General features: G+C 46.1%; 4 protein-coding genes across 8 annotated transcripts in view; 2 read left to right on the top strand and 2 right to left on the bottom strand.

Annotated features, from left to right (window-relative positions):
* Nucleotides 1-1,208: 1,208 nt before the first annotated feature.
* LOC110496963 (transmembrane 9 superfamily member 2-like) lies at nt 1,209-18,947 on the bottom strand. Of its 2 annotated transcripts, XM_036981965.1 has the most exons (17): nt 18,545-18,945; nt 17,723-17,790; nt 14,356-14,449; nt 13,731-13,858; nt 12,007-12,136; nt 11,706-11,830; nt 11,106-11,217; nt 10,803-10,882; nt 10,609-10,717; nt 8,184-8,316; nt 7,022-7,141; nt 6,604-6,661; nt 5,619-5,778; nt 5,341-5,492; nt 4,544-4,655; nt 2,876-3,047; nt 1,209-2,520 (listed from the first exon to the last, which is right to left on the bottom strand). In XM_036981965.1, exons 1-17 carry the CDS (start codon nt 18,692-18,694, stop codon nt 2,453-2,455), a joined length of 1,971 nt encoding a protein of 656 aa, XP_036837860.1. In that variant the 5' UTR covers nt 18,695-18,945; the 3' UTR covers nt 1,209-2,452. The 2 variants fall into 2 exon arrangements, with proteins under 2 accessions (XP_036837860.1, XP_036837861.1); XM_036981966.1 differs by lacking the exons at nt 1,209-2,520; nt 2,876-3,047 and adding an exon at nt 3,054-3,152 and having other exon boundaries at nt 18,545-18,947.
* Nucleotides 18,948-19,281: 334 nt separating this feature from the next.
* Nucleotides 19,282-49,120, bottom strand: LOC110495362 (ubiquitin-associated domain-containing protein 2). Of its 2 annotated transcripts, none has more exons than XM_036981969.1 (9): nt 48,412-49,120; nt 47,894-48,018; nt 47,256-47,375; nt 46,088-46,194; nt 30,840-30,963; nt 28,568-28,615; nt 28,187-28,435; nt 20,620-20,823; nt 19,282-20,526 (listed from the first exon to the last, which is right to left on the bottom strand). In XM_036981969.1, exons 1-9 carry the CDS (start codon nt 48,440-48,442, stop codon nt 20,413-20,415), a joined length of 1,122 nt encoding a protein of 373 aa, XP_036837864.1. In that variant the 5' UTR covers nt 48,443-49,120; the 3' UTR covers nt 19,282-20,412. The 2 variants fall into 2 exon arrangements, with proteins under 2 accessions (XP_036837864.1, XP_036837865.1); XM_036981970.1 differs by having other exon boundaries at nt 20,629-20,823; nt 48,412-49,115.
* LOC110528715 (G-protein coupled receptor 183-like) lies at nt 32,820-44,442 on the top strand. 2 transcript variants are annotated; one of them, XM_036981967.1, is made up of 4 exons: nt 32,820-34,327; nt 36,156-36,470; nt 42,831-43,420; nt 43,750-44,442. In XM_036981967.1, exons 2-4 carry the CDS (start codon nt 36,182-36,184, stop codon nt 44,179-44,181), a joined length of 1,311 nt encoding a protein of 436 aa, XP_036837862.1. In that variant the 5' UTR covers nt 32,820-34,327; nt 36,156-36,181; the 3' UTR covers nt 44,182-44,442. The 2 variants fall into 2 exon arrangements, with proteins under 2 accessions (XP_036837862.1, XP_036837863.1); XM_036981968.1 differs by lacking the exon at nt 32,820-34,327 and having other exon boundaries at nt 34,841-36,470.
* An 8,020-nt stretch (nt 49,121-57,140) lies between the features above and the next one.
* The window catches only part of LOC118936671 (dachshund homolog 1-like), a 93,201-nt gene continuing 89,393 nt past the window's right edge, over nt 57,141-60,948 (top strand). The window contains exon 1 of one of the 2 annotated variants that reach the window (XM_036981962.1): nt 57,141-58,350. In XM_036981962.1, coding sequence (XP_036837857.1) covers nt 57,800-58,350 — 551 coding nt within the window. In that variant the 5' untranslated portion in view covers nt 57,141-57,799. The remainder of the gene's footprint in view (nt 58,351-60,948) is intronic. The other variant, XM_036981963.1, reaches the window with a different exon arrangement.

The following is a 60,948-nucleotide window of genomic DNA, read 5'->3' as shown; positions in this document are numbered from 1 at the left end:
AACCAGCCTGACCACTGTGACCATTATAACCAGCCTGACCACTGTGATCATTATAACCAGCCTGATCATTATAACCAGCCTGACTGCTGTGATCATTATAACCAGCCTGACCACTGTGATCATTATAACCAGCCTGACCACTGTGATCATTATAACCAGCATGTCCACTGTGATCATTATAACCAGCCTGACCACTGTGATCATTATAACCAGCCTGACCACTGTGATCATTATAACCAGCCTGACCACTGTGATCATTATAACCAGCATGTCCACTGTCATCATTATAACCAGCATGTCCACTGTGACCATTATAACCAGCCTGACCACTGCGACCATTATAACCAGCCTGATCATTATAACCAGCCTGACCACTGTGATCATTATAACCAGCCTGACCGCTGTGACCATTATAACCAGCCTGGCCATTATAACCAGCCTGAACACTGTGACCATTATAACCAGCCTGACCACTGTGATCATTATAACCAGCCTGACCACTGTGACCATTATAACCAGTCTGACCACTGTGATCATTATAACCAGCCTGACCACTGTGACCATTATAACCAGCCTGACCACTGAACATTATAACCAGCCTGACCACTGTGATCATTATAACCAGCCTGACCACTGTGACCATTTTAGACCAAGCCTCCGTTGGCAATGAGCTCTGGCTCATGGATGGCTCATGGCTCTGTGGAGGAACTTCCCCGTCGATCCCGTCTCACAAATGTCAGCGAATTGAACAGAAGGTCTTGCCTTTATGTGACCTTTAGGTCATCCTGAGCTTAGTGGGCACCACAGCAGGGCCTCTCCTCAGCTTAGTGGGCACCACAGCAGGGCCTCTCCTCAGCTTAGTGGGCACCACAGCAGGGCCTCTCCTCAGCTTAGTGGGCACCACAGCAGGGCCTCTCCTCAGCTTAGTGGGCACCACAGCAGGGCCTCTCCTCAGCTTAGTGGGCACCACAGCAGGGCCTCTCCTCAGCTTAGTGGGCACCACAGCAGGGCCTCTCCTCAGCTTAGTGGGCACCACAGCAGGGCCTCTCCTCAGCTTAGTGGGCACCACAGCAGGGCCTCTCCTCAGCTTAGTGGGCACCACAGCAGGGCCTCTCCTCAGCCCCGGTTCAATGTATCGACCTCACTTGACTGTGTTGTTCAATACTTTACACTGACTACGCTGTTAAAGACACAGGAAAACAAAACACTCCAACAGGAACATTGTTTTATTTTAAATGGACCATTTCTTATTTTTCAGATCATAATTACATCATTTCAACCCAGTGAAGGAGAGAAGGAACCCAGTGAAGGAGAGAAGGAACCCAGATGCTCGGTCAGACTAATGAAACTAGTATCATTTATGAAGAGAGTATATTTACACTGAAAGGATATAAGAATCAGAGCCCCACATAACTGATGGACGATGTCCCAAATGGCACCCTATTCCCTATGTGGTGCACTACATTAGACCCGAGCCCTTGATCAAGGGTAGTGCACGACATAGAGAATAGGGTGCCATTTGGAACATAGAAGTCGATGATGCCTTTCACAAAATCCCAAACGGTTGGTTTTTGAAAATAAAATGAACTACTGATGAGGCACGTGTCTGAGGCAAAAATAAAATAAAGACAAAAAATAATGTAATTGGAATATAAAGTTAAATAACAGACCAGTTGGTTAATACTCAAGCATTTATAATACAAAATAAAACAAACCCCAGAGAAAATGTGTTCATCCCAAATTGCACCCTATTCCCTACATAGTGCAGACTACTTTTGTAGTGCAGACTAGAGTGGCATTTGGGACTCTCTTCCGACTACACTACCAGCCCAGAACATGGGTTAGAGGAGGAATTCCATCTCACATTATAAAGCTTATTACGACCCCAAATCATTCATCAGCATTAGAAAAAAAACAATAGTTATTTACAATCATATTGTCCAACACTATTAATAGTTTGAATGACAACGTAAAATCACCTTAGTGCGCCAACGTGGGGACAGAAACTAACTGTAACCGGGGGGGGGTGTTAATAGTCACGACCTTCTAGATTTCCTGTTTCCATTTGTCAGAGGTGAATAAAGGATGTTTCATTGATGTGCAGTAGGTTCTGGACCTCCAACAGGTATTTCCTGCTCTCCAGACTACATTATGTATAGATGTGTGTGTACACACACACACACACACACACACACACACACACACACACACACGGGAAGACTCTGTTGTCTTGCTGCTCTGACAAAAATGCGTCTTCCACACAGTAGACAAGGGTTGTGTTCCAAACGGCTCCCTATTTAGACCAGTGGGCCCTGGTCACCGTACGCAGTCAGGGTGTAACGTAACAATAGTGTCCCTCCAGCCCAGGGAGGGTGAGGGGGGCGGGGTGAGGGGGGAGGGGGCGTGGCAGAGTAAACAGGAAAATCCATTGGTTTAGTTTTTGGTTAACTACTCAGTCCACCTTCACTACGCTATAGATCTTGGTGACGAACCAGAAACAGGCGAAGAATCCAATCGTTCCTGATGGAGAGAGAGAGAGAGAGACAGGAAATGTAATTGACAGAAAGAGAGAAACTATGAAAATCACACTTTCCCAGGGCCATTTGTCAATCCCACATCCTGCTGTCTAGGAAACTCTCATTGCTACGACAACAGACACCATCTGACTGTGTGTGTGTGAAAACGAGTAGAGCTGCACCTCAACCTAAACCCCAGAAAGGCAGCATAACAGTCAAGGTGGGAGGATGCCCAGTCCTATTTGGTCCAGTCCATTGAACTAGACTAATGAGGATAACCTCTGCCCTCTGACCTAGTCCATCCTCCTCATGGCAAGCTACAGTATGATGCCCCCCCCCCCCCCCTCCCAGCTACCTACCTGTGAATAAGAAGAAGATGAGAGCCATGATCATGGTGTAACCAAAGTAGAGGATGGTGCTAGCCAATCCTGTGATCTGGAGCTTGGAGAAGAAGTAGTGGATGGCATAGACCAGGAAGTAGACGGCCGTGAAACCACTGGTCAGGAAGGAACGCCACTGCCAGTGGTAGTCCTGATGGAGAGAGACAGAGAGAACAGTTAGATATCTCTGTGTTTATAACATCGTTACTAAGACAAGACCACTGGTCAGGAAGGAACACCACTGCCAGTGGTAGTCCTGATGGAGAGAGAGAACGTAGCACTCCCTTAATTAAACTTCCTGTTATTCCTTTCATCCTGTCTCCTCTCCTTCTCAACCGTAGTGGAGAAGGAGGTTCCAGGTCCCTTGTTTGGGACCTTCTCTTTTAAAGAGAGAAGCTGTTAGGAATCAAGGAAAGAGGATTTGAGAAACAGTCCCTTCATCCTCGTCATTAAGGGCACTATTGCCATTGGTCACATGACCCAACCAGGAAATACCCAGATCGTCATAACTCAGCACAGAGGAGGAAGTAGCAGAGTAGGATGGTGTGTGTGTGTGTGTGGTGTCTTACCTCAGCACAGAGGAGGAAGTAGCAGAGTAGGATGGTGTGTGTGTGTGGTGTCTTACCTCAGCACAGAGGAGGAAGTAGCAGAGTAGGATGGTGTGTGTGTGTGGTGTCTTACCTCAGCACAGAGGAGGAAGTAGCAGAGTAGGATAGTGTGTGTGTGTGGTGTCTTACCTCAGCACAGAGGTGGAAGTAGCAGAGTAGGATAGTGTGTGTGTGTGGTGTCTTACCTCAGCACAGAGGTGGAAGTAGCAGAGTAGGATAGTGTGTGTGTGGTGTCTTACCTCAGCACAGAGGAGGAAGTAGCAGAGTAGGATGGTGTGTGTGTGTGGTGTCTTACCTCAGCACAGAGGAGGAAGTAGCAGAGTAGGATAGTGTGTGTGTGGTGTCTTACCTCAGCACAGAGGTGGAAGTAGCAGAGTAGGATAGTGTGTGTGTGTGGTGTCTTACCTCAGCACAGAGGTGGAAGTAGCAGAGTAGGATAGTGTGTGTGTGTGTGTGGTGTCTTACCTCAGCACAGAGGAGGAAGTAGCAGAGCAGGATAGTGTGTGTGTGTGTGGTGTCTTACCTCAGAATAGAGGTGGAAGTAGCAGAGTAGGATGGTGTGTGTGTGTGGTGTCTTACCTCAGCACAGAGGAGGAAGTAGCAGAGTAGGATGGTGTGTGTGTGTGTGTGGTGTCTTACCTCAGCACAGAGGTGGAAGTAGCAGAGTAGGATGGTGTGTGTGTGTGTGGTGTCTTACCTCAGCACAGAGGTGGAAGTAGCAGAGCAGGATAGTGTGTGTGTGTGTGGTGTCTTACCTCAGCACAGAGGAGGAAGTAGCAGAGCAGGATAGTGTGTGTGTGTGTGGTGTCTTACCTCAGCATAGAGGTGGAAGTAGCAGAGTAGGATGGTGTGTGTGTGGTGTCTTACCTCAGCACAGAGGTGGAAGTAGCAGAGTAGCATAGTGTGTGTGTGTGGTGTCTTACCTCAGCACAGAGGTGGAAGTAGCAGAGTAGGATGGTGTGTGTGTGTGGTGTCTTACCTCAGCACAGAGGTGGAAGTAGCAGAGTAGGATAGTGTGTGTGTGTGTGTGGTGTCTTACCTCAGCACAGAGGTGGAAGTAGCAGAGTAGGATGGTGGCCTCAGAGCAGGTGATTACCAGGATTATGAACACCAGAAACAGGAAACCAAACATGTAGTACATCTGGTGAGACCTGGTGTGAGACACAACCATACATCATAAAGATAACCCACTGCTCTAGCATCTGGTGAGACAACCATACATCCTAAAGATAACCCACTGCTCTAGCATCTGGTGAGACACAACCATACATCCTAAAGATAACCCACTGCTCTAGCATCTGGTGAGACACAACCATACATCATAAAGATAACCCACTGCTCTAGCATCTGGTGAGACACAACCATACATCCTAAAGATAACCCACTGCTCTAGCATCTGGTGAGACACAACCATACATCATAAAGATAACCCACTGCTCTAGCATCTGGTGAGACAACCATACATCATAAAGATAACCCACTGCTCTAGCATCTGGAGAGACAACCATACATCATAAAGATAACCCACTGCTCTAGCATCTGGTGAGACACAACCATACATCATAAAGATAACCCACTGCTCTAGCATCTGGTGAGACACAACCATACATCCTAAAGATAACCCTTTAAAACATGCGGTCCTCTGCTTCACTCCAACCACTAGTCAACCTACAGAGCCGTAGTCAGTTACTCACTCAACCCCGTTCACACTTCTCCAAACCTCACCCGTTCACCTTTAACCTCACTGACTGGTTCTGCCTTCGCGACAAGCTGCTCGTGTAGCAGTCCCAAAACAGAGCAGCAACGTCTGCAGGGTAGCTGATCTGAGACACTCACCAGATGCTGTTGAGGATGAAGAAGAGCTGGATGAAGATACAGCCGAACGGGAGGATCCCCCCCATGACGATCCCTGGGAGAGATCTGGTGTAGAACGACTGCTCCGGGATCTGACGAGGGATCTGATTGGTCCGCACAGGGTGCTCAATCCCCTGAAATGCACCAATCACACGACAGAGGGGAGGAGTATGAAAGGCATGATATGCACACAGACTTGTGTGTGTGTGACAGAGTGTATGTTTGAATGTATTCACATACTGACGTGTGTTTGTACTCACGGTCTTCTTGAAGCCGAAGTAGGCCCCTATGAAGGTGAGGGGGACAGAGATGCAGAACCACAGAGCCAAGATGGCCACCAGGGTGCCAAAGGGCATGGCTGCAGACGAGCCCTCACCCCACAGGATCAGATTCATCACAAAGAAATCAGCAAACACAACCCTGAACACAGAGACAGACGTCAACTATCAACCCTGAACACAGAGACAGACGTCAACTATCAACCCTGAACACAGAGACAGACGTCAACTATCAACCCTGAACACAGAGACAGAAGTCAACTATCAACCCTAAACACAGAGACAGACGTTAACTAACAACCCTGAACACAGAGACAGACGTTAACTATCAACCCTGAACACAGAGACAGACGTCAACTATCAACCCTGAACACAGAGACAGAAGTCAACTATCAACCCTGAACACAGAGACAGACGTCAACTATCAACCCTGAACACAGAGACAGAAGTCAACTATCAACCCTAAACACAGAGACAGACGTTAACTAACAACCCTGAACACAGAGACAGACGTTAACTAACAACCCTGAACACAGAGACAGACGTCAACTATCAACCCTGAACACAGAGACAGACGTCAACTATCAACCCTGAACACAGAGACAGACGTCAACTATCAACCCTGAACACAGAGACAGAAGTCAACTATCAACCCTGAACACAGAGACAGAAGTCAACTATCAACCCTGAACACAGAGACAGAAGTCAACTATCAACCCTGAACACAGAGACAGACCTCAACTATCAACCCTGAACACAGAGACAGACGTCAACTATCAACCCTAAACACAGAGACAGACGTCAACTAACAACCCTGAACACAGAGACAGAAGTCAACTATCAACCCTGAACACAGAGACAGACGTCAACTATCAACCCTGAACACAGAGACAGACGTCAACTATCAACCCTGACCGTAACCACAAACTAAGGTCTATCTCCTCAACCAATGTAAAGTCAGACTCACCCAGGACACAGGAAGCAGGTCAGCAGGACGTTAGTCTTCCATTTCTCCCCACCAAAGGCTGTGACATCACAGAGAGAGAGAGAGAGAGCAGACGTGAAGAGAAACAGTCAGCAACTCTTGGGAGACAAACAGACTTCCAAGGTGTTGAGGCATATAGCCTTTAGCAGGGAGGCAGGATTCAGGCCATAGAGCATGTGTTGCTAGGGAGGGTTGGGTTGGGGGGGGGGGGACCCCTACTGCTACAGGCCTCTACAGAACACTGAACCAGTAATTGACACAGAGACTATCACCCCCCCAGCTGACACTGATTGGGCCTAACGAGCTACCCTCCAGCACAGTTGGGTCGTGACTGGTCGACTTTTCAGGGTCAAGTTGGGGTCATGACCTTTTCCCCCCCTCAGCCCAAATGTTCCCTTACACTTGTAGAAACGGGCAGCCACGTAGCCGGCTGGTGTGCCCAGTAGGACCCAGAGCACCACGGCACACGTCATCAGGGCACCGCGGTTCGCCGGGGACAGGAAGCCCAGGCAGGCAAAGACTGGACAAGGGGAGCACAATGTATATGGATCAGAAAATAAAACACACTGTTGGTTTTGACTGAACTGTGTTTTATTATTGTTGGTCCTTTTCTGCTACTGAATACATTAAATAACCAAGATGACTGTCAGTGACTACATTAAATAACTGTCAGTGACTACATTAAATAACTAAGATGACTGTCAGTGACTACATTAAATAACTAAGATGACTGTCAGTGACTACATTAAATAACTAAGATGACTGTCAGTGAATACGTTAAATAACTGTCAGTGACTACATTAAATAACTAAGATGACTGTCAGTGACTACATTAAATAACTAAGATGACTGTCAGTGAATACGTTAAATAACTGTCAGTGACTACATTAAATAACTAAGATGACTGTCAGTGACTACATTAAATAACTAAGATGACTGTCAGTGAATACGTTAAATAACTGTCAGTGACTACATTAAATAACTAAGATGACTGTCAGTGACTACATTAAATAACTAAGATGACTGTCAGTGACTACATTAAATAACTAAGATGACTGTCAGTGACTGCATTAAATAACTAAGATGACTGTCAGTGACTACATTAAATAACTAAGATGACTGTCAGTGACTACATTAAATAACTAAGATGACTGTCAGTGACTGCATTAAATAACTAAGATGACTGTCAGTGACTACATTAAATAACTAAGATGACTGTCAGTGACTACATTAAATAACTAAGATGACTGTCAGTGACTAAATTAAATAACTAAGATGACTGTCAGTGACTAAATTAAATAACTAAGATGACTGTCAGTGACTACATTAAATAACTAAGATGACTGTCAGTTAATGCATTAAATAAGTGAAACACTAGTCCTAATCTCAGAGTAGAAGTAACTAAGTACTAACTACTTCCTCTATACTATATGCTACCTTGCTAATTTGTTTTTGGGTAATGACAAATAAATGGTCTGGACAAGTGTAGAAGGTTTGTTTTGCATTCCTACAAGTCAACAACAGGTAGACAGAAACACAGAGCTGTAGATTGTAGAACTCACAGAGAGTGACGAACATCATGATGAAGATCTGAGTTCCAGATCCCAGAAAGACAGAGAGGAGCATGCCTTTCCTGGGAGGCCGGAAGACGTCTCCATGGACCAGCTTCCAGCCAAACTCCTCCTGGGCATCTTCCTGACACGACCAGCAGAGAGGGAGGAGGGGAAGACCTTCACTTAGTTTCACTTTCAACTGGATTTATCCTATATAACAACTTCATCACCACATCTCTCACTATAAAAAGACCATCAGAAAACAGCAAGAATGTTCAGGCCAAATGAGGAGAGGAAAGGGAGGGTGTGAGGGGGGAACCCAGCAGGATATAACAGGGGGGAGAAGATGAGGGAGTGGGGTCTCTCCTGTCAATTAGCGGTGATAGACTTCAGAGGGTTGGAACACGAGCAGGCTGGTCGCTGCGGTGACGCTACCTGTCAGTCTGATCGCTAGGGGGAGGGGCTGAAGGGAGTCTGATCGCTAGGGGGAGGGGCTGAGGGGACAGAGCTGCTGAAATAATGACTGATCTCGGAGACAGATAGAGACTACAATACTGGTAGGGGAGGGGGTCGGGGGTGAGAGGTGCTGGTGGGGGGGTAAGATACATGTCACCCCTAGTGACCCCCACAAGCCTTCCTAGAGAACATCTGCTGTCAGTTTTCCTGGAGATGGAGATGAGAAATGGTAGATGGAGAGTACACAAGGTCACACACCCCGAGGTCATAACCAAAGCCTCCACCAGCTGGCTGGAGCCAATCAGAGCTTGGAGCCAGTTGTTGGGGTTCTGTGTGTCTGTACCGAACCAGTAGACCAGACCACTGCCCTCTCACTCCTCATCAGGGACATGTCTGTGTGTCTGTACCGAACCAGTAGACCAGACCACTGCCCTGTCACTCCTCATCAGGGACATGTCTGTGTGTTTGTGTCTGTACCGGACCAGTAGACCAGACCACTGCCCTCTCACCCCTCATCAGGGACATGTCTGTGTGTTTGTGTCTGTACCAGACCAGTAGACCAGACCACCGCCCTGTCACTCCTCATCATGGACATGTCTGTGTGTCTGTACCGAACCAGTAGACCAGACCACTGCCCTGTCACTCCTCATCAGGGACATGTCTGTGTGCACTAGATAACCCTTGCCAGTGTCACACAGACAGAGCCCTCATGTGACACATCCCACAAACCAACATGGTGGACTGGGACCGTGGGACCTGAAGGGAAACCAACATGGTGGACTGGGACCTGAAGGGAAACCAGCATGGTGGACTGAGACCTGAAGGGAAACCAACATGGCGGACTGGGACCTGAAGGGAAACCAACATGGTGGACTGGGACCGTGGGACCTGAAGGGAAACCAACATGGTGGACTGGGACCTGAAGGGAAAAAGCATGGTGGACTGAGACCTGAAGGGAAACCAACATGGTGGACTGGGACTGTGGGACCTGAAGGGAAACCAACATGGTGGACTGGGACTGTGGGACCTGAAGGGAAACCAACATGGTGGACTGGGACCTGAAGGGAAACCAACATGGTGGACTGGGACCTGAAGGGAAACCAACATGGCGGACTGGGACCTGAAGGGAAACCAACATGGTGGACTGGGACCTGAAGGGAAACCAACATGGCGGACTGGGACCTGAAGGGAAACCAACATGGCGGACTGGGACCGTGGGACCTGAAGGGAAACCAACATGGTGGACTGGGACCTGAAGGGAAACCAACATGGCAGACTGGGACCTGAAGGGAAACCAACATGGCGGACTGGGACCTGAAGGGAAACCAACATGGTGGACTGGGACCTGAAGGGAAACCAACATGGTGGACTGAGACCTGAAGGGAAACCAACATGGTGGACTGGGACCTGAAGGGAAACCAACATGGTGGACTGGGACCTGAAGGGAAACCAACATGGTGGACTGGGACCTGAAGGGAAACCAACATGGTGGACTGGGACCTGAAGGGAAACCAACATGGTGGACTGGGACCTGAAGGGAAACCAACATGGTGGACTGGGACCTGAAGGGAAACCAACATGGTGGACTGGGACCGTGGGACCTGAAGGGAAACCAACATGGTGGACTGGGACCGTGGGACCTGAAGGGAAACCAACATGGCGGACTGGGACCTGAAGGGAAACCAACATGGCGGACTGGGACCTGAAGGGAAACCAACATGGCGGACTGGGACCTGAAGGGAAACCAACATGGTGGACTGGGACCTGAAGGGAAACCAACATGGTGGACTGGGACCTGAAGGGAAACCAACATGGTGGACTGGGACCTGAAGGGAAACCAACATGGTGGACTGGGACCTGAAGGGAAACCAACATGGTGGACTGGGACCTGAAGGGAAACCAACATGGCGGACTGGGACTGTGGGACCTGAAGGGAAACCAATCAGCTGGATTACTGTGGAGGATTTACCAGACTCACCACAGAGTCCATCTGGTTGTATCTGGCAATGTCCTTATGTAGAGTCCTCAGCATGATCATAGCCACCATACCAGACAGGAAGAGAACGATCACCAGAGAGTTCATGATGCTGGGGGACAAGACAATACACACACAGTTACAGACAGAAGGGGTGTGTGTGTGTGTGTGTGTGTGTGTGTGTGTGTGCATCTCACCTGAACCACTGAATGTTGGTGTGGGGCATGGACTCCAGAATGTAGTCCCAACGTGACGCCCATCTGATGTGCGTGTCCTCCTAGATACAACACCAGCATTTATATTACACCCACTGACCAGAGCACATGACTAACCTCTCCTGAGACCTGACCACTCGCATTAGCTCCCCAAGCGTATGTCTAGGCTTTAGCTCAGTGGGCTAGCCGGCGTTACAGCACGTAGGCAACCAGAGACTGAACCTAGTCAGTCACACAGACAGAGGCATTTCCATTTACAAACGGTCGTGGGGTTTAGAAACATACCACAAACTGGACAGAGTAGGTATAGCCGATCTTCAGCTCTCCACTGAACTTGTTGTTCAGGTACATGGGCCCTCCTGCACAGTCGGGGGCCTCCACTTTGGTGTGTTTATAGCTTTGGAGGAGAGGAGGAAGAGAGGAGAGGAAGAGAGGAGACAGCAGGAAGAGAGGAGAGAGGAGGAAGAGAGGAGGAAGAGAGGAGAGAGGAGGAAGAGAGGAGAGGAAGAGAGGAGGAAGAGAGGAGAGGAAGAGAGGAGGAAGAGAGGAGAGGAAGAGGGGAGGAAGAGGAAGAGAGGAGAGAGGAGGAAGAGAGGAGAGAGGAGGAAGAGAGGAGAGAGGAGGAAGAGAGGAGGAAGAGAGGAGGTGGGAAGGAGGAGAGAATAAGTCACAATAAATAAATAATTGATGTGAATTAAAGAGAGACATCATTACTTTGAGTAGAAACACACATTTAAAAATGAACATTTCATGGAGACCAGAGAAATAAATAATTAATTGTTAAGAACTAGAAAACCCTAAGGGGTGAATTCTAACTTCACATCAATGAATGACTAAGTGACAGTGAGGATTGTCCCCTAAGTGAGCGACCGTTTGACCTCCTACCTCTTGGGCTCCATCTTGGCAGCGACCAGTCTAGCCCCAGCAGCCTCGTTCTCCACCACATGATAGTGAATGGTGATGTCAACATGGTTGAAGACGTAGAATGTGTCTTTGTCCTTAAAGTCAGACTGGAACGAGGAAACACTTAAGTGGTGCGCTTTATAAACGTGTTATAAGCAAATATAAGCCTTTATAATGTCTTATAATGTGTTATGTCTATCTAGCAAAAACGTTTAACTGACAACAAAAAAAATGGCCCGACTCAGAGGCCTAACCTCCACACACAGGATATGAATGGACTCACGTTGACAACACAAGCGTCTTTGGGTCGTCCCGCCTCAGTGACGTAGCAGCCAATGGGAAACCCTGGGTTACAGAACTTCTGTCCGTCCTCCACGTCATAACACCAGGTCACCGGCATGTTGTCCACTATCCTACAGGAGACAGACACAGGGATACAGCATGTTGTCCACTATACAGGAGACAGACAGGGATACAGCATGTTGTCCACTATCCTACAGGAGACAGACAGGGATACAGCATGTTGTCCACTATCCTACAGGAAACCCACAGGGATACAGCATGTTGTCCACTATACAGGAGAGGTACAGGAGAGGTAGACACAGGGATACAGCATGTTGTCCACTATACAGGAGAGGTACAGGAGAGGTAGACACAGGGATACAGCATGTTGTCCACTATACAGGAGAGGTAGACACAGGGATACAGCATGTTGTCCACTATACAGGAGAGGTAGAGGGGAGATACAGGAGAGGTAGACACAGGGTTAAGGACAGTGTGCGGTTGAGACTGTGGTCCAATCCCAAACCGACCCCTAAACACTTGTGGAGATCTGATTGGATTTGAGAGGTGTAAGCTATATGGTAATAACTCCACCCTGTCCTCTGATAGGCTAGGAGGAAGTTTCACCATATCTCGGATACCAGCGCTTGGCAACAAGAGTCGTTTTTGGGGCATCAAAGTTAGTATTTATTTTGTTGTATTTTAGATTTGGGTCAAAAAAGACCAGCTAAATGTATTATTATATAAATATTTAATCGTATCAATGTGACCATGGTATAAAAATGTTATTTTAAAATGCAATCTCTTTTTGGGGCTTAGTTATGGTCAATTTGCAGTGCACAAATGATTATCATGATGATGTTCTGACCCACCCTCCCATCCACTCCGACAACAATCAGTCCGAGGTTTAATCTAGTCGCCTACCCCTGGTCAATGCCAATCACATCCTCTCAGATCTTCACAACTGCCTAATGTTCAGGGATCTATTTGGGATTGGGTCAGTGGTGTCTATGGGGTCAAGAGGACAATACAAGCCAAGCTCGACACCTATTGGCCACATGAGTCAGTGCAGGTGTCTGAAGTCTGGGTTGAATCCCAGCTTGTGAACTCTAGACTTCCTGTATGGGAAATGTGTGTTTACATCTCAATTCAGAGGAAAATGAGGTATGTGTCTGTTGCACAAAACAGAGAATGTATCTCTAACTAGTATGACTATCTAACCAGTATGACTATCTAACCAGTATGAATATCTTACCAGTGGTGCTGGTAGTTAGCAGTATGAATATCTTACCAGTGGTGCTGGTAGTTAGCAGTATGAATATCTTACCAGTGGTGCTGGTAGTTAGCAGTATGAATATCTTACCAGTGGTGCTGGTAGTTAGCAGTATGAATATCTTACCAGTGGTGCTGGTAGTTAGCAGTATGAATATCTTACCAGTGGTGCTGGTAGTTAGCAGTATGAATATCTTACCAGTGGTGCTGGTAGTTAGCAGTATGAATATCTTACCAGTGGTGCTGGTAGTTAGCAGTATGAATATCTTACCAGTGGTGCTGGTAGTTAGCAGTATGAATATCTTACCAGTGGTGCTGGTAGTTAGCAGTATGAATATCTTACCAGTGGTGCTGGTAGTTGAGCAGTATGAATATCTTACCAGTGGTGCTGGTAGTTGAGCAGTATGACTATCTTACCAGTGGTGCTGGTAGTTAGCAGTATGAATATCTTACCAGTGGTGCTGGTAGTTGAGCAGCATGCCTTTCTTCAGAAAGTCCAGGTGGGCTTTGTCCTCTGGCTTGTTGGTGTTGTAGGATTTAGTACACACCGGCTTACAATCCACCTTCTTCTTGAACTCAAACTTCAACACACAGACATACAATGATTTACTCAACTTCCCGCTGAGAGTTAGACCAGTAGAATACACAGGGTGACATTTCTCATTTAGCTGTGAATCAGCAGTTTCTCTCTTGTTATGTCAGTCAGTGATGGTCAGCCAACTAGCCCATGTTAACTAACATATTTCAGATTGCTACATTTGTTATCCAGTAAGCTATCTAAACTTGTTATCCTGGGTTGGTAGATGTGGTATAGACACGTGAGCAACTGCGGCCCCCTCATGATGAGTTCAGGTTTTTTGTGGCCCCCACCCCCATCAGAGTTGCCCATCCCTGATTTAGCATGTAGGTACAGGTAGTACACACCAGAGTGAAGGGGGAGTCGGTCATTCGGAGTGAGGTATGAAGGTGCAGAACATTGTAATGAGATTAGAAATGTAATACCAACAGGATATTAAAGTGTGTGTGTGTGTGTGTGTGTGTGTGTGTGTGTGTGTGTGTGTGTGTGTACATCACCCACCTTGTAGGGAGAGGGCTCAATTCTCTCGCCAAACAAAACCTGACCCAAATTCTCAGACGGGCGCTTCTCGGAGTCGATAGCGCAGAAATCAAACCTGAAGAATACGAGGAGAGAAAAAGAGAGTTTTCAAACGTTCTGTTTCAGCAACACCAAGCCAGCCCATAACAAGATGAACATGCCCTGAGAGTTCCCCACAACACCAAGCCAGCCCATAACCAGATGAACATGCCCTGAGAGTTCCCCACAACACCAAGCCAGACCATAACAAGATGAACATGCCCTGAGAGTTCCCCACAATACCAAGCCAGCCCATAACCAGATGAACATGCCCTGAGAGTTCCCCACAACACCAAGCCAGCCCATAACCAGATGAACATGCCCTGAGAGTTCCCCACAACACCAAGCCAGCCCATAACAAGATGAACATGCCCTGAGAGTTCCCCACAACACCAAGCCAGCCCATAACAAGATGAACATGCCCTGAGAGTTCCCACAACACCAAGCCAGCCCATAACCAGATGAACATGCCCTGAGAGTTCCCCACAACACCAAGCCAGCCCATAACCAGATGAACATGCCCTGAGAGTTCCCCACAACACCAAGCCAGCCCATAACAAGATGAACATGCCCTGAGAGTTCCCCACAACACCAAGCCAGCCCATAACCAGATGAACATGTCCTGAGAGTTCCCCACAACACCAAGCCAGCCCATAACCAGATGAACATGCCCTGAGAGAGTTCCCCACAACACCAAGCCAGCCCATAACCAGATGAACATGCCCTGAGAGAGTTCCCCACAACACCAAGCCAGCCCATAACCAGATGAACATGCCCTGAGTTCCCCACAACACCAAGCCAGCCCATAACAAGATGAACATGCCCTGAGAGTCCCCACAACACCAAGCCAGCCCATAACCAGATGAACATGCCCTGAGAGTTCCCCACAACACCAAGCCAGCCCATAACCAGATGAACATGCCCTGAGAGTTCCCCACAACACCAAGCCAGCCCATAACAAGATGAACATGCCCTGAGAGTTCCCCACAACACCAAGCCAGCCCATAACCAGATGAACATGCCCTGAGAGTTCCCCACAACACCAAGCCAGCCCATAACAAGATGAACATGCCCTGAGAGTTCCCCACAACACCAAGCCAGCCCATAACAAGATGAACATGTCCTGAGAGTTCCCCACAACACCAAGCCAGCCCATAACAAGATGAACATGCCCTGAGAGTTCCCCACAACACCAAGCCAGCCCATAACAAGATGAACATGTCCTGAGAGTTCCCCACAACACCAAGCCAGCCCATAACAAGATGAACATGCCCTGAGAGTTCCCACAACACCAAGCCAGCCCATAACCAGATGAACATGCCCTGAGAGTTCCCACAACACCAAGCCAGCCCATAACCAGATGAACATGCCCTGAGAGAGTTCCCACAACACCAAGCCAGCCCATAACAAGATGAACATGCCCTGAGAGAGTTCCCACAACACCAAGCCAGCCCATAACAAGATGAACATGCCCTGAGAGTTCCCCACAACACCAAGCCAGCCCATAACAAGATGAACATGCCCTGAGAGTTCCCACAACACCAAGCCAGCCCATAACCAGATGAACATGCCCTGAGAGTTCCCACAACACCAAGCCAGCCCATAACCAGATGAACATGCCCTGAGAGTTCCCACAACAACAACGCAGAAACGTTAATATGATTTCTACTTCAGTTCACAAACTGGAGCATTTTGTCTTCCTTTTTAAACCATCTGCTGCTGGTACTTTTTCTCTGATACCCAGATTTCAACAACAACAACCTCTCCTCTCTCGTCACACAGCAAGCTAACATAAAGAAGGCCACAATTCTCACGCACACTTAACACTGCAACGTCACTTCAATTACAGTCCCCTGACCCTCTTCACGACCCCTTGGTGGAAAAGGGGCATTAGTGTCCTCTAACAGCGTGACAGAACTCCAGCTCCTGTGGCTGAGCATGTTGAGGCCTCTAGTATCACATTTAACTCAGGAAAATAATAAATAAAGTAATTCTGATGCCACATAATAACCCTAAGTAGCTATTGTTATCAAAGTATCCCATCTTTGATTTAATGCCATTGGAGTTTTCAGATCCAGAGTAAGGACTGAAACTGGCCTGTTTCGTTGACTTAAACCAATATCTTCTATTGACTATTTCTCTAAACCATGATAGGCAGCCATTTTGTTGAAGCAGAACTACTGTAATAGAACAGTGCTGGACTTGGTCTGATATAGGTGCCGGTACTGTTTGTATTTAGGTTCAGGAGCTCCATCATACTTTTAGAGCTAATATTCTATTAGAGGTGCCGGAACTCAGCCCCAGTGAGTTCCTGTCCAAGTCAAGCACTGCAATAGAGTATTATTAACATTGTCTATGGACTTCAGAATTCCAGTCACAGTTGGATATCGCTGGTGCTGCTATAGTGACAGAGAGGAGAAAGAGTCAGAGAGGGAGAAAGAGTCAGAGAGGATGGTGAGTGACAGAGAGGAGAAAGAGACAGGTGAGAAAGAGTAGGAGAGGATGGTGAGTGACAGAGAGGAGAAAGAGTCAGAGCGGGAGAAAGAGTCAGAGAGGATGGTGAGTGACAGAGAGGAGAAAGAGACAGGTGAGAAAGAGTAGGAGAGGATGGTGAGTGACAGAGAGGAGAAAGAGTCAGAGCGGGAGAAAGAGACAGGTGAGAAAGAGTAGGAGAGGATGGTGAGTGACAGAGAGGAGAAAGAGTCAGAGCGGGAGAAAGAGACAGGTGAGAAAGAGTAGGAGAGGATGGTGAGTGACAGAGAGGAGAAAGAGTCAGAGCGGGAGAAAGAGACAGGTGAGAAAGAGTAGGAGAGGATGGTGAGTGACAGAGAGGAGAAAGAGTCAGAGCGGGAGAAAGAGACAGGTGAGAAAGAGTAGGAGAGGATGGTGAGTGACAGAGAGGAGAAAGAGTCAGAGCGGGAGAAAGAGACAGGTGAGAAAGAGTAGGAGAGGATGGTGAGTGACAGAGAGGAGAAAGAGTCAGAGAGGATGGTGACAGAGAGATGCTCTAGTTTATCAGACAGTATTAGTGTGCCTAGTCCTACCCTGGCTGACTTCACCATGTTCCTAACAAATGTCACCCTATTCCTTACACAGTGCACTACTTTTGGCCACGGGCCCATAGGTCTCTGGTCAAAAGTAGTGCACTGTATAGGGAGTCATTTGGAACGCATCCTATATCTTCCCCGTACACTAAGTCTGCATCTACACAATAAGAACACTGTCCAAAAGCACCGAACCCACAGCCTTCTGCAGCAAGACTGAGAATTGTAGAAGAACAATAAGAAGTTGTTGTTTCTGATGTACTTACGCAGTGTATTCATAGGGTAAGACAGACTCCACAGAATCCAGTCTGTTCACAAATATCTCGATGGTCGACTGAAAAACAATCAAACGCACAGTTATTTTCTCAAAATGGTAGATGACAAATATCGGCAACAACATCTAGATTACAGCACACATTACAGCTGTTTTTTTTCTTTCTCAAAGGCACAATTAGGCTAACGACTAGAGATCTGAAATGGGAGGGAGGAGGGCTACATAACTTTACAGGATGTCTTTATGCCCTGTTCCGCAGTGGAATTGATTCTTATCAGTTCTTATTCAGGCCCTTCCTCTAAGAACAACTGTCATGCAGTTGACAGCTCTCTTTTAAATTAGGATAATACGGAATTTGGGACATAATTAAACATTTGAATGACAAGTAACCTCTGATCAAAAGTATGGATGAACTAATTAGCTGTCTACAACACAAGTTAAGCAGTTGTCTCACAAGTAGTAGCACCAACTAGATCGTAGGGGGTGCTAATTAGCTAGCTAGCTTTCTAGCGACCAATATGCAATACAGATAGCTTACTGTGACTGGTTGGCCAACAACACTGGTTCTAACTAGCTTTAGATTCTACTAACGTTACCTAGTGATTCATCATTATGACAGCTATCCAGCTTCAAATGGTAACCAAGACAGCAAGCTGTTCTGATCCCTTCCAAGGAGTTTCAGAATGCTAACATTAGCAGCTAGCAGGCAAGTTAACTGGTAGCTTAGCTTTACTTTCCAGCTGATAATTAGAAGGAAGATAGCATGAAACCGTCGGCGCATTTTTTACTTTTTTTTTTTTTTAGATCTAACTACCTTACAGTCCGGTACTTCATTCTCTTTCCCAGTTTGTCCTGGTTCACAAAAACTAACAGGGGCCAGACCCGGTAGATAGAAACTTGTAGCGCTGTGTAGCAGAAGGAAGATCACCAAAACAGAGCCTCTCGCTCTGTGCAGGGAGCACATTTTCCTCTTCTCTCGACGAACCTAGTTAGCTAAACGTTTCTTGGCGTAACGTTAATATCTGTCTACACAGGGGGTGACAGGCTAGCTGGCATTTGAATTCACCAGATAGGACAGTTGACATAAGGTAGCTAACGTTAACTAGCTGGGATATGTCTGCCTCCGTAGCTACATAACCCAGAGACTTTTCCTGCAGCGGGCAGACACGTCATCTGCGTCTACACGGACGTGTTCTTCCGTGGAGGATGATGGGACTCTGGAGGTAAAGTTGCCTGGGCTGTTGTTGAAAGAATAGCACTTTGTGTTAAAGAAAAGACATTTTCCGACAAAAAAAATGTATTATTAAAAACGGGTTTATTGTCATGATTTCTAATTCCGCTGAGAATCAAACAGCAACATTCAGAGCACCTTACAATTTCGTCTCTGGCAGAAAGTGCCTATTCCAACAACGACCTGGAGATGGCAGTGTAAAACTAATATTTCTCTCAAAACGGGAACTATTATTCGCCATGTTTGTCACAGTCATCCCAAAGCATAATAAAAATGTTATACGAGTAATGCTGTGAATTAAAGCAGAAAATCATCTGAAGGTGAGAGGTAGGTTTATTCATTAGGCCATTATACTGTTGTAACGCTGTATGGGCAGCACGGTTACCACAGCAGAGCACACTGCATATATATTTCAGTGGTTGGAAGCAGTTTGTTAAATTGTTAATAATTTGTAATCTGTAGCATAATGACACCACACACAGGCATAGGTTAACCGAACAACAAGCACACCCCCGTTTATACAGTCAGTCACATAAAACAAAAAGTCAATAAAAAATTATATAAATAAGTGTTAAGTCCTCAATGATTTTGTGAAAAACTAGTGAAACAGTTTAAATAATGAATATCTTGTCATCATGATTTTATTCCATAGTGTAGTTAACCAGAATGTAGCCACTGAGCAGCTAAACATACAAGCCATCCACTAAGTATTACATGTGCAGACGTTTTTCATTGAGTATACAAGATTGACAGTTTCCATAATTTAGTATATTCTCCTCATTTCAAACCCCTTTAAGATTTTAGATTAATTCTGAGGAATTGTACATTAATTCTGCAGAAGTCAAGCAAACAAACTCCTGTAATCACTGTCCATGGACAAATGACACAAAAGAAAACCTTTAGGGACTGGCGAATGTATGTGTGTGTTTTCTGGGCGAAGGTGTGTGTGTTTTCTGGGCGAATGTGTGTGTGTGTGTATGTTTTCTGGGCGAATGTGTGTGTGTTTTCTGGGCGAAGGTGTGTGTGAGGTGGAGGAAGCCGTAATGAACCACGGTAATGCTAGAGTATAGAGAAGACACTAGATGCAACAAGCCCTGAGAATAGCAGCCTTCTGATCCTCCATCTTCTGTCCCTCAGCAGCAAGGTGACAGGACAGAGTATCCAAACTATCTGGAACAGGGCTGAGCACCCACTACCAGGAAGCACTGTGGACAGCCCTCTTCACCCTTCAGGAAGCACGGTGGACAGCAGCAGCATTACTGTCCTCCTCCTCTCCTTTCCTCATAGTAATTGTGTAGTCTGTGTTGAGTTATTCTCTGTGTAGTCCTCTGGAGCTCCAGAGCAGGCCGGTCACCCTGGCCTCAAACCCCCAGGACCCTGCTCACTGGATCAGACCCACACTTCATTCTGTTGTTTTTCTCTCTCAGGTTCTACATCTTTCAAACTCCTCCCTACCCTAAATGCTGCAGTAGAAAGTTGGTTGCCACGTTGATGTCGTTGTTGGATGCTCTGAGGGCATCCTGAACATCTATTCTGGAGAAGCCCATCTCCATCAATCTGGCAACCTAGGGAAACAGAAATAAAACACACACAAACATCAGAGAAATGCTAACACAAAACTGGTAAAGAAACGCAATTCCGTGTCCGCACTCACTCACAGTGCTCACCTGTTCTTCAGCTACAGGAGTGTTGACCAAGGGAGGAGCTGTGGGCTCCAGCAGTGGAGGAGCTGTGGGCTCCAGCAGTGGTGGAGCTGTGGGGTGGAGCTGCTGTGGAGAGGGGTGTGGCTGCGGCTCTGGGGGAAGGTTCTGTCCTCTGTGTCTCAGCGATGGGAAAAATCTGTTCCAGTTCATTAGGCCATTCTGGGAAGGACCGAGAGGGACAATCATGGTGCGTTCAAGACAACTGGGAACTCTGGGAAAATAATAAAAGAACTCAGACTGGGAAAAATCACGACATCAGTGATCTTCAAGTCAGAGAAGTTGGAGCTCTAGGATGATGCCCGAGTTTCCAACTTGTAATTCTGAGAGGACCGTTCAAAGTGATTTTTCCCAGTCAGCTTAGTTCAGACAGGTTAAACAAGGATTTTAAAGCCTTGAGACAATTGAGACATGAATTGTCTATGTGTGCCATTCAGAGGGTGAATGGGCAAGATTTAAGTGCCTTTGAACGGGGTATGGTAGTAGGTGCCAGACACACCGGCTTGTGCCAAGAACTGCAATTCTGTTGGGTTTCTAACACTCCGTTTCCTTTGTATCAAGAAACCACCCAAAAGACATCCAGCCAACTTGACACAACTGTGGAAAGCATTGGAGTCAACATGGTCCAGCATCCCTGTGGAAACGCTCCTGACACCTTGAAGAGGGCACAGCACCAACAAATAACTTAGCTGGCAACATGGCTATTGTGTCAGTAACCACAGCCATCATTAACCATAGACTACAAATACAAAGCCTTGGATACAGGTTAAAGGTGACAGGAAAAAAGGTCTCCCTGTTTTTCCAAACCTTTATAGAAAAGCTAAACACATCAAAGTGATCTGCAATAATATTTTGGTCAGAGTAGATTTTGTACCTTTGATCTAACACTAAAAGAGGCATGGCTACCTGTCAACATGCTCTTTTGGAATGCTGAAGAAATTTGTCTTGGCACCTAAAACCCTCACAAACTTTTACAGATTCACAATTGAGAGCATCCTGTCGGGCTGTGTCAACTAGTATGGCAACTGCACCGCCCGCAACCCCAGGGCTTTCCAGAGTGTGATGCGGTCTGCCCAACGCATCACCGGTGTCAAACTACCTGCCTCTACCTACAGCACCTGATGTTACAGATCACAAAGGACAACAACCACCCGAGCCACTGCCTGTTCACCCCGCTATCATCCAAAAGGCGAGGTCAGTACAGGTGCATCAAAGCTGGGACAGAGTAATTGAAAAACATCTATCTCAAGGCCATCACTGTTAAATAGCCATCACTAGCTAGCTTCCACCCAGTTACTGAACCCTGCTCCTTAAGAGGCTGCTGCCCTTATTACATAGACTTGGAATCACTGGTCACTTTAATAATGTTTACATACTGTTTTACCCATCTCATATGTACAGTGGGCTCCAAAATTACTGGCACCCCTGACTGGCAATGCACAACCAAAACTTACAAAAATAAAACAAAATGATAAAGAAACTCAAAATACCAACATGTGAGAAATACTGGACTTTATTAATGCTTCAATGGAACCCACCAAAATCAATTTGATTTAAATAAAAATCAATGCCCTCCAAATCAAGGTTCCACAATTAATGGCACCCTTCATGATTATTGTAACATCTGCCGAAATTCAACCAGGAAGTAGATTCCACTTATTTACGTGTACCTAAGTCTCAAAGAACTATATTGAGCCATTACACCACTTCCTGTTTCACTAGGGTATAAACATGAGGTAACACACATGCAATATCCTGCTGTCCACAAAATAACTGTCAGTTCAAAAGAGACAGCTGGTCGAAGACCTTCATATATCACTGAGCACTGTCAGGGCAATTATAAAACGACCTCTAAAGATATGGAACAGTTAAACCTCACGGTTAGAGGATGCAAATGCATTTTTCCACCCTGGGGATGGGGAGGAGGATGGGGAGAGAAGCAACCAAATCCACAATAATAACGGTCAAAGAATTGCAGGCCTTGGTGGCGTCTTGGGGTCACCAGGTTTCAAAAAGCACCGTCAGACACCACCTCCACAACCACAGGCTCTTTGGAAGGGTTGCCAGAAGAAAGCACCATCAGACTCCACCTCCACAACCACAGGCTCTTTGGAAGGGTTGCCAGAAGAAAGCACCATCAGACTCCACCTCCACAACCACAGGCTCTTTGGAAGGGTTGCCAGAAGAAAGCACCGTCAGACGCCACCTCCACAACCACAGGCTCTTTGGAAGGGTTGCCAGAAGAAAGCACCGTCAGACGCCACCTCCACAACCACAAGCTCTTTGGAAGGGTTGCCAGAAGAATGCCCTTTCTGACCCCAAGACACAGACGCAAGCGCTTGGAGTTTGACAAACGTAATTCAAATTATGACTGGAAGAGGGTACTCTGGTCAGATGAGGCCAAAATGGAACGTTCTGGTCAGATACAGCATTGGCATGTTTGGCGTCGAAACAGAGATGCATACAAGGAGAGGCACGGTGAAATATGGAGGGGGGTCAGTGATGTTTTGGGTCTGTTTTAATTCCAGAGGTCCAGGGGCCCTGGTTACGATTGATGGCATAATGAATTCCACCAAGTATCTGACAATCTGCTTGCCTCTGCAAGGAAGGCTGGGACTTGGCCGTAGGTGGACTTTCCAACAAGACCAAGACCCAAAACATACCTCAAGATCCGCACAGAAATGGTTCTGTGACAACAACATCAATGTTCTGCCATGGCCATCTGTCACCGGACCTCAATCCAATGGAAAACCCGTGTACTGAGTTGAAGAGGGAAGTTGATAAGCACAAACCCACAGATGTGAAGGATCTTGAAAGGATCTGCATAGAGGAATGGTCCAACATCCCTCCAGATGTGTTCCTTAACCTTGTCAAACATTACAGGAGAAGACTGTAATCCTTGCCAGAGGTGGTGGCACTAAGTACTAAATGAGGAGAGTCAATAATTATGAAACCTTGATTTTGGTGAAATGTATTTTGTATTAAATAATTGTATGATTTTGTTTGGTTCTATGGAAACATTAATAAAGTCCAGTATTTCTCACATATTGGTATTTTGAGTTTCTCTCTAATTATATTGTTAATGTGTTGCCAGTCAGGGGTGCCAGTCATTGGAGCCCACTGGGCGGCAGGGTAGCCTAGTGGTTAGAGCGGATAGTAGCCCAACAAGGCATGGGAGACAAGGTAACCAGAGGGCAGGCTGGGCTCACGGATAGTAGACAACAAGGCATGGGAGACAAGGTAACCAGAGGGCAGGCTGATCTCACGGATAGCAGCCCAACAAGGCATGGGAGACAAGGTAACCAGAGGGCAGGCTGGGCTCACGGATAGCAGCCCAACAAGGCATGGGAGACGAGGTAACCAGAGGGCAGGCTGGGCTCACGGATAGTAGCCCAACAAGGCATGGGAGACAAGGTAACCAGAGGGCAGGCTGATCTCACGGATAGCAGCCCAACAAGGCATGGGAGACAAGGTAACCAGAGGGCAGGCTGGGCTCACGGATAGCAGCCCAACAAGGCAACCAGAGGGCAGGCTGGGCTCACGGATAGTAGCCCAACAAGGCAACCAGAGGGCAGGCTGGGCTCACGGATAGTAGCCCAACAAGGCAACCAGAGGGCAGGCTGGGCTCACGGATAGCAGCCCAACAAGGCATGGGAGACAAGGTAACCAGAGGCAATTAACTACAGCTGACGGTACTAATGACATACTCTCCTTCCCCTATAAGAGAGAGAATGGAACCAGCAGAGAGAGGGGGTAAAAAACTCTCTGGAAGATGGCCACCGAGAGAGAGGAGCGATCCAGGAAGAACCACTAAGACGGTGACAATCCCGTGACTTTTTGTTGTAGTTTAAAGATAATCGTATTATGTTCTTGTTTCATCTGGAGAAGAAGATGTATGTTTTTCCTTGGAAGAGGAATGTTTATGTTGTAGTGTTTGTGTTGACCCAATGCCCTCAATAGAGAACTGTGTTCAATCAAGAAAACCTCCTCCTGACTCGTTCATTCCACCTTTCCTCTTTAGAGAGACGCCCAATGACTTGGTCCGCTCACACTGCCTATGAGTCACCATTATTGACATGTGTATTTCTTCAGATATACAAGTGTCTAATGGCTTCATTTCTGATAGAGAGAAAATGACTCATACAAGCCGTGTCTGTAGCTTGTGTTCCTTGCAATTGGCCATTAACCTATTAATTTAGCCCTCAAATGATGTATTTTTCTGGCCATAGAATGCAAGAATGACATCTTCACCCCCATATAGAAATGACAGCTAAATGTAGTGATAGATTGTTTTTGTGTGTGTGTGTGTGAGGGGGGGGGGGGCTTCAGGCTTATTTAAAGAAGCCTAAAATATAATAATTATTAAGTGTTACAGTTTTTGGTGGAGACTTTTGCCCGTCACCTTTAAACAGTTTCCAGCTCTGATCTTCTCCCCATCATAACAGCGGTAGGGGGTTAAATAGCATTGGATCAGTTTACAGCTCTGATCGTCTCCCCATCATAACAGCCGTAGGGGGTTAAATAGCATTGGATCAGTTTACAGCTCTGATCGTCTCCCCATCATAACAGCCGTAGGGGGTTAAATAGCATTGGATCAGTTTACAGCTCTGATCTTCTCCCCATCATAACAGCCGTAGGGGGTTAAATAGCATTGGATCAGTTTACAGCTCTGATCGTCTCCCCATCATAACAGCCGTAGGGGGTTAAATAGCATTGGATCAGTTTACAGCTCTGATCTTCTCCCCATCATAACAGCCGTAGGGGGTTAAATAGCATTGGATCAGTTTCCAGCTCTGATCTTCTCCCCATCATAACAGCCATAGGGGGTTAAATAGCATTGGATCAGTTTACAGCTCTGATCTTCTCCCCATCATAACAGCCGTAGGGGGTTAAATAGCATTGGATCAGTTTACAGCTCTGATCTTCTCCCCATCATAACAGCTGTAGGGGGTTAATTAGCATTGGATCAGTTTCCAGCTCTGATCTTCTCCCCATCATAACAGCCGTAGGGGGTTAAATAGCATTGGATCAGTTTACAGCTCTGATCTTCTCCCCATCATAACCAGCCATAGGGGGTTAATTAGCATTGGATCAGTTTCCAGCTCTGATCTTCTCCCCATCATAACAGCCGTAGGGGGTTAAATAGCATTAGATCAGTTTACAGCTCTGATCTTCTCCCCATCATAACAGCTGTAGGGGGTTAAATAGCATTGGATCAGTTTACAGCTCTGATCTTCTCCCCATCATAACAGCTGTAGGGGGTTAAATAGCATTGGATCAGTTTACAGCTCTGATCTTCTCCCCATCATAACAGCCGTAGGGGGTTAAATAGCATTGGATCAGTTTACAGCTCTGATCTTCTCCCCATCATAACCAGCCATAGGGGGTTAAATAGCATTGGATCAGTTTACAGCTCTGATCTTCTCCCCATCATAACCAGCCATAGGGGGTTAAATAGCATTGGATCAGTTTACAGCTCTGATCTTCTCCCCATCATAACAGCCGTAGGGGGTTAAATAGCATTGGATCAGTTTACAGCTCTGATCTTCTCCCCATCATAACAGCCGTAGGGGGTTAAATAGCATTGGATCAGTTTCCAGCTCTGATCTTCTCCCCATCATAACCAGCCGTAGGGGGTTAAATAGCATTGGATCAGTTTCCAGCTCTGATCTTCTCCCCATCATAACAGCCGTAGGGGGTTAAATAGCATTGGATCAGTTTCCAGCTCTGATCTTCTCCCCATCATAACAGCTGTAGGGGGTTAAATAGCATTGGATCAGTTTACAGCTCTGATCTTCTCCCCATCATAACAGCCGTAGGGGGTTAAATAGCATTGGATCAGTTTACAGCTCTGATCTTCTCCCCATCATAACAGCCGTAGGGGGTTAAATAGCATTGGATCAGTTTCCAGCTCTGATGTTCTCCCCATCATAACAGCCGTAGGGGGTTAAATAGCATTGGATCAGTTTCCAGCTCTGATCTTCTCCCCATCATAACCAGCCGTAGGGGGTTAAATAGCATTGGATCAGTTTCCAGCTCTGATCTTCTCCCCATCATAACAGCCGTAGGGGGTTAAATAGCATTGGATCAGTTTCCAGCTCTGATCTTCTCCCCATCATAACAGCCGTAGGGGGTTAAATAGCATTGGATCAGTTTACAGCTCTGATCTTCTCCCCATCATAACAGCCGTAGGGGGTTAAATAGCATTGGATCAGTTTCCAGCTCTGATGTTCTCCCCATCATAACAGCCGTAGGGGGTTAAATAGCATTGGATCAGTTTCCAGCTCTGATGTTCTCCCCATCATAACAGCCGTAGGGGGTTAAATAGCATTGGATCAGTTTCCAGCTCTGATCTTCTCCCCATCATAACAGCCGTAGGGGGTTAAATAGCATTGGATCAGTTTACAGCTCTGATTTTCTCCCCATCATAACCAGCCGTAGGGGGTTAAATAGCATTGGATCAGTTTACAGCTCTGATTTTCTCCCCATCATAACCAGCCGTAGGGGGTTAAATAGCATTGGATCAGTTTACAGCTCTGATCTTCTCCCCATCATAACCAGCCATAGGGGGTTAAATAGCATTGGATCAGTTTACAGCTCTGATCTTCTCCCCATCATAACCAGCCATAGGGGGTTAAATAGCATTGGATCAGTTTACAGCTCTGATCTTCTCCCCATCATAACAGCCGTAGGGGGTTAAATAGCATTGGATCAGTTTCCAGCTCTGATCTTCTCCCCATCATAACAGCTGTAGGGGGTTAAATAGCATTGGATCAATTGAAAATGGGGAGAATCTGGGCTTTGCAACAATGCCAGAATGATTGCTGTACTTCTAATATTAAATAACTGGCATTATTATTATTATTATTATTATTATTATTTATGAACAATTATTTAAAAAAGGCAAATGTCAAAACAGAGCTTCTGATGTCATCAAAGCTAAAATGGCCAATATAAATATAAACATTGTTTCTATACAGAATAAAGGTCACGTAGACTTTAGAAGAGCCCTGCCTGCACATCAGTTCAGAAGACAGAGACCGCCAGGAGCTGTGTGTTGGAAAGGCAGGACTATAAACTCAAGTAGCCTTTGCATGTGAAGGACATTCATTCTGCCAATGAGAGGATTGCATTAAATATTCTGCAAAAGCATGCATGCTTCTGATTGGCCAAAACAGATCAGAAGGAGGGTCATGTCAAATGGAATGTCCATTAGTCTGTGTGTGTGTGTGTGTGTGTGTGTGTGTAGTACTGTCTGTGTGTGTGTGTGTAGTACTGTCTGTGTGTGTGTGTGTAGTACTGTCTGTGTGTGTGTGTGTAGTACTGTGTGTGTGTGTAGTACTTTGTGTGTGTGTGTGTGTGTGTGTAGTACTGTCTGTGTGTGTGTGTGTAGTACTGTCTGTGTGTGTGTGTGTAGTACTGTCTGTGTGTGTGTAGTACTTTGTGTGTGTGTGTAGTTCTGTGTGTGTGTTTGTGTGTGTGTGTAGTACTGTGTGTAGTACTGTGTGTGTATGTCTGTCCATACCTGTGGTGGTCTGTGGTTCCTCCTGGCCTGATGGAACTGGGCCAGCAGCACCTGTTGATCATGGAGATCCATCCTCTGCTGTCTCTGGATGTCCAGAGTAGCCCCCATACCCAGGGGGGGTTCATTGGGGGGCGGGGGCCCGGAGAACAGGGGCTCCAGGACGAAGGCCCCTACACGGGACAGCCACCGGGGCACGAAGAGCAGCCGCTGCACCCCCAGAGCGTTTCCGTGGTACAGCTTCCCAGAGACCTGAGGGGAACACGCGCTGTGTGGTTCAGACGTGTGGATTTACAACTTCTGAAGAAGCGGCTGCGGTTGAGATAACGGGGTTGGGTATAATGCTGGTTGCTATGCAACAGGGTCAGTGTGGTGTGAACTCACCAGTCCACTGAGAGCAACGAGCCACATGAACGGACTGGAGGTCAGGAGCTGAAACACAACACAGAGACATATTAACCACTGACCCCCACCATGCTGAACACTATGTAACTCTACATATTAACCCCCACCATGCTGAACACTATGTAACTCTACATATTAACCCCCACCATGCTGAACACTATGTAACTCTACATATTAACCCCCACCATGCTGAACACTATGTAACTCTACATATTAACCACTGACCCCCGCCATGCTGAACACTATGTAACTCTACATATTAACCCCCACCATGCTGAACACTATGTAACTCTACATATTAACCCCCACCATGCTGAACACTATGTAACTCTACATATTAACCACTGACCCCCGCCATGCTGAACACTATGTAACTCTACATATTAACCCCCACCATGCTGAACACTATGTAACTCTACATATTGACCCCCACCATGCTGAACACTATGTAACTCTACATATTAACCCCCACCATGCTGAACACTATGTAACTCTACATATTAACCACTGACCCCCACCATGCTGAACACTATGTAACTCTACATATTAACCACTGACCCCCACCATGCTGAACACTATGTAACTCTACATATTAACCACTGACCCCCGCCATGCTGAACACTATGTAACTCTACATACTGACCCCCACCATGCTGAACACTATGTAACTCTACATATTAACCCCCACCATGCTGAACACTATGTAACTCTACATATTAACCCCCACCATGCTGAACACTATGTAACTCTACATATTAACCCCCACCATGCTGAACACTATGTAACTCTACATATTAACCACTGACCCCCGCCATGCTGAACACTATGTAACTCTACATACTGACCCCCACCATGCTGAACACTATGTAACTCTACATATTGACCCCCACCATGCTGAACACTATGTAACTCTACATATTAACCACTGACCCCCACCATGCTGAACACTATGTAACTCTACATATTAACCCCCACCATGCTGAACACTATGTAACTCTACATATTGACCCCCACCATGCTGAACACTATGTAACTTTACATATTAACCCCCACCATGCTGAACACTATGTAACTCTACATATTAACCCCCACCATGCTGAACACTATGTAACTCTACATATTAACCCCCACCATGCTGAACACTATGTAACTCTACATATTGACTCCCACCATGCTGAACACTATGTAACTCTACATATTAACCGCTGACCCCCACCATGCTGAACACTATGTAACTCTACATATTGACCCCCACCATGCTGAACACTATGTAACTCTACATATTAACCACTGACCCCCACCATGCTGAACACTATGTAACTCTACATATTAACCCCCACCATGCTGAACACTATGTAACTCTACATATTAACCCCCACCATGCTGAACACTATGTAACTCTACATATTAACCCCCACCATGCTGAACACTATGTAACTCTACATATTGACTCCCACCATGCTGAACACGATGTAACTCTACATATTAACCGCTGACCCCCACCATGCTGAACACTATGTAACTCTACATATTAACCCCCACCATGCTGAACACTATGTAACTCTACATATTGACCCCCACCATGCTGAACACTATGTAACTCTACATATTAACCCCCACCATGCTGAACACTATGTAACTCTACATATTAACCACTGACCCCCACCATGCTGAACACTATGTAACTCTACATATTAACCCCCGCCATGCTGAACACTATGTAACTCTACATATTAACCACTGACCCCCACCATGCTGAACACTATGTAACTCTACATATTAACCCCCACCATGCTGAACACTATGTAACTCTACATATTAACCACTGACCCCCACCATGCTGAACACTATGTAACTCTACATATTAACCCCCACCATGCTGAACACTATGTAACTCTACATATTAACCACTGACCCCCACCATGCTGAACACTATGTAACTCTACATATTAACCCCCACCATGCTGAACACTATGTAACTCTACATATTAACCCCCACCATGCTGAACACTATGTAACTCTACATATTAACCACTGACCCCCACCATGCTGAACACTATGTAACTCTACATATTAACCACTGACCCCCACCATGCTGAACACTATGTAACTCTACATATTAATCACTGACCCCCACCATGCTGAACACTATGTAACTCTACATATTAACCCCCACCATGCTGAACACTATGTAACTCTACATATTAACCATTGACCCCCACCATGCTGAACACTATGTAACTCTACATACCTGCAGGCCTACAATGTAAACCAGGGACTTGTTAGTTATGGAGATCTGACCAAGGAGTTGAGTGACTGGAACCTTGGGGATGGAGGAGTAGAAAGGTACAAACAGGCTGAACACTGGGCCTAGCCTGGAGGAGAGGTGAGGAGGAGAGGGGGAAGGAGAGGAGGAGAGAGGAGAGGGAAGGAGAGAGGGGAGGTGAGGAGGAGAGAGGAGAGGAGAGGAGAGAGGGGAGGAGAGGAGAGGGGAGGAGAGGGGAGGTGAGGAGGAGAGGGGAAGGAGAGAGGAGAGGGAAGGAGAGAGGAGAGGGAAGGAGAGAGGAGAGGGAAGGAGAGAGGGGAGGTGAGGAGGAGAGAGGAGAGGGGAAGGAGAGAGGTGAGGAGGAGAGAGGATAGGGAAGGGGGGGTGAGGAGGAGAGGGAAGGAGAGAGGGGAGGTGAGGAGGAGAGAGGAGAGGGAAGGAGAGGGGAGGTGAGGAGGAGAGAGGAGAGGGGAAGGAGAGAGGAGAGGTGGGGAAGGAGAGAGGAGAGGGGAAGGAGAGAGGGGAGGTGAGGAGGAGAGAGGAGAGGGGAAGGAGAGAGGGGAGGTGAGGAGGAGAGAGGAGAGGGAAGGAGAGAGGGGAGGGGAGGTGAGGAGGAGAGAGGAGAGGGGAAGGAGAGAGGGGAGGAGAGGAGGAGAGGATGGAGGTGAGGAGGAGAGAGGGGAGGTGAGGAGGAGAGGGGATGGGGAAGGAGAGAGGTGATGGGGAAGGAGAGAGGGGATGGGGAAGGAGAGAGGGGATGGGGAAGGAGTGATGGGAGGTGGAGGAGAGAGGGGAGGTGAGGAGGAGAGAGGGGAGGTGAGGAGGAGAGAGGGGATGGGGAAGGAGAGAGGGGGAGGTGAGGAGGAGAGAGGAGGTGAGGAGGAGAGAGGAGGAGGTGAGGAGGAGAGAGGGGATGGGGAAGGAGAGAGGGGAGGTGAGGAGGAGAGAGGAGAGAGGGGAGGTAAGGAAGAGAGGGGAGGGAAGGAGAGAAGGGAGGTAAGGAGGAGAGAGGGGAGGTGGGGAGGAGAGGAAAGGAGAAGATGGTTAAAACAATGTTCTGTTCACAAACACCAAACCTCTGAGCAGATATACAGTAAAGTATATTTCTATTAGAGGAAGTAAGAATGAATCATTATAGACCAGCAGCTAACCTCAGAGCCCTGCCATTACAGTCACTCACAGTAGGACACGCACAGTCACACACACACACAGTTACCCACACACACACACACCAGGACACGCACAGTCACCCACACACACACCAGGACACGCACAGTCACCCACACACACACACCAGGACACACACAGTCACACACACAGTCACCCACACACACACCAGGACACACACAGTCACCCACACACACACCAGGACACGCACAGTCACCCACACACACACCAGGACACGCACAGTCACCCACACACACACCAGGACACGCACAGTCACCCACACACACACCAGGACACACACAGTCACCCACACACACACCAGGACACGCACAGTCACCCACACACACACCAGGACACGCACAGTCACCCACACACACACCAGGACACGCACAGTCACCCACACACACACCAGGACACGCACAGTCACCCACACACACATGAGGACATGCAGTCACCCACACACACACCAGGACACACACAGTCACACACACACACACACCAGGACACGCACAGTCACCCACACCAGGACACGCAGTCACCCACCCACCCACACACACACACACAAGGTCACGCAGTCACCCACACACACACGAGGACACGCACAGTCACCCACACACACACCAGGACACGCAGTCACCCACACGCACAGTCACACACACGAGGACACGCACAGTCACCCACACGGACAGTCACCCACACACACACACGGACACGCAGTCACGCACACATACACACACGAGGACACGCACGGTCGCCCACACACACACGGACACGCACACGCACAGTCACCCACACGGACAGTCACCCACACACACACACACGCAGTCACCCACACATACACACACGAGGACACGCACAGTCACACACACACACAGAATGGAGATGAGCATCACAGGATGAGCCATATCTGATATGTCCATGCTTGACGCACACACACACACACACACACACCACTACTAGTAATAGTGAGAGCCTGAGGGTATGAATACAGTTCGTATTAAAAGTAGAGATTCATTTTTTATGAACTCCACATGAAGGATCAGAATGAGGAACATGACAGCAGCCCAGAGAGGTCATGAGAGGGTCATTAGTAGTGATGGGAGGAGACAGATCCATACAGTTACATGTCTAGTTGGCTGTAGCTGCACCAAAACTACAGTAGGTTTCTTTCATAGCGTATTCTCCATCTTTTTAAATAGGGAGACAATGTGTTTTCACTCTCTCTCTATCACACCACGAGGCCCCCCGGTAATATCACACCACGAGGCCCCCCGGTAATATCACACCACGAGGCCCCCCGGTAATATCACACCACGAGGCCCCCGGTAATATCACACCACGAGGCCCCCCGGTAATATCACACCACGAGGTCCCCCGGTAATATCACACCACGAGGTCCACTGGTAATATCACACCACGAGGTCCCCTGGTAATATCACACCACGAGGTCCCCCGGTAATATCACACCACGAGGCCCCCCGGTAATATATCACACCACGAGGCCCCCCGGTAATATCACACCACGAGGTCCCCCGGTAATATCACACCACGAGGCCCCCGGTAATATCACACCACGAGGCCCCCGGTAATATCACACCACGAGGCCCCCGGTAATATCACACCACGAGGTCCACTGGTAATATCCCACCACGAGGTCCCCTGGTAATATCACACCACGAGGTCCCCCGGTAATATCACACCACGAGGCCCCCCGGTAATATCACACCACGAGGCCCCCCGGTAATATCACACCACGAGGTCCCCCGGTAATATCACACCACGAGGCCCCCCGGTAATATCACACCACGAGGCCCCCCGGTAATTCCCAGCCCTAGTCACGATTGGGTCAATATACTTCTTCCTCTTTACTCTAATTTCTACTCTGTTCACATGAAGAACAGCTGACATTCAGCCTATTTGTGCCCTCGATATCATCTGGAGTGTTTGATATCCTTACAAACATGAATAAACATGCTGAAAATTATTCATCCTGTTGATCAAATAAATTCATCTTTACAAATTTCGAAGAGACGCTTGCACCCACACACACACCCACTCAGAATAAATGTAGGAGGGGTTTGCTTGCGGTGCAGGAAATGATAAGTGTGTGTCTGGGTACTGGCTGTGGCAGAAGCTGCACACTTCTGCCTAGTCGGCCGTAGCTGATGCAAAGAAAAGAGACATATCTAATACTTGTTGAGTTTCATTCTCTGGCTGACCTGACACATGGCTCTGGAGTCACACAGGGGACCAACGTCCCTCCTGAAACACCACTGACGACTGAGAGTTAAGAGCGCTTCCATCTGGTGAGTACAGTATCATACAGTATGTGGTCTACACAGGTATGATGCAGTATCATACAGTATGTGGTCTACACAGGTATGGTAGTATCATTCAGTATGTGGTTTACACAGGTATGGTAGTATCATTCAGTATGTGGTTTACACAGGTATGATAGTATAATACAGTATGTCGTTTACACAGGTATGATAGTATAATACAGTATGTAGTTTACACAGGTATGATAGTATAATACAGTATGTAGTTTACACAGGTATGATACAGTATTACACTGTCGTTTACACAGGTATGGTGCAGTATCATACAGTATGTGGTTTACACAGGTATGATAGTATAATACAGTATGTAGTTTACACAGGTACGGTACTATATTACAGTATGTAGTTTACACAGGTATGATAGTATAATACAGTATGTAGTTTACACAGGTATGATACAGTATAATACAGTATGTAGTTTACACAGGTACGGTACTATAATACAGTATGTAGTTTACACAGGTATGATACAGTATAATACAGTATGTAGTTTACACAGGTATGATAGTATAATACAGTATGTAGTTTACACAGGTATGATAGTATAATACAGTATGTAGTTTACACAGGTATGGTACTATATTACAGTATGTAGTTTACACAGGTATGGTACTATAATACAGTATGTAGTTTACACAGGTATGGTACTATATTACAGTATGTAGTTTACACAGGTATGATACAGTATAATACAGTATGTAGTTTACACAGGTATGATACAGTATAATACAGTATGTAGTTTACACAGGTATGGTAGTATATTACAGTATGTAGTTTACACAGGTATGATACAGTATCATACAGTATGTAGTTTACACAGGTATGATAGTATAATACAGTATGTAGTTTACACAGGTATGATAGTATAATACAGTATGTAGTTTACACAGGTATGGTCCTATAATACAGTATGTAGTTTACACAGGTATGACACAGTATTACACTTTCGTTTACACAGGTATGATAGTATAATACAGTATGTAGTTTACACAGGTACGGTACTATATTACAGTATGTAGTTTACACAGATATAGTACAGATATAATACAGTATAATACAGTATAATACAGTATAGTACAGTATAATACCAGTGGTGTAACGTACTTAAGTACAAATATATTAAAGTACTTCAGTAGTTTTTTGTAGAATCTGTACTTCAATTTTTATATTTTTGACAATTTTACTTTTACTTCACTTACATTCCTAAAGAAAATATTGTACTTTTTACTCCGTACATTTTCCTTGACACCCAAAGTACTCATTACATTTTCAATGCTTTTATTAGCAGGACAGGAAAATTGTCAAATTCACGCACTTTCAAGAGCACACGTGGTCATCCCTCCTGCCTCCGGCCTGGAGGACTCACAAGTCATTTATACTTTCACTTTTACTTTTCACACAAGTATATTTGCGCAATTACATTTACTTTTTACACTTAAATATATTTACAACCCAAATACTTTTAGACTTTTACTCAAGAAGTATTTCACTGGCTGACTTTCACTTGAGTCACTTTCTATTAAATATTTATATACTTTTACTAAAGTATGACAGTTGGGTACTTTTTCCACCCCTGTATAATACAGTATGTAGTTCACACAGGTTTAAGCATAGACATTTTTCACAGGAAAGTGAATTTCCCCCCACAAATTGTGGGTATATTTGGGGTTGCAATTACTACATGAGTGTTATAGAGCAAATGATGCAAGACAAATGGAACATTGCTCTTATTTTGTCCGTTGATTTTAAACTACTGCAAGTGTCTTCACCCAAACCCTCACCTGCTGTGCTTCAGATTTACACTTCCTGTTACTAACCATCATGTCGTGGTCGGAGGGTGTGAACTCCACTGTGAACCTGGACTCCAACACCTCCTCCTCCCTGGTCTGCACCAACCTGTACGACCACCGCCCCGTCGCCCGCGTCCTCATGTCTCTCCACTACAGCCTGGTCTTCACGCTCGGCCTCCTAGGTAACGCCCTGGCACTGCACGTCATCAGACCCAACCTGGCCCAGATCAACTCTACCACGCTCTACTCTGCCAACCTGGCCGCCTCCGACGTCCTCTTCACTCTGGCCCTGCCTCTGAGGATTGCCTACTACGCCCTAGGTCAGTGGTACTCCACTACTACTACGCCCTAGGTCAGTGATACTCCCACTACTACTACGCCCTAGGTCAGTGATACTCCCACCACTACGCCCTAGGTCAGTGATACTCCCACTACTACTACGCCCTAGGTCAGTGATACTCCCACTACTACTACGCCCTAGGTCAGTGATACTCCCACTACTACTACGCCCTAGGTCAGTGATACTCCACTACTACTACGCCCTAGGTCAGTGATACTCCCACTACTACGCCCTAGGTCAGTGATACTCCACTACTACGCCCTAGGTCAGTGATACTCCACTACTACGCCCTAGGTCAGTGATACTCCCACTACTACTACTACTACTACTACTACTACTACTACGCCCTAGGTCAGTGATACTCCACTACTACTACGCCCTAGGTCAGTGATACTCCCACTGCTACGCCCTAGGTCAGTGATACTCCACTACTACTACGCCCTAGGTCAGTGATACTCCACTACTACTACGCCCTAGGTCAGTGATACTCCACTACTACTACGCCCTAGGTCAGTGATACTCCCACTACTACCACGCCCTAGGTCAGTGATAATCCACTACTACGCCCTAGGTCAGTGATACTACACCACTACTACTACTACGCCCTAGGTCAGTGATACTCCCACTACTACTACGCCCTAGGTCAGTGATACTCCCACTACTACTACGCCCTAGGTCAGTGATACTCCCACTACGCCCTAGGTCAGTGATACTCCCACTACGCCCTAGGTCAGTGATACTCCACTACTACTACGCCCTAGGTCAGTGATACTCCCACTACTACCACGCCCTAGGTCAGTGATAATCCACTACTACGCCCTAGGTCAGTGATACTCCACCACTACTACTACTACGCCCTAGGTCAGTGATACTCCCACTACTACTACGCCCTAGGTCAGTGATACTCCCACTACTACTACGCCCTAGGTCAGTGATACTCCCACTACGCCCTAGGTCAGTGATACTCCCACTACGCCCTAGGTCAGTGATACTCCACTACTACGACGCCCTAGGTCAGTGATACTCCACTACTACGACGCCCTAGGTCAGTGATAATCCACTACTACGCCCTAGGTCAGTGATACTCCACTACTACGACGCCCTAGGTCAGTGATAATCCACTACTACGCCCTAGGTCAGTGATACTCCACTACTACGACGCCCTAGGTCAGTGATACTCCACTACTACGACGCCCTAGGTCAGTGATACTCCACTACTACGACGCCCTAGGTCAGTGATACTCCACTACTACGACGCCCTAGGTCAGTGATACTCCACTACTACGACGCCCTAGGTCAGTGATACTCCACTACTACGACGCCCTAGGTCAGTGATACTCCACTACTACGACGCCCTAGGTCAGTGATACTCCACTACTACGACGCCCTAGGTCAGTGATACTCCACTACTACGACGCCCTAGGTCAGTGATACTCCACTACTACGCCCTAGGTCAGTGATACTCCACTACTACGCCCTAGGTCAGTGATACTCCACTACTACTACGCCCTAGGTCAGTGATACTCCCACTACTACCACGCCCTAGGTCAGTGATAATCCACTACTACGCCCTAGGTCAGTGATACTACACCACTACTACTACTACGCCCTAGGTCAGTGATACTCCCACTACTACTACGCCCTAGGTCAGTGATACTCCCACTACTACTACGCCCTAGGTCAGTGATACTCCCACTACGCCCTAGGTCAGTGATACTCCCACTACGCCCTAGGTCAGTGATACTCCACTACTACCACGCCCTAGGTCAGTGATAATCCACTACTACGCCCTAGGTCAGTGATACTCCACCACTACTACTACTACGCCCTAGGTCAGTGATACTCCCACTACTACTACGCCCTAGGTCAGTGATACTCCCACTACTACTACGCCCTAGGTCAGTGATACTCCCACTACGCCCTAGGTCAGTGATACTCCCACTACGCCCTAGGTCAGTGATACTCCACTACTACGACGCCCTAGGTCAGTGATACTCCACTACTACGACGCCCTAGGTCAGTGATAATCCACTACTACGCCCTAGGTCAGTGATACTCCACTACTACGACGCCCTAGGTCAGTGATAATCCACTACTACGCCCTAGGTCAGTGATACTCCACTACTACGACGCCCTAGGTCAGTGATACTCCACTACTACGACGCCCTAGGTCAGTGATACTCCACTACTACGACGCCCTAGGTCAGTGATACTCCACTACTACGACGCCCTAGGTCAGTGATACTCCACTACTACGACGCCCTAGGTCAGTGATACTCCACTACTACGACGCCCTAGGTCAGTGATACTCCACTACTACGACGCCCTAGGTCAGTGATACTCCACTACTACGACGCCCTAGGTCAGTGATACTCCACTACTACGACGCCCTAGGTCAGTGATACTCCACTACTACGACGCCCTAGGTCAGTGATACTCCACTACTACGACGCCCTAGGTCAGTGATACTCCACTACTACGACGCCCTAGGTCAGTGATACTCCACTACTACGACGCCCTAGGTCAGTGATACTCCACTACTACTACGCCCTAGGTCAGTGATACTCCACTACTACTACGCCCTAGGTCAGTGATACTCCACTACTACGACGCCCTAGGTCAGTGATAATCCACTACTACGCCCTAGGTCAGTGATAATCCACTACTACACCCTAGGTCAGTGATACTCCCACTACACCCTAGGTCAGTGATACTCCCACTACACCCTAGGTCAGTGATACTCCCACTACTACTACGCCCTAGGTCAGTGATACTCCACTACTACGACGCCCTAGGTCAGTGATACTCCACTACTACTACGCCCTAGGTCAGTGATACTCCCACTACGCCCTAGGTCAGTGATACTCCCACTACGACGTCCTAGGTCAGTGATACTCCCACTACGCCCTAGGTCAGTGATACTCCCACTACACCCTAGGTCAGTGATACTCCCACTACGCCCTAGGTCAGTGATACTCCCACTACGCCCTAGGTCAGTGATACTCCCACTACGCCCTAGGTCAGTGATACTCCCACTACGCCCTAGGTCAGTGATACTCCCACTACGCCCTAGGTCAGTGATACTCCCACTACACCCTAGGTCAGTGATACTCCCACTACACCCTAGGTCAGTGATACTCCCACTACGACGTCCTAGGTCAGTGATACTCCCACTACGACGTCCTAGGTCAGTGATACTCCCACTACACCCTAGGTCAGTGATACTCCCACTACACCCTAGGTCAGTGATACTCCCACTACACCCTAGGTCAGTGATACTCCCACCACACCCTAGGTCAGTGATACTCCCACTACACCGTAGGTCAGTGATACTCCCACTACGACGTCCTAGGTCAGTAATACTCCACTACTACGACGTCCTAGGTCAGTAATACTCCACTACTACGACGTCCTAGGTCAGTAATACTCCACTACTACGACGTCCTAGGTCAGTGATACTCCACTACTACGACGTCCTAGGTCAGTGATACTCCCACTACGACGTCCTAGGTCAGTGATACTCCCACTACGACGTCCTAGGTCAGTAATACTCCACTACTACGACGTCCTAGGTCAGTAATACTCCACTACTACGACGTCCTAGGTCAGTAATACTCCACTACTACGACGTCCTAGGTCAGTAATACTCCACTACTACGACGTCCTAGGTCAGTAATACTCCACTACTACGACGTCCTAGGTCAGTAATACTCCACTACTACGACGTCCTAGGTCAGTGATACTCCCACTACGACGTCCTAGGTCAGTGATACTCCCACTACGACGTCCTAGGTCAGTAATACTCCACTACTACGACGTCCTAGGTCAGTAATACTCCACTACTACGACGTCCTAGGTCAGTAATACTCCACTACTACGACGTCCTAGGTCAGTAATACTCCACTACTACGACGTCCTAGGTCAGTGATACTCCCACTACGACGTCCTAGGTCAGTAATACTCCACTACTACGACGTCCTAGGTCAGTAATACTCCACTACACCCTAGGTCAGTGATACTCCCACTACGACGTCCTAGGTCAGTGATACTCCACTACACCCTAGGTCAGTAATACTCCACTACTACTACGTCCTAGGTCAGTGATACTCCCACTACACCCTAGGTCAGTGATACTCCCACTACACCCTAGGTCAGTGATACTCCCACTACGACGTCCTAGGTCAGTGATACTCCCACTACGTCCTAGGTCAGTGATACTCCCACTACGTCCTAGGTCAGTGATACTCCCACTACGTCCTAGGTCAGTGATACTCCCACTACGTCCTAGGTCAGTGATACTCCCACTACGTCCTAGGTCAGTGATACTCCCACTACGTCCTAGGTCGGTGATACTCCCACTACGTCCTAGGTCAGTGATACTCCCACTACGACGTCCTAGGTCAGTGATACTCCCACTACGACGTCCTAGGTCAGTAATACTCCACTACTACGACGTCCTAGCTCAGTGATACTCCCACTACGACGTCCTAGGTCAGTGATACTCCCACTACGACGTCCTAGGTCAGTAATACTCCACTACTACTACGTCCTAGGTCAGTAATACTCCACTACTACTACGTCCTAGGTCAGTAATACTCCACTACTACTACGTCCTAGGTCAGTAATACTCCACTACTACGACGTCCTAGGTCAGTAATACTCCACTACGTCCTAGGTCAGTAATACTCCACTACTACTACGTCCTAGGTCGGTGACTATAGTTGTTTTGAAGTAGTTTAAAACAAGCAACTAAAAGCAGATAGTAGGTATGTAGAAATGATACAGTGCCTTCAGAAAGTGTTCACGCCCCTCGACTTCTTCCACATTTTGTTGTTACAGCCCGAATTAAAACAAACACAATAACCCATAATGACAACGTGAAAACATGTGTTGACATTTTTGCAAATGTATTGAAAATGAACTCTTGGAAATATCTAATTTGCATAAGTATTCAAACCCCCGAGTCAATACTTTGTAGAAGCACCTTTGGCAGTGATTACAGCTGTGAGTCTTTCTGGGTAAATCTCTAAAAGCTTTGCACATCTGGATTGTACAATATTTGCACATTATTCTTTTTAAAATTCTTCTCTTTTTTTTAAACTGTCAAATTGACAGCCATTTTCAAGTCTTGCCATAGATTTTGCCACTCAGGAACAATCAATGTCTTCTTGGTAAGCAACCCCAGTGGATATTTGGCCTTGTGTTTTAGGATATTGTCCTGCTGAAAGGTGAATTTGTCTCCCAGTGTCTGTTGGAAAGCAGACTAGGTTTTCCTCTGGGACTTTGCTGTATTCTGTTTATCCTAAAAAAAAATCCCTTGTCATTGTTGCTGACAAGCACACCCATAACATGATGCAGCAACCACCATGCTTGAAAATATGAAGAGTGGTACTCTGTGATGTGTTGGATTTGCCCTAAACGTAACACTTTGTATTCAGGAAAGAAAGTTAGATTTTTTTTTTTTTTTTGCAGTATTACTTAAGTGCCTTGTTGCAAACAGGATGCATGTTTTGAAATACGGGCTTCCTTTTCACTCTGTAATTTAAGTTAGTATTGTGGAGTAACTACAAATGTTGTTGATCCATCCTTAGTTCTCATATCACACCCATGATACTCTGTAACTATTTTAAAGTCACCATTGGCATCATGATGAAATCCCTGAGTGGTTTCCTTCCTCTCCGGCAACTGAGCTAGGAAAGATGCCTGAATCTTTGTAGTGACTGGGTGTATTGATTCACCATGCAAAGGGTGACTTTTACTCAAGTAGTATTTTACTGGGTGATTTTCACTTTTACTCAAGTAGTATTTTACTAGGTGACTTTTACTCAAGTAATATTTTACTGGGTGACTTTTACTCAAGTAGTATTTTACTAGGTGACTTTTACTCAAGTAGTATTTTACTAGGTGACTTTTACTCAAGTAGTATTTTACTGGGTGACTTTTACTTTTACTCAAGTAGTATTTTACTGGGTGACTTTCACTTTTACTCAAGTAGTATTTTACTGGGTGACTTTTACTCAAGTAGTATTTTACTGGGTGACTTTCACTCAAGTAGTATTTTACCGGGTGACTTTCACTTTTACTCAAGTAGTATTTTACTAGGTGACTTTCACTTGAGTTATTTTCTATTAACGTATCTTTACATTTACACAAGTATGACGTTTGGGTACTTTTCCAACCACTGGGTGTGAACACTTTCTGAAGGCACTGTAGGTGTTTAAATGTAGGTGGAGAACATCCACACAGACACTTTTTCCTGAGAGACAGATCCCAGGCGTCTTGTTATGTTCCAGAAGTGGACTAACCTCTCTTGGTAATCTTTGAGTCTCCCTGCCTCTAGGTTTCCACTGGCCCCTGGGGGAGACCCTGTGTCGCGTCACCGCCCTTCTGTTCTACGTCAACACCTACGCAGGGGTCAATTTCATGACCTGCCTGGCCGTAGACCGCTTCGTAGCCGTGGTTCTCCCTCTGCGTTACACCAGGCTCTGCCGGGCCCGGACCATCCGCTACGTCTGCGTAGGGGTGTGGGTTCTAGTCCTGGTCCAGACGTTACCCCTCCTCTCCGTGACCATGACCCGGGCCGAGCCGGACGGAACCACCACCTGCATGGAGTACCCCAACTTTGAGAACGGGGCCGTGGAGGGACTCCCCTACGTCCTCATTGGAGCCGTCGTCATGGGATACGCCGTTCCCGTTGCAACCATCCTGTGTTGCTACTTGGTGTTGCTTTGGAAGCTGCGGTTGGTGACGAGAAGTAGGGTCGGTGGGCGAGGTCACAGGTCATTGAGGAGCCAGAAGGCGACGGGGGTGATAGCAGGGGTAGTGCTGGTGTTTGTAGTGTGTTTCAGTCCCTATCACATCAACATCCTGCAGTATATGATCCGAAAGCTGAGATACACACCAGACTGTACCGAGCTACAGGCCTTTCAGGTAGTTGTCTCCACACCAGTGGAGGCTGGTGGGAGGAGCTATAGGAGGATGGGCTTATTGTAAAGGCTGGAATGGAATGAATGGAACAGAGTCAAACATGAATTCCATGAATTACAACGAGCCCTTCCTCCTACAGCGCCTTCTACCAGCCTCCACTGACACACAAACATAGGCCTATCTGTTAATATCATTGTATTTGTGTGTGTGTGTGTGTGTGTGTGTGTGTGTGTGTTGACCATGAGATTGCGTATTTAAGCGTGTGTGCAATGTCCATCTCCAATCCACGTGTGACCGACTCCTCCACTAACCCCTCTCTCCCTCCCCTTCAGATGTCTCTACACTTCACTGTGTGTCTCATGAACTTCAACTGCTGCCTGGACCCCTTTGTCTACTTCTTTGCCTGTAAGGGTTACAAGAGGAGGGTGATGAAGATGTTGAGGGTTCAGGTCAGCGCCTCTTTCTCCAGCGTGGTCCGAACCGGGGAGGACACCCCCTTCAAACGGGGGGGGACCCGGGACGGGAGGAGCAGGCTGGGTAGCCACACAGCTTGTCCTGTTGCTTTAGATGACGTTACCAAGACCATTCCTGGGCCAGAGACCGAGACAGGAGAGCCGGAGACCGAGACAGGACCCAGAGCCCGAGACAGGACCCAGAGACCGAGACAGGACCCAGAGACCGAGACACCAACTACCCCTGAGACAGGAGCCACATCCAACCAACTACCCCTGAGACAGAAGCCACATCCAACCAACTACCCCTGAGACAGGAGCCACATCCAACCAACTACCCCCGAGACAGGAGTCACATCCAACCAACTACCCCCGAGACAGGAGTCACATCCAACCAACTACCCCCGATACAGGAGTCACATCCCACCAACTAACCCTGAGACAGGAGCCACATCCCACCAACTAACCCTGAGACAGGAGCCACATCCCACCAACTACCCCTGAGACAGGAGCCACATCCCACCAACTACCCCTGAGACAGGAGCCACATCCAACCAACTACCCCTGAGACAGGAGCCACATCCAACCAACTACCCCTGAGACAGGAACCACATCCAACCAACTACCCCTGAGAAAGGAGCCACATCCAACCAACTACCCCTGAGACAGGAGCCACATCCAACCAACTACCCCTGAGAAAGGAGCCACATCCAACCAACTACCCCTGAGACAGGAGCCACATCCAACCAACTACCCCTGAGACAGGAGCCACATCCAACCAACTACCCCTGAGACAGGAGCCACATCCAACCAACTACCCCTGAGACAGGAGCCACATCCAACCAACTACCCCTGAGCCTGTCCTGGTCCTTGAGATGACCACTACTAGGCCATAGAGACACATAACCACTAGTCTAGACCACTACTAGGCCATAGAGACACAGAACCACTAGTCTAGACACACTTATTTGTCCTGGGTTGTATTCATACCAAATGGAAGAAAAGGGAACTGAAACAGAAAGGGACTACCTGAACTTGTCCAATAAGAAATGCTTGTTTTAATTTTACTTCCTTGCTCACTCTGCTATTTCAAAACGAATGTGAAAAAGATGGAAATCAAGGTCCCATAAACACAAGAAAACAGCAGCGCCTTTACAAGGTTCCAGAACTAAACAGCGCCTTTACAAGGTTCCAGAACTAAACAGCGCCTTTACAAGGTTCCAGAACTAAACAGCGCCTTTACAAGGTTCCAGAACTAAACAGCGCCTTTACAAGGTTCCAGAACTAAACAGCGCCTTTACAAGGTTCCAGAACTAAACAGCGCCTTTACAAGGTTCCAGAACTAAACCTTGTTTACAGAACAGGATGTCGTATGCAGAGATAAAATCCTTTACTGATTCATCTCCAACATTTCCGTCACATCGATCTTTGTACAGATATTTATGCTTTTCATAATAAAAATGGTTTCACTTTCCAATACTTACTTTTTAACTGCTGTTTGAAGTGGAATTAAAACCATTCTATTTCACTGTTACTGTTTTATTTCACCAAGGTCTGGCCTATCCCTAAGTTAGCCAGGTATGAAACTAAAAACACAGACAACTCACTTCCCTAAAAGAGCAACACAACACTTCTCTCTATGAGGTAAAAGGTCAAGGAGTGCCAGTACTTCCTAGTTTTTCAACATGTGCAGTGTGATGTTTTCATCTAGAACGTATAGGCCTACAGCTGGTTTGGAAGTAGCTGCAGCACACCGAGCCCCTCGTTGATCTCACTGCTCTCTAGTGGTGTTAATACAACGGTACACCTTCAGTGAACAAGTGCACACTTCAAGGAAAGGAGTCCATAGGAGCAAGGGATTGATTTAGGGATTGAGCTCAGGTGTCAAGAACATGTGTGCAGCCCAGTTAGAGGTCCCGCTGTGAAGGACAGGTGTAAAGGTAGAGGTACTCACAGTCCGGCAGGCAGCCCAGTTAGAGGTCCCGCTGTGAAGGACAGGTGTAAAGGTAGAGGTACTCACAGTCCGGCAGGCAGCCCAGTTAGAGGTCCCGCTGTGAAGGACAGGTGTAAAGGTAGAGGTACTCACAGTCCGGCAGGCAGACCAGTTAGAGGTCCCGCTGTGAAGGACAGGTGTAAAGGTAGAGGTACTCACAGTCCGGCAGGCAGCCCAGTTAGAGGTCCCGCTGTGAAGAACAGGTGTAAAGGTAGAGGTACTCACAGTCCGGCAGGCAGCTCAGACACCTGGTAGTCAAACAGGTAGTGAAACGCTTCGGACAGCAGGAAGTCCACCAGTGCAGTGAGCACCCACGTCCCAAACAGGAAGGACTACAGGAAGAACCGGGATGTTACAGTTAGGACTACAGGAAGAACCAGGATGTTACAGTTAGGCCTACAGGAAGAACCAGGATGTTACAGTTAGGCCTACAGGAAGAACCAGGATGTTACAGTTAGGACTACAGGAAGAACCAGGATGTTACAGTTAGGCCTACAGGAAGAACCAGGATGTTACAGTTAGGCCTACAGGAAGAACCAGGATGTTACAGTTAGGACTACAGGAAGAACCAGGATGTTACAGTTAGGACTACAGGAAGAACCAGGATGTTACAGTTAGGCCTATAGGAAGAACCAGGATGTTACAGTTAGGACTACAGGAAGAACCAGGATGTTACAGTTAGGCCTACAGGAAGAACCAGGATGTTACAGTTAGGCCTACAGGAAGAACCAAGATGTTACAGTTAGGACTACAGGAAGAACCAGGATGTTACAGTTAGGCCTACAGGAAGAACCAAGATGTTACAGTTAGGACTACAGGAAGAACCAAGATGTTACAGTTAGGCCTATAGGAAGAACCAGGATGTTACAGTTAGGCCTATAGGAAGAACCAGGATGTTACAGTTAGGACTACAGGAAGAACCAGGATGTTACAGTTAGGACTACAGGAAGAACCAGGATGTTACAGTTAGGACTACAGGAAGAACCAAGATGTTACAGTTAGGACTACAGGAAGAACCAGGATGTTACAGTTAGGACTACAGGAAGAACCAGGATGTTACAGTTAGGACTACAGGAAGAACCAAGATGTTACAGTTAGGACTACAGGAAGAACCAGGATGTTACAGTTAGGACTACAGGAAGAACCAGGATGTTACAGTTAGGACTACAGGAAGAACCAGGATGTTACAGTTAGGACTACAGGAAGAACCAGGATGTTACAGTATGAAACAATGACATCACATAAAATCATATCACCACCACCACATCATCATCATCATTATTACGATAATTTGATTAAACAACTGATAATCTGTGCAGCACGACTGCGATAAAGACCAGCTGGAACGCGCCCAGTGAGTCTAACAGAGGTTTACAAGCTGAAATGAACTTACAGCAAATTTTCTGCTGCCGAACCGTCTCTCCAAGATGCGGAAGTTGTAGATGAGCAGACTGTTGCAGAAGGTGTCCTTTAGGTCCAGACAGATCAGTCTGCCACACACTAACCGCCATACCTTACAGAAGAAGAGGAGTGAGGGTTGTTACACAGTACACACACCACAGAGTTTCTAAACCCAGAGGTGCAACATCACAAGACTTCCGGGAACGCTTGAGAAACAGACTTGGCCGACCAGATCGAAAAATGTGTCCTTAAGTTGTTAATTGTCTAGAAATCTAAATGCAAAACTGAGATTTGAGCCAATGTCTTAAGTAGCCGAAACTGTCATTACTACAACCTCGTGAAAGTGACAATCTGACATGTAATAATTTTAATCAAAAACAACTTTATATCGAAGGAGTGTCTTCGATTTGACAGCCTGCACATGCGCAGTTCGGCACGAAGACCATTAAAAGCAGATTACGTGTTTCTGGGCATGAGTTTAGCTAGCCAAAGGTCGGCTACAAGCGTGATCGGGGATTTCTTATTGGAGAAGCAGTTTCTGCCCATCTTTATACTGTACTGTCTTTGGCAACATGATCCACAGGAGGAGATAGGAGAGATTTACGACACTCTCTCTCTCTTTTCCGCTACCTGGTGCTGCAGCGTGATGGCCTGCAGGCTGTAGGTGAACAGGTGATTGTACTGTGGCAGGAGGTTTAGCACGACAGTCAGACCACTGAGGACCAGGAGGAGACCTTTAGACAGGGGGGCCTTATCTGTGGGGGGAGGCAACCAATCAATCAATCACCTACCTGTAGGGCACAATCAATTTGATACTCTTATCAGAATTTACAGCAGAGTACTTGTTCCTGGTAACATTAAATACTGTATTGAAAATGTGGGCGGGGAAACCACATGCACCGTTCTGTCACTACAGTACTGAGCCAGCATTCAGCGTCGTTTATTAAATGAAACATCGAGCGTTATCACGCAATACTAGACATTATGACAAAAAATGGTAAAGGCTCGAATCGTCGATTGTACGCGTAGAAACGACGATGTGACCCGTTCAAATACTTAAGATTCATCTAGAATGAATGACAGTGCAAAGCTGCGAGACAGGACCGAGCGAAAACACTCGTACACGAATCAACTAGTCTGGTACTTACCGAGCCCTCGGGAACCGGTGGTCGTGAACATGATGGAAAACGAAAAATATATATATAATGACTGTCTGTGTAAAGGCACTGCAAAATGAAGGTACAAACTTAGCTATAGTAACTAAAAGTTAGAAAGAAAAAAAAACACCATAGTGAGATAGAGGGGAAAGGGTATCGAGTACGGTGGTCGAGTTCGTCCAAAATTGTTCGAGATTGTTGTTTTTGACACGCAAATCTCGAGATGCGCTGAATAAAAAATGGCCACCTGAGGTCGCTATGTCACTATCAATGGTCAGTAAAGGTTCTCGCTCATATTATAGCTGGTAAAACAGGTCATTGCCACAATAACAAAACATACACTCAATTTGCATAACTTAAGTAATTGTATTTCTTCACTGGCCCTCGTTTCATTTAATCCATTTGATGGATACTGTCCTCGTCAGCAGAAAGTGATCAAAGAGAGGGTTTTGAGTGGCCTCTATTAATGAACATCGTCAACAAAAACACTCCTGACACTTGACTTGTACTTTGATCACCTGCCTGTACTCCCCCTCCCAGAGACATGTCAGAGGGTATTGAACAGAAGCTAGCGTTTTCTTCTCCGCATAAAGATCAAACCTCTGCCATCTCCGTGACAGTTGTTCCTGTGAAGAAGAAAAACATGCACCGTAGACACATTACTCATTCATCCTGAGATAAACCTCATCAGACAAGAGAACTTCTACACACACACACTATCATTGGCTGGTTCCCTCCAGAAGCCTGAAGTGATAATGCACTGTGCGTGGTTTCTTCATCCAGACTAGCGCTCTCCTAAGCACCCTCTGACAGCTTAAGACCCTCCTCAGACGCGGAGCGGGAGGTTTCTGTGTCAGCATTTATGTCTTCCCCTCCTAACGTCTGAGCCCCTCAGGAGATAGAGAGGCAGCACCGACAGAGGCTTTGAATGGCAGGCTTTGTGTTCAGTGTCCTCTGGCCCCAAGTGTGTTTGATCTCCCTGTTTCATCTGGATACTCTGTTCATCTTCTTCTCTGGCCCTTTGTAAAAAGCACCAGATGTCTTATCGTGTTGTCTTCTTCTCTGGCCCTTTGTAAAAAGCACCAGATGTCTTATCGTGTTGTCTTCGTCTGTGAAATGATTCATCTTACTTCTACGAATCACAGCTACTGAGATCAGGAGGTGTCAAAGGTCAGCACAACCTCAACATGCTTATCCGTGCAAATCCACACCTCTTCTCTTGGCGCTTATTGAATGGTGTATCTGTGTTTAGGCTAGTTCACGTCATTCATTTCACTGTAAATGGAATGTATACTTACATCAGTGACATTCAGTGCATTTCGTGTGGTAATAGTCTCGTGACATGACCGATCGTGTGGAACATTAAATGCTTTAATTAATGACACTGTGTTGGGTATTTTCAACAGGCAGCACTGGCTCCGACAGTCCCACTAATTGCTCTGCAGATGAATGATTATTTCTGCCTTAATGCATCTGTTGCCTTTAATATGACTGCTGGAAAGATTTCATTAGTGTTTCGCCATGGCAACAAAGATGTACCTACACTCGTTGCTATAGTACTCCTGTGGCTGTGAATTCTACTGTACATTAGGCGACCCCTTTGAAGAAAAACATTAGGACTTTCAACATTGTCACCTTACGTGAAAATCAGCTATTCCTTTACCTTTCTATAATATTAAATGTTAAACTCAGAAAAAAAAGAAACGGCCCTTTTTCAGGACCCTGTCTTTCAAAGATAATTAGTAAAAATCCAAACAACTCCACAGATCTTCATTGGACAGGGTTGAAACACTGTTTCCCATGCACCTGTGGTACAGTCGTTAAGACACTAACAGCTTAAAGACGGTAGGTAATTAAGGTCACAGTTATGAAAACTTAGGACACTAAAGAGGCCTTTCTACTGACTCTGAAAAACACCAAAAGAAAGATGCCCAGGGTCCCTGCTCATCTGCGTGAACGTGCCTTAGGCATACTGCAAGGAGGCATGAGGACTGCAGATGTGGCCAGGGCAATGAATTGCAATGTCCTTACTGTGAGACGCCTAAGACAGCTCTACAGGGAGACAGGATGGACAGCTGATCGTCCTTGCAGTGGCAGACCATGTGTAACATCACCTGCACAGGATCGGTGCATCTGAACATCACACCTGAGGGACAGGTACAGGATGGCAACAACAACTGCCCGAGTTACACCAGGAACGCACAATCCCTCCATCAGTGCTCAGACTGTCCGCAATAGGCTGAGAGAGGCTGGACTGAGGGCTTGTAGGCCTGAGGACGTTTCTTTTTTTTACTGAGTTTATGTTTCTGCCTTTTGTACTTTCAATACCCAGTAGGTTGATCCATATCACGTGTCTAGTGGTTATCTGAGGAGCCTCGTCTAGATCAAGCTAAACATCCAGCGTTCTTTTCAGGGACTGTTTTTGTTTAACGTTGACCTTGTCAATACAAAATACCGATTGATAACAGTGTAAACTCTTCTGCTTGTTTAATTCCTTTAATATTCCTAACTAGGATATTGGATAATAAACCATTAAGAGCATCGTTAAAGCTCATTAGAGAAGAGAATGGATTGATTGTGTTGAACAACTTCCCAACGTCTTTAAGTGACTTTGTTGTTTTTTTTTGGACAGGTTCCAATACGATTAGGTTTGATCTATAATGAGCTATTCCTCTATCTACCTAGACGCTTAACATATAGTGCCTCTATTATTCGTTCATTCATTCATTCATTCATTAATGAATTGCGTTCATTAGAGTGTTGTTAATTGAATAAGGATCCATGAGGCCAGTGATCAGTGATAGCTGCAACCTTCACAGAGGCCTCGCCGGGGAAACTCCCTTGTGTCTCTACACTTTATAATGAAATATCCTTTATCAAATTAGAATTTTGTGTGTTCAACTATGTAATGATGGATATGATTATATATATTATATTTCCCTTGATTAGATTATTGGGACGACTCATTGACGCAGTGAATTGCACTCTAGGATCCTGTGTTTAACAGGTGGACAACATCTGCTCTCAATCAGTGGCTGTTGTATATTGTTTGGTTCATAAATGTATTCTCCATAATCACCTCTAGTCGTCAACAATTTATGTTAATTCAATCTTCCACAACGAGATTGACTTTATACTTTTTCGATAACTCTTCATCTCTTTATGTGGCGACTCTGTTGACCTCTCATACTTCATTTCAACTGTATTACCAGTTTACTCCTGTCTTACTCTGACCAGTGAGCTGCTTCTTCACTAGGAACATCTACAATATACTAATTACACCTAACTTTGCCTCTCAGTCAGTTGACTTGATATGTACACTCTTAGAAAAAAGGGTTCCAAAAGGGTTCTTAGGCTGTTCCCATAGGAGAACCCTTTTTGGTTCCTGGTAGAACCCTTTTTTTTTGGTTCCAGGTAGAACCCTTTTTTTTGGTTCCAGGTAGAACCTTTTGGGGTTTCATGTAACACCCTCTGTGGAAAGGGTTCTACCTGAAACCAAAACGGGTTCTTCAAAGGGTTCTGCAATGGGGACAGCTGAAGAATCCTTTTAGCTTCTAGATAGCACCTTTTTTTCTCAGGATGTTGGCTATTTTTCTCACTCACTCAACACAGTTTTTTTTCTCAGTTGGATGCACAAGGTCAAATTGAGTCAACTCAACTAAGAAAAACAAGTATGCTGCTTTGGACACAGAAATGAGGCGAGATCAAGTGTATCTGGCTCATTACTCTCTTCTTCTCCTTCAACCTGTTCTGTGTCACTGGCACCGTTCGTTACCTCCTCACCTCAAACTCTAACTAAATCAATCCCCATCATCACCACATCAGCTCTCTCTCCTCTCTCTCTCTCCCTCCCTCCACCCCCCCCCCCTCTCTCTCTCTCGCTCTCTCTCCCTCCCCCCCTCTCTCTTTCTCTCTCTCTCCTCTCTCTCGCTCCCCCCCTCTCTTTCTCTCTATCTCCCTCATTTTCTTTAAATCTCTTTCTCTCCCTCCCTCTCTCTCTTTTTTTCTTTCTTTCTTTCCTTCTCACTCTCTCTCTCTCTTTCTTTCTTTCTTTCCTTCTCACTCTCTCATTCTCTTTCTTTCTCTCTCGCTCTTCTCACTCTCTCATTCTCTTTCTTTCTTTCCTTCTCACTCTCTCTCTCTCTTTCTTTCTTTCTTTCCTTCTCACTCTCTCCTTCTCTTTCTTTCTCTCTCTCTCTTCTCTCTCTCATTATCTTTCTCTCTCTCCCTCTCCCTCTCCCTCTCCCTCTCCCTCTCCCTCTCTCTCTCTCCATCTCCACACCTACATGAGTCTGAACTGTGCCTGTTCATCCGGTACTAAAGCCTCATCTGGTCCTATTAACCCAGGGATCTAACCCAGGGACATGTTCAGACTGGTCTGATACAGGGAGAGAAAAACAACACATCCGTTTCTACTGGGTCGTGTTGTGACAGGGGTCTTCATGATGATTTATGGTGTGCTGTTAGGCCTGATAACTGACGCTGAGGCTCCACACTTGTTTCAATTAGCACCGCTGAAGGTCACGTTGCCGCGGACTACAGCTCATTTCCATACGCATAATCAATTTCCATTATCATGGATGACACGGGAGCATTCTGTAACTCTGTGTTGATTTGGGTCCTAATGGCTGATTCAGCTCCTGACGGAAAGGCTTGTCTGTTAGGATTATGGCTGAGAGTGGTTGGGACAGATTTCTAAATCTCTCTCTCTTATCTCTGTCTCTCTCTGTACTACCTGTCTCTCTCTCTTTATCTCTGTCTCTCTTTTTATCTCTGTCTCTCTCTGTACTACCTGTCTCTCTTTATCTTGGTCTCTGTCTCTCTCTTTACTCTCTGTCTCTCTCTTTACTCTCTCTCTCTCTTTTTATCTCTGTCTCTCTCTTTACTCTCTTTATCTTGGTCTCTGTCTCTCTCTTTACTACCTCTCTCTCTTTTTATCTCTGTCTCTCTCTGTACTACCTGTCTCTCTTTACTCTCTCTCTCTCTTTACTCTCTCTCTCTCTCTCTTTTTATCTCTGTCTCTCTCTTTACTCTCTTTATCTTGGTCTCTGTCTCTCTCTTTACTCTCTTTATCTTGGTCTCTGTCTCTCTCTTTACTCTCTTTATCTTGGTCTCTGTCTCTCTCTTTACTACCTCTCTCTCTTTTTATCTCTGTCTCTCTCTTTACTCTCTGTCTCTCTCTTTACTCTCTCTCTCTCTTTTTATCTCTGTCTCTCTCTTTACTCTCTCTCTCTCTTTACTCTCTCTCTCTCTCTTTTTATCTCTGTCTCTCTCTTTACTCTCTCGCTCTCTCTCTCTCTCTCTCTTTTTATCTCTGTCTCTCTCTTTACTCTCTGTCTCTCTCTTTACTCTCTGTCTCTCTCTTTATCTCTGTCTCTCTCTTTACTCTCTCTCTCTCTTTTTATCTCTGTCTCTCTCTGTACTACCTCTCTCTCTTTTTCTCTCTCTCTCTCTCTCTTTATCTCTGTCTCTCTCTCTTTTTCTCTCTCTCTCTTTATCTCTGTCTCTCTCTTTACTCTCTGTCTCTCTCTTTATCTCTCTCTCTCTCTTTACTCTCTCTCTCTCTCTTTATCTCTGTCTCTCTGTACTACCTCTCTCTCTTTACTACCTCTCTCTCTCTTTATCTCTGTCTCTCTCTGTACTAGCTCTCTCTCTTTTTCTCTCTCTCTCTCTCTTTATCTCTGTCTCTCTCTTTACTCTCTCTTTCTTTCTCTTTATCTCTGTCTCTCTCTTTGCTACCTCTCTCTATTTCTCTTGCTCTTCCTCAACCACTGACCCGAGGCCTCTTGATAGAGATGAAGCGTTAAATATGTTGTTATTTACTTAATGAGAATGGATAGAGTGGTATTTATGCCTCATCAGTCTGATGTGGTTGTCCTGAGTATCTACCCCTGCAGGGTAGAGTGGTACAGACAGCACACTGACTAACAGACACAGGATGTCACCACCATAAATATATAATTATCTATTACAGAAATAGAATGGGAATGTCAGTTCTAGTCATTATATTTCTATGGTCACTACACCATTCTTCTGCAGCGACAGAGAGCCCTCACACAGTGGCCTTCAGCTTTTCAAATATGTTTTGGGTGGAATTTGGTGCCCTATGTGAGGTTTATTACTGTCTGGATGGTTTGACATTTGACATTGAAGTACACTTCTGATATTATGTGTGTAAATCAATGTGCCGCTATAAACCGGCGACTGGGCCGCATCTGGCCCATGGGCCGCAGGTTTCAGAGCCGTGGCATAGACTTTTTCCTCCAATAGGTGGCAATTCCCCCTCTCCATGTCTTTTAGTGAGTCCTGACATTTTAAATGTCTATTTGCTGGTAAAAAGCCATCTCAGCAGGAGATAGAGCAGGAGTTTCCAAAGACAAAAGTGAAGTTCTCTCTCTCTTCTCTCCTGGGAGATGCTGAAAGCTAAGCATAATTAAGCAAATTTGATTAGAATCAAGCTTGACTTCTTCAGTTGACTTTTAATGAATGCAAATCGGGCATCTACATCCCTAAGATTAATTCCAGCCAATTAAAAAACACAAGAGGCTTATTCAAAAGAGGGATGGGGAAGCAGGAAGAAAAGAGTGAAAAGACCTTTAAGCTGAATAAAGAGACGTTTCTCTCCACCTCCTCTTCATAACACGCTCTCTTGAGGTTTTCTTCTCTCCCTCTGTGACTTAGATCATTATCAACGTGATGCTCCGTTAAAGCACTGTGCATTCCTATGGAGACGAGGCTATATACCGGACAAAACTACCGCGCATCGAAAAGCTCCCATATCCACAATGTTCACTTGATGCCTTTAATTTACAGATAAGGTGTTTTTTTTTGTGTTTTTTTTTTTAAACATTTGTGTAATTTAGCAGATGCTCGTATCCAGAGCGATTTACAGTTAATGCATTGTTGTGCATTCATCTTAAAGTAACTAAGTGAGACAACCGCATGTCACTAATCACGTTTCCATCCCATCCATTTCATGCGAATGAATTTCCTGACGCGTGGAAAAAGTCCCGACCAGGCTGGTGGAAACATGAAATGCCGGTGCAATTTCATAAATGCCGAAAGACAATTTGTTCGTTCGACATGGTGGGATCTTTTTTTTGTGTCGCTAAAATTCATTATGCGAGAAATAGCGGTTCAAACGCCTTTATGCGCAAATATTGATATAATAACCATCATATCGAAGAGATCTTGGTGTCAGGCGATGACATGTTGTGTGGTCCTCCCACTACGACTCGGGAAAGCATGCAGCTTATTAGGCTACAGATGAAATAAGTTATGATGAACTTCACAGGGTGGTGAAAGTGCAAGGTGATGAGCTTGATGCTCCTTTCCAATAAATATCCAGGGTCTGATTCTGGTGACATGATGGTCGATGCTTGGCTGCTTTGACAAATAAAAATAATATCGCTCTTAAACATAATAATCTCATAATGTAGGTAGCCTACCCGCACTACCAGCTGTTGGCTAGAGCGCATGCGCCAATACCAACGTGGGAACATTTTTTATAGTCCTAAAGGCTAACGCAACAGTTTTTGTGACAACACCATCAGTAGTGATGAAAATGCGATGGAACCCCATTTAACTATTTTTTCATTCGGCATATAGGAATTTAACGGCAGAATAAATTTTGAATTGCACGTACACAACCGTTCAAACGTTTGGGATCACTTAGAAATGTCCTTGTTTTGCTCCATTTTGTCCATTAAAATAATATCAAGTTAATCAGAAATACAGTGTAGACATTGTTAATGTTGTAAATGACTATTGTAGATGGGAAACGGCAGATTTTTAATAGAATATCTACATTAGGCGTACAGAGGCCCTTTATCAGCAACCATCACTCCTGTGTTCCAATGGCACGTTGTGTTAGATAATCCAAATGTATCATTTTAAAAGGCTAACTGATCATTAGAAAACCTGTTTGCAATTATGTTAGCACAGCTGAAAACTGTTGTCCTGATTAAAGAAGCAATAAAACTGGCCTTCTTTAGACTAGTTGTGTATCTGGAGCGTCAGCATTTGTGGGTTCGAGTACAGGCTCAAAATGGCCAGAAACAAAGAACTTTCTTCTGAAACTCATCAGTCTATTCTTGTTCTGAGAAATGAAGGCTATTGCATGCGAGAAATTGCCAAGAAACTGAAGATCTCATACAACGCTGTGTACTACTCCCTTCACAGAACAGCGCAAACTGGCGCTAACCAGAATAGAAAGATGCTCCGGTCCCAACTGAGCAAGAGGACAAGTACATTAGAGTGTCTAGTTTGAGAAACAGACCCCTCAACAGTGAAGAGAGGACTCCGGGATGCTGGCCTTCTATGTAGATATTCCATAAAAAAAATCAGCCGTTTCCAGCTACAATAGTCATTTACAACATTAACAATGTCTACACTGTAATTCTGATCAATTTGATGTTATTTTAAAATGGACCAATATTTAGCTTTTCTTCCAAAAACAAGGACATTTCTAGGTGACTACAAACTTTTGAATGGTAGTGTACGTCATCACGCACAGTTTTCTACCTGCAAAAAAGTCATTTTTATGGAAACATCTCTGGTTGGAAAATGTGGCCAAGTGGATGGAAACTGGCTGTTTTCAGCACATTTCTTCCTCGATAATCAGCGAAGTCAGTGCTAGTGTCATTATTTATCTTTTGAGCGGACTCAATTAGCCTATATGCTTTTTTTTTGGTGTGCAGAGAAGAGAGTCTCCAAACCTCAGTCTTCATCAGCATTAGCAGGGAACTGTCAAGGGTATGCATTCGAGGGGTTGTGGAGGCTCAGTCCCTAATGTGGTGTGTGACAGGATGATGGGGTGGCGGCTTGAGGAGGGTCAGAGGTTAAAGTCAGGGTCCTCTTGTCTGTCCCTCTTCTCCCCCCGTAGAGGGCCCTTTTGGGGGGGGTTATTATTTATAAACAGTGGGCAGCTTCCACACTCTGAATAGTCAACATCCTACAGTTAAAATTCAGTGGCGTTATCTCCGGAGCTTGTGCTGCTTATACAAATTATTCATCAAGGTGTTCAGTTTCTATTCCAGTTTTATTCTAGCCTAATGGACCGCATATTCTGAACACGGTCAACAGATGCGTGTGATGTTTTTCTAAGAATATTTAGAGGCTCCTCCTCTTTTTCATGATGTGACAGTATCATCCCGTCCGCGAGCTCCTCACTCTAGCTCAATTCTGTCATCGGTAACCTGACGCACGGACCCTTTATCCCACTCACTGCATCTCCGACATTTCTCAGCTTAAAAAAAAAAAAACTACCGACGAGCTCTCAACTCTTTGATTTCTGTTTCTCTCGCGACACTTTTTTTAGACTACACTTGACTTTCGAGACTTTCAGCTTGTTTTTTTTTTTTAAATACAGATTTGGATCATGGCCTCTCCGGCTGCTCTCATGCCCTCGGTTCCTCTCGTCCAACCGCCTCCGATACAGACTTCACCGGCGACCAACTCTCCGCCACCAGCAACCACGTCCTCATCCCCTTCACCGTCTATCGCGCCCACCGGACTGAACCCTTTCAGCGCGGACCTCTTACCAGTACCTGTCGGTAGCCCTGGCGCACCGGTCGACGTCCTGCCCTGTAAACCGGTGTATTCTACCCCGTCGCCGGTTGAGAACACTCCGCAAAACAACGAGGTTAAAATGGTCGAGGTCAGAGGCGCCAAGCTCGCCTCTTTCACGGTAAAAGACAACGAGCTAATCTGCCTCCCGCAGGCGTTCGACCTGTTTCTGAAACACTTGGTCGGCGGACTGCACACGGTCTATACCAAGCTGAAGCGGCTCCAGATCACACCGGTGGTCTGTAACGTGGAACAGGTCCGCATCCTCCGGGGCCTCGGAGCTATTCAACCGGGAGTGAACCGGTGTAAACTCATCTCCAGGAGAGACTTCGAGACGCTGTACAACGACTGTACTAACGCCAGGTGAGTTGGTTTCCATGGTGCCCTCATCTATCTCTGATGTCTTTATAAAGAGTTGAAGCGACCGAACAACGCAACGTTGTTGAAATAATGGCACCTTTTCCAATCTTTTAAAAGTGTTTCAGTGGCTCAAACTGAGTCTCTGCAATTATGTGTAGGTGTGCGTAATGGGGGGATTTTGCGGAGCGCACACAAACACGATCTCTCTCTCTCTCTCTCTCTCTCCCCCATCTCTTTGCATTTAACACTGTTAGTTACTCTGAGAAATTGATTCTTCACAGAAATTAATTAATTTTCATTTGGCCCAAAGCGGCCGTTTAAATCAGGGCGCTGCTGACTGGCTGTTTCTCTCTCGTCGTGTTCTGCGTGTAGTGTAACTGCCTTCTCGTATCAATCAGTTGTAGCCCCGAGGATGAGCTCATCACTGGAGACATACACTTTGAGATGTCTATTTCTCTATATTTATGATTTAATTATGTAAATAGGCTGTTCTCTGTAACTCTGTGTGACCTGCTGTTTGGCTCATTAGCACTGAGATGACAGAGTTCGCGTCTCAAACGGCACCCTATTTCTTATGTAGTGCACTACTTTTGACCAAAGCTCTGTGGGCCATCGTCAAAAGTAGTGCACTACATAGGGGGACAGGGTGCCATTTGGGACAAACACTGAACACATTCTTGACCCAGGAAATTAAAAAGTTAATATCAGAAAGAGTGTGATTTATTTGATTATGCCTTAATCAGTTGTTCAGTGCATTTTGAAAGTGAAAATGCTGTTGGGGAAAGAGTTGGTTTAGCCTCTGTCCTCTCCAGCTTTTTACAGGTTAAAGACTGATTTCTTGTTAAAAGGCTACTGTTGATATTTATTAATTTACTCATATGAACCATCCAGTCTTACATGTCTTGGAGCGGGTTTGTTCCACAACAGCCTCTCCAGCAACTACGTGTGACTCACCAGTGACACCACTCTGAGTCAAAGCCTTTAGTTTTGGCTTCACTCAGACCTCAGTCGTAATCCACAGTTACACACCAATGAGACGCGGTTGAGATCACAGGCGTTTATGTTCATGCCAGTAACTTAGAATAGTACTAGTTCCCGACAGAGAACCTTTGTTTAACGAGGCAATCTGATCTTCTTGTCTCTCACACAAAGACAAGGTTCCATTTAGTTACAGCAAGCACATCATAACAAGTCCAGGGCAAATCCTGTTTCCCACTCATACAATGATATGTCTCCAGTTTAAAGATAGTTTATCTTTGAGATATAGATGTTAGGTATTCATCTCTTCCTGTATGTATGGATCTTGTTCATCTCTTCCTGTATGTATGGATCTTGGTCATCTCTTCCTGTATGTATGGATCTTGGTCATCTGTAGTGATAATAATCTAGAACAGATGTTACAGTAAACCCTATAGTTTAACATCACTGTCAGGAGAGAGAATAGAGGGAGAGAGAGAATAGAGGGAGAGAGAGAATAGAGGGAGAGAGATAATAGAGGGAGAGAGATAATAGAGGGAGAGAGATAATAGAGAGAGGGAGAATAGAGGGAGAGAGATAATATAGGGAGAGAGATAATAGAGAGAGGGAGAATAGAGGGAGAGAGATAATAGAGAGAGAGGGAGAATAGAGGGAGATAGAGAATAGAGGTGAAGAGAGAATAGAAGGAGAGAGAGAATAGAGGGAGAGAGAGAGAATAGAGGGAGAGAGATAATAGAGGGAGAGGGAGAGAATAGAAGGAGAGAGATAATAGAGGGAGAGGGAGAATATAGGGATAGGGAGAATATAGGGAAAGAGAGAATAGAGGGAAAGAGAGAATAGAGGGAGAGAGATAATAGAGAGAGAGGGAGAATAGAGGGAGAGAGAGAATAGAGAGAGATAGCGAATAGAGAGAGAGGGAGAATAGAGGGAGAGAGAGAATAGAGAGAGATAGTGAATAGAGGGAGACACACCTTTGACTGGTTCTTTTCATGTCTTTAGAGAGGGTCCTCTCATCTGACAGTGTGATTAAACTCTCCTGCACACACACACACATACTCTCTCATGTCTGTGTTGTGAAGGGTAAGGACAGAGATCATATGTGCGTGTTAGGGCCAGTGATGATAGCCAGGGACATTATTACTGTGCTGCTAGAAAAGCCATCTGCCATCTCTCAGGGGGGTGTGGTCTCTCTGATCCTCTCTGATGGCTTAATACACAATAACAGCAGTGTAATGTGATATCTGTACACAATGTGATATCTGTACACACACACACACACACACACACACACACACACACACACACACACACACACACACACACACACACACACACACACACACACTGTCTTCATGTACTCTCCACTCTTGACCCCTGGAATGTCGGCGAAGGAATGTGATCCGGTATCAGTTAAAAGGATTCCTGGGATCAAACAGGAGTCTGTGCCTCTCCCTATCCCAGCCTGGATTAAATACAAGACATGGGAACACAGGAGTGTGTGGAGGAGGGAGAGGGAGAGAGAGAAGGGGAGAGAGAGAGAGAAAGGGAAGAAGAGAGGGAGGGAGAGAGAGAAGAAGAGGGAGAGGGAGAGAGAGAGAAGAAGAGAGGGAGAGAGAGAGAGAA

This window comes from Oncorhynchus mykiss, chromosome 7, assembly GCF_013265735.2.
Source record: "Oncorhynchus mykiss isolate Arlee chromosome 7, USDA_OmykA_1.1, whole genome shotgun sequence".
Taxonomy (NCBI): domain Eukaryota; kingdom Metazoa; phylum Chordata; class Actinopteri; order Salmoniformes; family Salmonidae; genus Oncorhynchus; species Oncorhynchus mykiss.
This window is presented reverse-complemented; position numbering and strand designations above follow the sequence as displayed.

Excerpts from the sequence above, each read along its gene's own strand:
- LOC110528715 (XM_036981967.1), top strand. The coding sequence starts at position 36,182 with ATGTCGTGGTCGGAGGGTGTGAACTCCACTGTGAACCTGGACTCCAAC. Across the intron at positions 36,471-42,830 it reads GATTGCCTACTACGCCCTAG|GTTTCCACTGGCCCCTGGGG; the intron begins GTCAGTGGTACT and ends CCCTGCCTCTAG. Across the intron at positions 43,421-43,749 it reads CCGAGCTACAGGCCTTTCAG|ATGTCTCTACACTTCACTGT; the intron begins GTAGTTGTCTCC and ends CCTCCCCTTCAG.
- LOC110495362 (XM_036981969.1), bottom strand. The coding sequence starts at position 48,442 with ATGTTCACGACCACCGGTTCCCGAGGGCTCG. Across the intron at positions 30,964-46,087 it reads TCTGAGCTGCCTGCCGGACT|GCTAGGCCCAGTGTTCAGCC; the intron begins GTGAGTACCTCT and ends CCTCTCCTCCAG. Across the intron at positions 28,436-28,567 it reads TCGTTGCTCTCAGTGGACTG|GTCTCTGGGAAGCTGTACCA; the intron begins GTGAGTTCACAC and ends TGTTCCCCTCAG.
- LOC110496963 (XM_036981965.1), bottom strand. The coding sequence starts at position 18,694 with ATGTGCTCCCTGCACAGAGCGAGAGGCTCTGTTTTGGTGATCTTCCTT. Across the intron at positions 10,718-10,802 it reads ACCAACATTCAGTGGTTCAG|CATCATGAACTCTCTGGTGA; the intron begins GTGAGATGCACA and ends CTTGTCCCCCAG. Across the intron at positions 7,142-8,183 it reads CATGATGTTCGTCACTCTCT|TCTTTGCCTGCCTGGGCTTC; the intron begins GTGAGTTCTACA and ends CCCCTTGTCCAG.